Source organism: Amborella trichopoda, chromosome 13 (assembly GCF_054954075.1).
Source record: "Amborella trichopoda isolate Santa Cruz 75 chromosome 13, AtrichopodaSantaCruz75HAP2 v2.0, whole genome shotgun sequence".
NCBI lineage: Eukaryota > Viridiplantae > Streptophyta > Magnoliopsida > Amborellales > Amborellaceae > Amborella > Amborella trichopoda.
The window spans coordinates 27,877,701-27,949,789 of record NC_142348.1 but is presented as its reverse complement, the minus strand read 5'-3'; the positions used below and the strand labels follow the sequence as shown (position 1 = coordinate 27,949,789).

The window sequence follows — 72,089 nt, the reverse complement described above, 5'->3', positions numbered from 1 at the left end:
AGGGCTATGTTCGGTCCGAACCTTGCTTGTGATGAATAGATGTATTTCACACACGAAGACGATAAAGTTGCTGCAGATTTTCGGTTGTAAGATTTTCAAATTTCGGCCAAAAACCCCAAATGGAAAAATCTTCATCCGGGCACGAAATCGAGCAGAGTTTGTTTCAACGCGATCATGACGACATGCTCAATACAATTCATCAAAGAAATCAATGAAATACATCAAGAAACAAGAACACTATCGATTGGAAGTTTCCAAGCTTCGTGCAAATTTCGAGTCGCATGATAGTGGCTTAAAAACGCGATCTGTGGTTCGAAGTTGGTACCAAATTGATTTTCACGCCAAGCCCAACGAGAAAGCGATCATCTTTTTGCAAAGCACACATTGGAGCAACCCTAAATCATCTATGGAAGATCACCCAAGTTTTAAGGCAACAGTTTGAAATTTTGTGTATTGTCTGACAGGGGCAAAATAGTCATTTTATACCTATATTTAGATTTTATTTTAATTCAAATAAATTGTAATTATCATCAATTAGGTCAGATTTTGGGCATCCACCCATGTTTTGGGCCCAAGTCTATAAATGCATGTTAAACCCCATTATAAAGGGCCTTCATACTACTTAATAAAAATTAAGAGTTAGCTTTGAGAATGAGGGTCACGTTCAAGAGAGAGAGAGAGAGGAAAGAGAGAAGAAAAGTTTGGTATCCCTCGATGAAGGTAACTTTCTCTCTCCTCTTCTCTTTTCTCTCCTCTTCTTTCTTTCTCTCTCTTCTTTTCCTTCTCTATGTCTCTCTCCTCTCTCTCCAAACACGTACGGTAGTAACCATCATCGTGCGTGTCTGTCTCTTTCTTCTTTTTCTTCTTTGTGTCTCTCTCTTCTCTCTCCAAACACACACGATAGTGACCATCGTCATGCGTGGCTCTCTGTCTTTCTTTCCCTCTCTTCTTTTGTCTTTTTCTCTCTTCCTCTTTTTGCCTCTCTCTTCACTCTCAACATACACGATAGTAGGCACTACCATGCATGTCTCTCTTCCTCTACTTTCCTCTTTTCTCTCTATTCTCTTTCCTCTCTCATCCCCTCTCTTTCCTAATCTTCTTCTTTCCTTCTCTCTACTTTCCCTTCGTCTTCCTTTTTCTCTCTTCCTTTTCTCTCTCTGTACTATCTTTCTCATCTTTGTCTTTCTTTCTCTCTCTATTCTTTCCTTTCTCTTTCTTCTCTTATCATGCACGGTGATGCCCATCGTCGAGCGTGACGTCCACCTTCTCTTTTAATCTTTGGAACATGTACAGTGAGTCGGGGCCTTAATCCCAGTGGCAGACCGGGCCTCTATCTAAGTTTCTTCTCCCTCCTGTCATGCACGGCGATGCCCATCGCCGCACATGACATTTCTTCCCCTATTCTCTGACAAGGACATTGAATCGACCCCTTTCTTAAGAGGTGGGCCGGGTCATGTCTGAGTCCTTTCTGACACACACGGTAATGCTTATCGTTGTGCATGTCTTTTCTTCTCTCTCTTCCGACTCTCTCTCGTCATGGATGGCGAAACCCATCGTCATCCATGTTTTCTCTTTCCTTCTTTCTTTTATCATGGACGGGCAGAGTCTATCACCGTCCATGTTCTCTCTTTCTCTCTCGCGTCATGGATAGCGGAGTCCATCGACGTCCATGTTCTCTCTTTCTCTCTCTCTCGTCATGGATGGTAGAACCTAACGCCGTCCTTGTTCTCTCTTCCTCTCTCCTGTCATGGATGGTAAGACCTAATATCGTCCATGTTCTCTCTTCCTCTCTCTCCTGTCATGGACTGTGGAACCTAACGCCTTTCATGTTCTCTCTTCCTCTGTCTCCTGTCGTGGACGGCAGGACCTAACGTTGTCCATCTTTTCTCTTCCTCTCTCTCCTATCATGGGCAGTGGAACCTATCGCCATCCATGTTCTCCCTTTCTCTCTATTCTGTCATGAACGACTGAGCCTATCGTCATCTATGTTCTCTCTTGCTCTCTCTTCTGTCATGGACGGTAGAACCTATCGTCGTCCATGTTTCTTCTTCCATTCCCTATTTTTTTCTCTTCTGTCATGAATGGTGAAACTATATCGTCGTCCATGTTTCTTCTTACCTCTCTCTCTCATTTGTCATGAATGGTAAAACCCATCGTCGTCCATGCTTCCTCCCCTTTCTCTCTCATCGGTTATGGACGATGGAACCCCATCGTCGTCCATGTTTCTCTTCTTTCTCATCTCTCTTTTCTCTCTGTTCTCATTGCTCTCTTCTTTCTTCTCTCTTCTCTCTCTTCTTTCTTCTCTCTCTTCTTTCTTCTCTCTTCTCTCTCTTCTTTCTTCTCTCTTCTCTCTCTTCTTTCTTCTCTCTTCTCTCTCTTCTTTCTTCTCTCTTCTCTCTCGTCTTTCTTCTCTCTTTCTTGTCTCTCTTCTTTCTCTCTCTTCTTTCTTTCTCTCTCTTCTCACTCTCTCTTCTTTCTTCTCCTTTCTCTCTCTTCTTCCTTCACTCTCCTTTCCCTTCTTTCTTACTTCTCTTTTTTTCTTCTCTTCTTCTTTTTCTCTCCTCTCCTTTTTCTCCTCTCTTCCTTTCTTCTTCTTCTCTCTCCCCCACTCTTTTATTCCTTGTTTCTCATTTTCTTCTCTCTTCTCGTCCCTTCTACTCTCTTCTTCTTCTCTGTCTTATGTCTTCTCTTTTAATCTCCTATCTTTTTCTCTCTCTTCTCTTCTCTCCTTCTTTTTCTTCTTCTTTCTCTTTCTTTCTTCTCTCCTATCTCTTCTTCTTTTCTCTTCTCTTTTCTTCTCCATCTCTCTTTTTTTGTTTTCTCTTCTCCCTCTCTCTCTTCTTTCTTCTCACTCTCTCGTTTGACCAAGGGAGGCTAAGTCTAGCACTATTATGGTAGTCTCATCATTGAGCAGTATTGTCGTCGTGCAGGTCCAAGTTACTGTGCCCAAGTTGCTGCCATGACAGGTTAGCCATTGTGCCAAGCTGGTCGGTGTTGGTTATGTCTTCGAGTAGTATTGCCACCGTGTCGGTCTAAGTTACTGTGCCCATCTTGTTACCACGCCAGGTCAATCACCTTACTGGTCTAGCTACTGTGTCAGTCAAGCCACCTGGTCAAATTTCTCTTTCTTCTCTTGTATTCTCTCTATTCTATTTCTCTCTTCTCCTCTTATCACCCCCATCTTCATCTCATTCCTTCCCTTTCTTCCTTCGAATGTGCACACCTGTGTGACTTCGCCCAAAGACAAGGTGGGGTCCCTTGGCCCACTTGTCTTGAAAAATTAATCATGTGTGTGTGATTGCAAAAACAGGAGAGTACATGTCAAGGGAGACGATTCGAACCAGTTGAAGGACTAAGGGCTTTCCGTCGTGATCTAAGAGGGCTCCCACGTGAGTTAGCCCGAGTGAGTCACGGGCCCAGTGAGGTGTGTCCTACCTCACACCAAATTCCTCACTCACCGATTAGTGTATCTACCCTTGTTTCTTAACAAGATTCCTGAGAGAGCGATCTCAAGTCCCAGGTTCTCCTTGAAACCTGAGACACATACCACCAGGTCATCTCGACCCGGGGGCGAGATCGAGGCATATAACCAATCACCTCTACACACACGTAGCTCGATTGAAGTCGGAGCAAGCTCAAATTTGGGCACGAAATAGGTCTCGACGAGCCGATCATTTTGACATATGGCACGCTTCATGACATGACATAGAATCAAAGTTTTTTTAGAGAGAAGATGAACCTGAAACTATGGAAATCAGAGCTTTTTAAAGAAACGACATCTCAAACTTCGTAAAGCAATACTCAAGATCTGTACATCAGATCATCATAAAGACAGGTTCAGTGAGACCGTATCACAAAGGGCTACAAAGAGGTATAATTGTTGTCGGATAAATCGTAAATTCCAAGGATGAAGAAAATAAGATCGCCGAGTCACCGGGATCCCTTTTTCTGGTCAGGATCCCTTTTTCTGGTGATTTCCTGAAATCAGAAAGTACTTCAAGCTAGGACCAAAATAGATAAAAAGTAGTGCAAAATGACTGTGGAAGTCTCCTCTTTAATTTCAAGTCAAGATAGATACTCGAAACACCATAGATTGTGTTGCATCGACGGCCAAAGAAGTTCACGATCGAACCGGATTTCTACCACTCAACAAAAAGTTCACCTTAAGATGATCAAAAGATATCAAATTCTTCAGAATCAAACGAGCATCAAGACTACGATGATCGATCATCTCAAACACCGTCACAAGCATCTAAAAACGTTTCCAAGATTTAGCAATGGCGAAAGGCCCCTCAGAGAGGGATGGTTTCATCATTAGCATGAAAGGTTTAAGGGGCATTTTGGTCTTTATTCATAAATTCGGGATTTTATTGTAATTTCTTTTAATTTTTTTTAAGCTTAGTTTTGAGCATCCACCTCTGTTCGGTGGGTCTTCTATAAAAACAAGCTTATGCCAATTGTAAAAGGGCTGGAACATTCATTAATGAAATAGAGACATTATGCTCATTTCTATTTGTCTTTTGCTCCTAACCTTAGATCTAACGCCAAAAAGGGAGAAAACTTTTCAGAGAGAGAAACTACCCTTAGCCCTCGCTAGCCGCATGGCTCCATTCCCTCTCTCCCTCTTCTTTCTTTCTTCTCTCTCTTCACTTATTAATTGCCTTGCACAGTAATCCATGCTAGCGAAGACCGTACGACCTCGCGTCTTCCCCCTCCCATCTTAAGCGTAAACGCAGTAACCCCACGATACCGTATAACACTCTGCTAACCGACATATGCTCGACCTAATACCTTTCAGAGTCAACATAGGGATTCCAATTTGCAGATCATCGCAATAACTTCCTCTCCATACAATCGAGTTGAGTTGTGAAAGATGTATACGCTGTCTCCCTCAGTCACTCGGGAGGAGTCTTCCTGAGCCGATAAATCAAGAGAGTTCAAATCCTTCGATTGCTCTGATCACCCAAGTATATAGCATTCGTGCGAAGAGGGGAATCCCTATCACTTTTCTCCCTTATCCGTTCTTTTTCATCAGCAAGCCCTCATTCTAGCGATCCACTATAGAGGAGTACAACCGAGTCCATATAGCAGTTTTCAGCAAGAGAGAACGAAGCAACGAGTTGAAAAGCCTGAGTAGAGTACGTGTCCAAACTGTGCTGGTAGATAACTGTAGGGCTTCGTAATTGTTCTATCGTAATTGTTCTAAGAGGGCAAACTGCTCGGGTGTGTCCCAAACCCCAAAACGACGAGGTAAGCGCCTATACGCACCCTTGTCATAAAAAGAGGTAAGTGCCTATACGCACCCTTATCATAAAATCTATCCCTTTGTTGGTTCCTATCCGCACGTAGGACAGCACGCGTGCAACACGTGTGGACCCTCCATGGTTGTTTGAGGGAGGATTTTTCCTGCCGTCCACTCTAAGAAAAATCAGGTACGACCAAAGTGATATCAAACTCCATGAGGAGTAGTGACCGTTTCAGAAGTCGACCCGACAGACTAGGGAGCGACAAGGGAAACTTAATGCGGTTCGCTCGAGAGATGAGCTGAATTGGGTGTGTAAGAAATTGTATCTTAACTTTTGAACTGTGATTATCAGAGATAATCACATATTTTCTAGGGAAAATTATTCTCCTCAGCACCTTGCATTCTTCTACTAAGATAGTACAAAATTGTCTCCTTTCCTTCATCATTATCTTAAGCAAGTAATGCACTAAGTGACTCATCCAATGCACACATATAAAATGAGGGGCTTTCTTGGAATTGGTGCAGAGAAATCATGAGGTTTCAACAAATAATTCATGATGTCTTCAAAAGCTATCTTGCATGCTTCGTCCCATTCAAAAGGTACATCTTTCTTCAATAGGTGAGAGAAGAGTTTAGACCATCCTAAAAGATTTCAAACGAATCCCTAGATATATGCAAGCTTGCCTTGAAGAGATCTAAGCTCTCGTAGAGTCCTTGAAGATGGCATCTCTTGAATAGCTTTAATTTTGAGAGGTTTGATCTCTAAGCCTCGATACCTGACAACAAATCCCATAAACATCCTTAATCGTACACCAAATGCACACTTCAAGGGATCAATCTTGATTTAATGTGGAAGAAGTCTTTCAAAGGCATTCTCAATATTATTTATATTACTAGTCCTTTCATTGGACTTTACTACGAGATCATCTACGTAGCATTCCGCTTCTTGAGTCAACATTGTTGGAAGGTATTTTTCATCAACATAAGGCCCTTGCTCAATAAAGGCCTAGCAAGTAGTGGAAATTCGAACACTTTCAGAACAACCCCAGAACCGGCTAAGGTCTTCATGATGTCTCTCAAGAATCTCCTGTCAAGTTTCGTCGCATTCCGAAATGTCTAAGGTAGTGCAGACTGAGAAACAGTTTCGACAAAATAGGCCTCTAAGACCCTGAAACGAACCCCTATAACTACTGCTAGTCCTACTGTCGCGGTAAGCAGAAAGGTTGCCCCGTCCATCCCTATGAAAGGCAAGCAAACTGTCGTCACTCCTGAGGTTCGCTGCAAGGCAACCCCCTGTGCTCCTTCACTACTTCGACCCTCTGCACCTGGAGAGTTGATATCGAGAGGCAGAGGTCCTGAGGTCTTCACCCCTTGCACACACTCAAAGGCTCGTGATCTATCCACTCGAGCCACACCTCGGGGCAACCTTCATGTTGCCTTGAGCTCGCATCCAAGGCCAGGCCTTCTCGCACCAAACCCTACATGCGCCATGCATTTGCTTTCCATAGCTCGAGGTAGCGATAGCTCTATGCCACCTCGAGCACAGAAGGGTCGACCATTCTATCGTCCCTAGCAACACACACAGCTTCACCTTGTGAGAGACAATCTCCTGCCTCGTCCCTCACAAAAACAAGCTCGTGGGTCTCGGCCTCCTTAGGTGGAACCCATTGACTGAGCCCGGGCTGACCCCCATGTCACCCGGAAGGCTAACCCTAAAGGTGCACATGCACCATCTTTGCAGGTCCCTCTCGGACTAACCAGCTTCTTCCTTTGCCACTTCCCTGACATTAGGCAAGCACCTCGAGCCTTGGTATTCAAAGATCTTCCTTAAGAGTATCATTTTGAGCCAGCCTCAGGTTAACCGAACACCCGGGCCTCACAAAGGAATTTGGGGCAACGACTTGATGTCAGACAAAGGCTTCCAGCCTCCAAGACAAGAACCCAAGCTACCCTCCATCCTTGGGCCCCACTCCTTGCTCCAGCTCATAGACATGGCCCTTGCCTGTTTGAAGAAAACGAGGCAGTCTAGGTCTCAGGCTCGGTTCTGGAATGAGGTCCATAGTCGCCTGAAGATCAAGCAGAAAAGTGGCCTGCAGATCCTAAGAAGGGAAAACTCTAAGGAAGTCGGGGTCACCACCCCTGACGACCTCCCGCCATGTAATCCCTTCTTCCCTCTTCAAACTCCGAAACTTGAGCAAGTCCAGGAATATTGTTCAGTGATCACCACCCAGATGTCACGGTCTCACGACTGTCAAGGACCGATCCTCACATGATCGGTAATCAAAGTCGTAGTCCAGTCATGGCAAGCTAAGCCCCTCCAGATTGACTTGTCATGCACGGCTCACCAACCTTGGCAGTCCGCTACATCACCTGACACTAACCTCCCAGAAGAAACAGTCAGTGTCATGGTGATCAAGTTCGAGGAAATGATGCAAGCCATCCTCGGAAAGATGGCGCTCCTAGAGGCCTCCAGATCCCCTTCTTCGTCTGATTCCCTGACTGGTGAGGACATATCTCATAGGCAGACTCCCCCTCCTGTCTCCCAAGACAACTCCTCTTCTTACAAGGTCTCCCAAACCGACATAGATGCTATGGTGGCCCATAGCCTCAAGAACAAGGTCCCGGGCATGCAGGAGACGCCACTCTAGCAAAAGTCGTATCCTTTGTACATTGACTAGTTGTCATTTCCCCCGAACGACCAAAAAGGGAAACTCCCCCTGTTCAATGGTACCACGTCTCCTCACAGCATAGGGCCCACTTCAATCGGCCTGTCGGGAGATGGCAACTGACCGACATCTCCTCCTCCTCTAGTTCGTCGAAACTCTCAAAGGACCAGTCTTTCAGTGGTATACTCGGTTGCTGCCAAACTCGATGCACACTTGGCAAGAAATGGAGTAGTTGTTTTACCATTGCTTCTACGAAGTCCAAAGGAATGTAGAAACCATCGAGCTCCTCACCATGATGCAAGACCCTGGTGAGTCGTCGGACTAGTTCATCACCCGATGAAAAGAGTTGGCGATCTTTCATGCCACCCCCATGACCGAGAAGGAAGCAGTCTAGACCTGCATACGAAACATGCTTCCCGAGATTGCCCCACATGTCGAGGCATCCAATCCACCCTCCATGTCAGAGCTCATCTCTAAGACAGTTCATATCGAGGGATTGTTCAAGCACCATGGCAACCCTCGTCAGCAATCCTCCAGCTCAAACTCTCGCTCTAACAGTCGGGGCAATCAAAAGGAGACAATCAGCGCGGTCGTCACCGTGACTGACACCAAAGGCAACCTCTCTAAAGCACAGACGCCTCAGACCAGGGGCAAGCAGCAGTCCTACAATGCGATCCCACCACTTAAAAATAGGAAGCAGAGTGACTACTAGACCCAGCACTAGAATAAGGTTTGCTCCTTTGACATGGAGTGGACCCCTGCACTGCTCCAACTGTTGTTAGAATAGAACATGATCCAGCTGCCAGAGGTCACCACTGTAGAGTCGTCGGGGCAGGAGTCGAATGAGAAGTACTGCTCCTATCATAGTAGAGTGCTACAAGCTCAATGATACTATCAAGTTCCTTATCAACAAGGGCCAGATAAAGCTTGAAGAGTTGAAAAAGGCATTCGGGACAGTTGAGGCATCTCACATAGTCACGATCCAAGAGGACAACGGGGCACCCTACCCCAAAGCCGACAAGGCAGCCCAAGTTCCTGCCTCCATGAACCAAGAACCTCTGGTGCGTGTACCACTAGATACAAGGTCATGACATCAATGAGTGCACTGGCTTCCATACACTCTTGGCAGAAAAAATGCAGCAGTGTCATGAGGCTCAAGGCGACCTGGCAAGACACCCTCAGGTCCCTCTTCGGCCTGTGCAAGAAGACCCCTGACACAAGCCCAGCAAAATACTAAGCAAGATCCCCTGCAAGCCCTTTTTGAGACAATGCTTCAACAGGGTCTTGTCACCCCCAAGTCAGCCAAACAGCCTAAGCATCTTGCTCGGGGCATGGAGAAACTCTGGTGCCCCTCTCACCAAGTGTGGGGTCACAAACTCAAGGAGTGCAGTGGGTTCGAGGCCATAGTCACGGAGAAAGTCCAACAAGGCCACATCGTCTGTGCGGTTCTTTTAGGACACATCCAAGCCCTCGCACCTGTTTAAGAGGAAGCCCCACTACGAGCCCCTCATGAGCATGCACTGGACCTTTTAGAGCCCTTGACCTCTCAGCCCTGAGAAGTCTACCATGGGCAAAGTAGGCTCAAATCCCTAAAACGTGAGGCAGTCCACCAAGCTAGGGCCACTCACTGGTCTGATAGCACGGTCCAAACACCCGTCAGGGATCCCGAAGGAGACGGCGAGCCCCTAGGTCAGCCATCAAAGGATCATATTCCTCAGCCATTAGTCGAGGAAGAACTCCTTAGGCCCTTCCTCCGCTGCCGACCTTGCAGGACTTCATCCCAGGTGCATCTCGCCTCATCTTATCTCCTAATCAGGCAGACAGCCTTGAGTTATGAATATCTCAGGAGTCGGTCAAAATGGGTGACGAGGTTAAAAGCATCCCACAACGGTCAAAGCTGGGGCATGACCTTAAATGTCCCCCTGCAAATGTCCAATTCCGATAACGACGTAAAAAGTTGCCCGGAATGGTCCAACTCTTCTTCCCCTTCCCCCCCCCCCCCTCTTTTCCATCTGCAGGTATCGCTCGGAGATGCCCAGATTTCCACACTCTAAACAAAGAGTTCGGGGGCACCAGCCTCACCATGCCGCAACAAGAACGCCTCAGAGAAATATTGGCCCAGGTAGTAGGATTCTCTACAGCTGCTAACGCCCAGGCAACACGGGCCAAAACCGAACCACCTTCGAGCTCCTACTCTCACGAGGCCTATCACATGATTCAAGTACATGAGGCATCCCCCAGCTTAGGGCAAGTATCGAGTGAGCCCAATCATGAGGTCATGGACCCCCCGCTTAAAGCCGACCTTTCCATTGCCTGAGCCTGCCAGAGACCAGTCCTCTCCCATGTTGTGCCCCTCCTAGAGGCCAAGATGTTAGGATCATGGGTGGCCACATTTGAGATCAAATAAAACCCTTGTGAGTCCCCCGATTAGGAGCTTTAAGAGGCTCTCGAAGAGTGCGAAGAGGGCGGGTAGGCTGCAGCTGATGAGCTGAAAGAGATCAACCTAGGGGATGAGGCCGACCCAAGGCCAACCTTTGTCTCAGCAAAGATGTCCTCGGAAGAGAAAGAAAGCTATATCTCCCTCCTTCAAGCAAATTGGGACGTCTTCGCTTAGCATTATCATGAGATGCTCGGTCTAGACCCTCATATTGCTATCCATCGCCTCGACATTGATCCAACCATCAAACCCATGAAGAAGAAATCAACTAGGTTTAGGCCCGACCTCGAGATGTAGATCGATGCTGAGGTAAACAAGCTCAAGCAAGATGGATTCATACGCCAAAGGTACATTTCAAGGGGTACCTTTGGCTTGTGGCTTATAACCCTCCATGAACTGCGGTCTCTCAGGGCGATGCAACCCTTTTAGAGCTATGTAAACCCTTTTCACACCTCCTGAAGAAGGACACTCCTTTCATATGGGAGGAAGCGTGCCAAGCTTCACTCAAGGACATCAAGCAATACTTGTTGAATCCACCAGTACTCTCTCTACGTCAATGTTAGGAAGGCCTCTCATCTTATACATGACCGCCCTCAACGAGTCACTCGAGGCACTCCTGGCGCAGAACAATGATGGAGGGACCACTCTAGTATCTCAGCCACAAAATGTAAAGGGCCGAGAAGAATTACCCTCCCATCGAAAAAATGTGGCTAGCCTTGATCTTTACGGTACAGAAGCTCCGCCATTACTTGCTCGGCCACAAAGTCAAGGAAATCTCCAAGGCAGACCAGGTCAAGTTCCTTATGATTCGGCCATGCTTATCAGGACGGCCAAGTGGGCACTATTGCTGATGGAGTTCGACATCATGTATGTACCACAAAAGATAGTTAAAGGTCAAGCCCTAGTAGACTTCCTTGTGGCTCACCAAGTCCTTTCAGAATCTCCCCTATTAAGCGATCTCCCGGATGAAGAAGTTTTTTATGAGGCGCTAACTCGGCCATGGGAGATGTACTTTGACGGAGCATTCCAGTCTGATAGAGGGACGCTGGAGTCGCGTTCCTAACTCCTGATGGAGGAATAATTCCTCTATCCCTCTCACTTGCAAAGGTGTTTTCTCATAATGAAGCTGAGTATCAAGCCCTCATAATTGGGCTGGAGATCGCCCAGGAGCTAGACTTAAAGCAGCTAAATATCTTTGGCGACTCTGAGCTGGTCATCCGGCAACTAAAGGGGATTTATGACGTAAGCAAGGATACTCTCAAGCCTTATCACGACACAACCAAAACTTACATGGCCTAGTTCGATGACTTCTCCTTGAGTCATATCCCTAGAAGTCTAAACTCGCAGGCTGATGCATTATCAAAGCTCGATGACACCATCTAATTATCTTTGGCGGGGCCCACTCCAGTCTAAGTAACCGAATGGAGACACGTCCATTTAAGAACTGAAGTTGACGTAGACAATGAGAGGGATGTCTTCCCTTAGTGTCCGCCTTACCCATTCGGGGCACCTCTCGCGGCTAGGGATGTCATCAAGACAGAGCAGAAAATTTCCCAAGGAAAAGAATCTAAGGCCAAAGAGTAGGAGCCCGAATTTTTCGACCCGATGTGTGCAGAGGTTGAACAAGTAGAAGATTGGAGGGAGCTTATCATGGACTTCATAAAACATGGCAAGTTGCCTCAAGATAGGGCACAACGCAACGTCGTACGACAGATGTCTACCAAGTACACCCTTCTCGGTGGGGATGTCCTCTTTCATCGGTATTTGACGGAATCCTCCTCTGATGCGTCGATGCACAAGAGGCAAGCAAAGTACTCGAAGAAGTACACTCAGGCATCTGCAAGCTGCATCAGTCTGGCCCCAAGTTCTGCGAGTGCATACATAGACTCGGCTATTATCAACCTTCCATGGTGGTTGATGCCCAAAATTACGCCAAAAGATGCTAGGTGTGCCAACTCCACTCAAGTCTCATTCATCAGCCCCCAGAGTCTCTCCATCCTATAGTGACATCATGGCCCTTTTCCCAATGGGGCATGGACATTGTAGGACCCATCGACCCTCCTTCTACCTTGGGTCATACATTCATCCTGGTGGCGACAAACTACTTTTCCAAATGGGCTGAGGCAGTCCCTCTCAGACAAGTTCTAGGGACCACTGTCACCAACTCAATGCGGCACCACATCATCTACCGGTTTGAGGTCCCAGACCGAATAATTTCTGATATTGGTCCTCAGTTCAGGAGCCAGCATGTGGATCTCCTAGTCAACCAGTTCGGTTCTGAGTGGAAGTACTCGACTATGTACTACCCTCGAGCCAATGGGTTAGCTGAGGCGTTCAACAAGACTTTGTCCGGGGTGCTCCAAAAATCGGTATCAAAGTCAAAGAAGAACTAGCATGAGAAGTTGCCTGAGGCTCTGTGGGCCTATCGCACTATAACTCTCAATGCTACGAACTCTCTTATTCCCTGGCCTATGGGGGTGAGGCAGTCCTAGCCCTCAAAATTCAAATACCCTCACTCTATGTTGCTATACATCAGGCACTAACTGAGGACGAGTGGGTCAGGCTCCGCTACCAAGAGCTGGATGCCCTTGATGAGAAGAGACTAGAAGCCTAACAGAACCTCCAACTCAATCAAGGAAGAATGAAGAGAACCTTTGATAAGTCTGTCAAGGTTAATTCATTCACTTGTGGGGACTTAATCCTAGCAGTCAAGAGACCGATCGTCATGCACGTGGGTCGCAAAGGAAAGTTAGAGCCTAAGTGGGAGGGTCCATTCATAATCAAGAAGGTTACACCAAGTGGGGAAGAGGCGATGCCCCTTATCAATGGGCGATATTTAAAGAAGTATTATCCCTAACATGGCAATAAAGTGCAGTGTGTGCAATAAAAAGATAGAAATAAAGATGGGAAACATGAAGCCAACTCAAAGGAAATTCATTTCTTTTATTGCATTAGAAAAAGTTGCAAATTACAACTGAAGGCCCATTGTCAAGGAAGTTACAAAGCTCTTGCATCTGAGGATAAGAGGACAGTTACAGGCCAAGAGAAATGCCCTCCTCGTATAAAAGAAGCAAACCCACCAAAGAAATGCCTGCCCCACCAAGAAGTGGCAAAACCACTTGGAGAAGTTAGCCTCGGCCCCGCCAAGGAGAATGTTTACAGGCCAAAAGAAAAAGCTAACCACTTCTAAGTTACCTTCAACTCATCTGATGAGTATGTCAAACATACAAGGCAAACTTCTCTGGCAAGGAACTGGCCTATGATGGAGAGCATACCCTCTTCACAGTGGACGCCCTTCCACAGAACAATATGGACTTCATGGTTGTGCTGGAGGACTTGGCTTTCAACACACTGCGGTGGCAAGGCCTCCCCATTTGCCATCACCCTTGACCCCCACAAGACATCGTCGTCCAAGGTCATCCTCGTGCGCAACACAATGCCACATCCTATCATCACCACGGGTAGGCTAACGCCGTGCAGGACTATCGTCGTGAGCCTCATGCCCCCAAGTGTGGGTATCACCGTGTGTGACCCGAGGACATACGAAGGCGGTGTTGCATGTGACTGAATGGCATGCGTGACTTTGAAGCACCCCAGTTCCCAATGTTCCCCCATTTTCGGGGGCCATTGACCCCTCTTTGGTTCCCCCAATAGTCACCCCTTGCCGATGGTACAACATCCTGCACCCTCTGTCTTCGCGATCATTACGGTCCCACGACCCTCCGGGTTCCCACCGGCGTTTCCCCTCTCCACCCGGAATCCACTCTTGTTCATCGAGAAAATCCTTCCCACCTTCTGCTCGTTGCTGGAGTTAGCAAAAACCACCGAAAATCCCTAAAAGCTTCCCTGCGACCTTGCGGATCACCCTTCTCCTTGGTTTCCCACTTCAACAGTTCACCAAAGCTCACTTGAATTCTGCTAAGTTTTCGGTGAATGCAATGTAGCCCCTTCTCCTTCTCCTCCAACAACCAAAGAGCGGACAAAGCCCTTTGAACTCTCTGCCGCCCTCTGAACTCCGGTAGGGCACCTCTGCAAATCCTGTTAAGGCCCTGAGAAGCTATGTTCCTTACTCAAAAGCCTTGACACTTCCCAAAAGGGTTCGCAATCACGTTGCGAAGCTTCGCACCTCCTGAAGCTCGCTAGAAAAATCCCTAAAGACCTGTCTCTGCAAGTTTTGGCCAGGAAATGCTCGCCTGAAAACCCTCACCAGAAAGCTTTGGCTCTCTCTCTCTAAAAAGCTTTCTACTGCTTTACCCTTCGGTAAAACAGTAAACTAGGGTTTCTCCCATTTTTGTACCCAATGGTACAGCGAACTGCCCTCGACAAACTCGAAATGATGCTCTAATCCCCAGCTCTTGATGGCGATAAGACCAGGCCGGGGCGGGCTAAGCCTGAGACCCGAGGCATCATCATAGCGCCCCTCATCAAGACTTGTGTCGCATGCCTCATCAGAAGGCTAATGTCGCGCGCCCCATCAGGACTTTTATCGAGCACCTTGGTCAGAGATTATCGTCGCACCTCGTCCAAAGATTATCACCGCATGTCTCGTCTAGGGGTCACTGTCGCGCGTCTCGTCCACAGATTACTACCGTACGAAACGTCGAGTCTTATTGCCGTGTGCTTCACCAAGGGACCTAACGCATCACCTAGGCTTACTGATGCATATGCCACTCCACACTTGGTGTCGCGCGCATGCCTTAGCACTCCCCTCTAGACCATTGTTTTGCCTCTTCAGGAAGTTCATTCACTGCGTCACAGTCTCATTCCTCAAAGAGTCCAGTCTCTGGTGATGGCCTTGTTCCCCATGGAGTCGCATGCCTTCACCACTTAATGGTCGACATTGCATGACCTTAAATTGCATAGCCATGGTCCGCATTGCATGACCTTATACGGCACAGCCATTGTCCGCATTGCATGACCTTAAACTGTACAGCCATGGTCCGCATTGCATGACCTTAAACTGCACAGCCATGGTCTACATTGCATGACCTTAAACTTCACAGACATGGTCCGCATTGCGTGACCTTAAACTGCAAAGCCATGGTCTGCATTATATGACCTTAAACTGCACAGCCATGATCCGCATTACATGACCATAAACTACACAGCCATAGTCCGCATTGCATGACCTGAAACTGCACAGCCATGGTCCACATTGCATGACCTTCAACTGCACAACCATGGTCAGCATTGCATGACCTTACACTGCACAGTCATGGTCGGCATTGTATGACCTTAAACTGCACAGCCATGGTCTGCCTTGCATGACCTTAAACTGCACAGCCATGGTTTGCATCTTAAATTGCACAGCCATGGTCTGCATTACATGACCTTAAACTGTACCGTCATGGTCTGCATTGCATGACTTTAAACTGCACAGCCATGGTCTTCATTGCATGACCTTAAACTGTATGACCCTGGTCTGAACGATATGACTTTAAACTATAGCAGACGTCTAGTTGCACGACCTCAAACTGCAAAGCCCTTGTCACAAGACTAAAAAACTGTACGACCATGGTCCAAACTATGCGACCCTAAACTGTATCGAAGCTCTAGTTGCATGACCACAAACTACATGGTCCTAGTTGTATGACTTTAAATTGCATAGCCATGGTCTGAGCTACAAGACCCTAAAACTGTAATGCGTGGTAGTCCCAACTAGACCCCCAGTGGAGTTAGATGTATGCAAGAGTCGTACTCACCCCGTCATCTTCAAATAGTTAAGGCCATTCTTAGCCCTTCAACCCATGGTGAGGTTCATTTGTGCTCTGGCCCATAAGAGTTCCATGCACACCGATATTCATTATCCCCATGGAGTCACACTGGCCCTCCTAATCCCCAGTGAAGCCTCTTCCATTACTTCTCCTCGTACGGTCACCACCTTCATCTACATCTCTTCACATGTGTATAGCCTTGACTATCTTTTTCCCGAGGGAGTCAGATTGCTATCCACATACCTACCCCCCCATGCAGCCCTACTGACATGGCGATTCATACTCGATCCATGCTACATGACCCTAAACTGCATAGCCATGGTCCAAACTATACGACCCTAAACTGCAGAACCACCGTTCAAGCTATATGACCTTAAACCATAGTGCGCATCTGGCCGCATGACGTTAAACTGCTTTGCCCAGGTCTAGGAGGCGTGACCTTAAAACATGCCCCTGTTAACCACACACCCCTTTCATGTGCATCTTTGTGCACGCTTTCTCTAACCACCCATTTGTGTGCACGTACCCTCTTCTTCTCCCCAGTGAACTTACTTAAGCGCACACACCCTTTACGTGTATCTCTACACACGTCTTCCCTAGCCAGCCCATTCGTGTACGCGGGCCACCGTCACCATCTTTCATCATCCCCCAGTGAGTCTTACACATGCTCACCAAATGGCAAACCATCTTGGCACCTACATTCGCCGTCAGCTAGTGGGTCACCACCTTTCACCTACCATCCAATCAACTCTCCACAGGCAACTTCATGCCATCCTCCCAAGTGAGTCAAATTCATCACCAGGCTCACTTTGTGGCCTCTACAGACTGTCATTCCTTACTGCTACGGTCCAGTTATATGACCCTAAACTATAACGAACATTCAGGGCCGCATGACGTTAAAAGGTTTCGCACAGGTCCCATAGGCACGACCCTAAGCAAGCCTTCTCAAAAAAAATGGGCATGCTGTACACCTGGACAAGGGAACGCCATGACTAAAAATGACATATGGGCATGGTCATGATACCATGAGTAAGAGAGTTCCGTAGAAAGCAAAATCCAGGCACGGTAAAAGCCCAAGAGGGCACCATGAGCAAAAATGGATTAAAAGGGTAGATATGACCACAGGTCATGGGTAAAAGAGCCCAGAAATAACAGAAGTTGGTGAAAATAGTCTTCACGGCATCGCTTCTCTTGTTCAAGTGAAAACTCGTGAAAGGGCGCTTGGACTAACAAGACAAGCTGACGCATGACTATCACCTCAGCCGACATTCAATTTCCAAGCAGTCACGATGCTACTGAGGTTTGCCTAAAATCCTCAATAGCCAGCATTCAATCGTAGGTTAGATGGCTTGTCAAGGAGTGAGAGCTCCATAAGATCTCCCCGGTTTCATGGCTCATTAGGGAGTGAGAGCCGCATAAGATCTCCCCGATTTCATAGCTCATTAGGGAGTGAGAGCACAAAAGATCTCCCCGATGTCATGGCTCATCAAGGAGTGAGATCCACAAAAGATCTCCCCAGTTTCATGGCTCATCAGGGAGTGAGAGTTGCATAAGATCTCCCTGGTTTCATGGCTCATCAGGGAGTGAGAGTCGCATAAGATCTCCCAAATTCAACAAGAGTCCTTGAGGGTGAGGACGATAACCAATAGATCCCTCTGCTAAGAACCATCACAAAGGCAAGAAACTGACGAAGCCAAGGTCTAACCTGCCATAGGCTTCAGGGTAGTCTTCGCCAAACCCCCTAGCCTCCATGGGATCAGACTTTCGGGTTGGGTCAGAAGCCCTCGATTGGACCACGCAAGATGGGACCTACAGAAGATACATTGAACATCAAAAGCAAACCTAGTGTAGAAGCAAACCATGTCGAGCGAAGGTTTATAGCATTTGGCCTTCAAAAAAGGCCTAGTTTTGTACGAGGAGGTCCTAACAAAGGCCTCATGCTCTAGAACCACAGAGAGTCTCTTGAGGGTGCAGACTCTATAGAGATCCCTCAAACTTTTCGAATGATTGTACTTCTTGATTATCTTGAAGCACAACATTCGGTGGGGCATGCTGTTGGAAGGTATTTTTCATCAACATGGGGCCCCCGCTCAATAAAGGCCTAACACTGGCTAAGGTCTTAATGAAGTCTCTCAAGAATCTCTTACCAATTTTTATCACATTCCGACATGTTTAAGGCAGTACAGACTGAGAAATAGTTCCGAAAAAATCGGCCTCTAGCACATTGAAATGGACCCCTATAACTAGAGCTACATTTTCAGCATTTTAAATTACTATGGGACCACTACTATTGGATCCGGCACTGCTAAAAACCCCAAGGGTCAAGTTTCAGCTCAAACAGACATTCCAAGAAGAAGTTATAAATGAAAGAGTAAAACAGGAGTAGCCGCACGCTATTCCCGTGAGGCCACCCTGCAACACTACACCATTGAAGGGACAGTCATGACTAGTGACTTTTGATGCTCATACCTCACTCGTCCTAAGTCGGATTGTGCTCAAATTTGGTGAGAATGTTTGTCTAGTCAAGACGAGCGATTCGATATGTGGCAGGCCCTGTGACGATACCCGAGTGCGAAGAAAAGCTAGAGAAAATTTGTTGACCGTGAAGAAAATTGCAAAAAATTAAGCAGCGTTGTGCCTCACTAGAGTGTCCAAATCACGCCGCTCGCGATCCTGATCGACACGAGATCAATTTCATTGCGGGCGTAAGGTCTCGAGCCATCTCTAACCTAAACCCCGTACATGATTAACGGTCGGATTCTGCACATGAAGCCGAACAAATAGAATGCAAATTCCATAGCCGGAATCCTTGATTCTGGCCAAAATTTCAAACTCGTAAAATCTTCGTTCGGCCATGGAATCGAGCTGTGTTTGGTGCCCCACAAAGTTTCAAGTCACATGATCGTACACCAAAAACATGATCCACGGCTCGAAGTTTGTATCAAATCGATTGCCATGTCGAGCCCTACAAGAAAACAACCATCTTATGATCAACCAGGCCTCAGAACGACCTTGGATCAGCCATGCAAGATCATGCAAATCCTAAGGCAACACAAGGACTGTTAACTTGTTAGGAAGGGGCAAATCTGTCATTTTACAGGCTATTTTTTATTTCTTTTAATTCAATTTAATCTTAATTTTCAACAATTAGGGTTACTTTTGATCATCCACCCATGTTTGGGGCATACTTCTATATATACGTGCCATCATTGTGCGCAAAAAAAAAAAAGAAGAGGCAGAGGCATACATACACAAGAAAGAGTTTTCACTTAATACAAGTTTCTCTTTCTTACCATTGTGGTGTCACGTTTGAGAGAGAGTGTGAGGTGAGAGAAACCTCTGATCGGTACCCCTAGAGTTGAGGTAAACCTTCTCTCTCTTAATTTTCTTTTCTTCTTCTCTCTCTTCTCCCCTCTCTTCTCCCTCTTCTTCGTCTTAGTTCCTTGCAGAGGTCGTGCATGGCAGTAGCAGTGTAGTGCATGCCTCACCCTTGGTCGCATAGGTTGTACATGGTGATGGCCGCGCCATGCACGAGTCCCCCTCCCCTTATATTCGTCTGTCTCTTTCTTCCACTGAAGTCTGTAGATGGCTCTGACTATCGCCACCCACAGATGTAGCTGTGACATCTCGACAAAGAAGCCAGACAAGGAAGGTTGTTGCCGCCTGGAGGGGTCTTCCTCTACTGCGCGTCTAGCCAAGACGGTGATACCTATCACCGCCTGCAAGAGACTTTGGCAACACATATCACCGTCCACAAGCCTCCTCCACATGCCCGGTGCTCGTCGTTGTTCCCCCTGCATCTCGCACCTATCGTCGTGCGACCTAGGAGAAGCCATTGTCGTGTGCCTAGTCAGGCGCTTGCGCTGTCCACAAGAGATGCGTCGTCTCCTTGCATTGCCCACTGCGATGCCTATTGACGTCTGGACTTCCCCTTCTCTTTGCCATCTTTTTCTTTCCTCTTCACCTCTTTCTCCTCTCACTTAACTGATGATAGACCGAGCCTATCACCGACACGCCGACCTTAGTTTCGAGTAGTATTGTCATCGTGCTGGTCTTGAGAACCATGCCCGTCTTGCTATCACTCTGAGTCGATAATTTCTGGTTGTCATGCTAGTCTCACCCCCACACCAACCTCTCTTCGCGTTTCTATCTTTCACCGAACCTTGCACTTCATCGCCTTCTCATGTGAACCTGCATTGCCCTAAGACAAGGGTGGGTCCCTTCGACCCACTTGTCTTACAAATTAACCATAGAAGTATTGTACAGAAAAAAAAAAAGATTTTTACAGGACAAGAGAGGCGATTTCGAACAAGCTCAAGCAGCTGGGGGGTTTTCTTTGTGATCTAAGAGGGCGCCCACGCGAGCCAGCCCGAGTAAGTCCTGAACCCACCTAAAACTCCTCTCTCATTGGTTGGTATACATGCCCTTGCTCTTGAATAAGGTTCCGAGAGAGTGATCTCAAATCCCAGGTTCACCAGAAACTCGAGACATGTACAGCCAGATCACTTAGATCAGGAGGACGAGATAGAGGCACCTAACCAAACATATCTTCAATGACAGTGGCCATAACGCTTTGATAGGTGCCTCCAACTTTTTGTAGATCGAAAGGCATCACCGTATAATAGAAAACCCCTTTGGGAGTCAGGAAGGCAATAGATTCTTCATCTTCAAGTCCCATCCTTATCTAGTTATACCCTGAATAACCATCAATAGAAGAGAAAGCCTAGCAATTGGTTGTTGAGTCAATAAGTAATTCCGTGAAGGGAAGTGAGAATTCATCTTTAGGAAAAGTCGCATTCAAATCACGGAAGTCAATACAAACCCTGATTTGACCATTCTTCTTCTTGACTGGTACAACATTGGCTAGCCACCTTGGGTATTTGACTTCTTTGATAAAATTTGTTGTCTTAAGCTTGTTCACCTCTACTTCAATCTGGATTTCCAAGTCATCTCGAAAACTCCACGATTTTTGCTTGACAGGATTAATGAATGGTTCAATCCCCAACCTATGAACTGTGACCTAGGGATCAAGATCAAGCATCTCCTGATAATGCCAGGCAAAAACATCTCGATTGTTGTGTATGAATGCAGTGTACTCCTTCTCTTTAGGAGACATAGTAGTTGATATGAAGGTGGGTCTTAGGTCAGCTTCATCACCCAAGTTCACCTCTTCCAAATTATCAGTTGTGGCTTGACCACCATCTTTCAAGACTTCTGGTGTCTGTTCGATTTCCTCTTCATCAAAGGATAAAGAATCAGAAGTCTGCACATCCACTTCAAGAACTTCAACTTCTTGCTTTATAAGCAACAATTCTTCATTTATCTCCTTCACTCCTGAACTCTCAAGCTCTTGAGAAGTTTGGGCAATCTTTACCTCTTCTTGAGATTCCAAGGGAATAACTTCTTCAAGGAAGGGTTCAAGGGGAGATAGTGATGGTCCTTGAGATACCGTCATGTGAGAGATTTGGTCAGTGAAGCATGACCATGAAGGTAAACCAGCGTGTCCTGGGTAACAAAGGCCCTGCTTTTGAGTATGTTAGTTGTGGTTTCGATAACTGCAAAGGGTGTTTCCATCCCTTTATCGTCATTTAACCCTTGATTCTTGATGGTTCGTAATCCATTCTTTTCATAATCTAATGAGCTTTAGGACTGTACAAATCCCATTTTGGCGTTACTATAGCATCTATGGATGAATTACTTTTAGAGTTCTTTTGAGTATCAGTGCCCTGGATTTCTGGGGTGAAACCCGATAGAGGGACAAAAAAAGGATTTGGAGGTGTTACTTCATTCAACTTAGTTTTCCCCTGTCTTATAACTTCAACCTGATTGAGAAGGTCTTGAACTTGCTCTTTCAATTCATCAATAGTAACTTGTCTTCGAACTTCATATTGCTGTTCAGGAGTGCCAATGATATCATTAGAGGGGGAAGGAGAACTACATGTCATGTTTTGATGAGTAACTTGAGTCTCCATGACAGGGGCTGGGAAGCGCATGGCTTTTGAGATTCATGCATGTAAGTGGTTTGGTTAGCAAGGTAAGCACTATCCTCCTCCCTTTCAGGGACTGGGACATGCAAGACCTTCGGGATTTGTAAGACTTTGGGGTAACCTTGCTGGTATGGGGTTGAAGAGATGAGGTAAGCAGTATCCTCCTCCTTTTTGAGGACTGGGATATGCAAGACCTCGAGGATTTATAAGACCTTCAAATGGTCATGCTGAAGAGGGGTTTTAGGTATGAGCGGTCGGGCCTAATTTTTCTTCATGTGTATAACAGGAAAAATCCTCTCTTAAACAACTACAGAGGGTCGGCATGCGCTGCATGTTTGTGAGTGTGCACACGCATGCTCTCCTATGCACAGATAGGAACCAACAAAGAGAGAGCTTTTACGACAGGGGTACATTTAGGTGCATACCTAGTCGTTTTGGGGTTTTGAACACACCCGAGCAGTTTGCCCTCTTAGAACAATTACGAAGCCCTCCAGCTGTCTGCCAACGTGGTTTGGACACAAACTCTTCTCAAGCTTTTTAACATGTCTCTTCATTCTTTGTCGCTGGAAACTGCAATGTGGATTTGAACGTACTCCTCTATAGTGACTCGCTTGAACGGGGGCTGGCTGATAAAAAAGAAGGGATAAGAGGGAAAGGTGATGAGAATCCCCCTATCCACACAAACGCTATGTGCTCGGGCGCTCAGGGCAACTGAAGGATTAGAACTCTCTTTACTTTCATCTCAAGAAGACTTTCTCCCGAGTGACTGAGGGAGAGGGCGTATGTGTCTCTCACAACTCAACTCGACTGTACGGAGAGGAAGTTAAAGCGATGTTCTGAGGGTTGGAATCCTTAGGCTGACTCTAAAAAGTATTGGGTTGAGTGTATGTCAAATAGCAGGGTGCTATGCAGTACTGCAGGCTTGATATGTCTACGCTAGAGATGGAAGGAAAAGGAGATGAGACCGTGCGTCATTCCGCGGGCACGGGTTATTGTGCGAAGCAAGTAACAAGTGAAGAGACAGAAGAAAGAAAGAAGAGGGAGAGGAAAAATGAAACCGCATGACTAGGGTGGACTAGGGGTAGTTTCTCTCTCTATGAAAGTTTTCTCTCTTCGGCGCTGGATCCAAGGGTTAGGAGCAAAAAGACAAGTAGAAATGAGCTTAATGTCTCTATTTCGTTAATGAATGATCCGACCCTTTTACAATTGACCTAAGCATATTTATATAGAGGACCCACTAAACAGGGGTGTATGCTCAAAACTAAGCTTAAAAATAATTAAAAGAAATTACAACAAAATCTCGAATTTAGGAATAAAGACCAAAATGCCCCTTAAACCTTTTGTGTAATGATGAAACCATCCCTCTTTGAGGGGCCTTTCACCATTGCCATATCTTGGAAGCTTTTTCAGATGCTTGTGCTAGTGATTGAGACCATCGATCATCGCAGTCATGATGCTTTTTTATTCTGAAGAGTTTGATGTCTTTTGATCGTCTAGAGGTAGACTTTTTCCTGAGCGATAGAAATCTGACTAGATCGTGAACTTTTGGCCAGCAATGCAATGCGATCCATGGTGTTTTGAGTATTTATTTCGATTGCAAAATGAAGAGGAGACTTCCACAGTTGTATTGTACTAAATTTTGTCCGTTTTGGTTCTTTCTTGAAGTACTTTATGATTTCGAGAGACTGTCGAAAAAAGGGATTCTGGCAACCAAGCTATCTTGTTTTCTTCATCCTTGGAAGTTCCAATTTATCTAACCTTAGATTGAGTATAATAGTTATACCAACTTGTAGCCCTTCATGATACGGTCTCATCAGACCTGTCATTACGATGATCCGATGTACCGATCACTAGTTTAATGCTTCACGAAGTTCGAGATGTCTTTTTCTTCAAAAGTTCTGATTTCCATGGTTTTTGGATGATCTTCTCTATAGAAAAGCTTTGATTCTGGGTCATGTCACGATACATACCATATGTCAAAATGACCGAGTCGTCGAGACCTAGCTTGTGTTCGATTTTGACCTTGCTCCGGCTCCAAATGAGCGACGCGTGGGTGTTTGCAAGTCATCCCTAGAGGTGAAGGTCACGGCCTCCATGATTGGGGACTGGTCTGGTGGGTCCCATCATAATAGTGTACGACTTACCCGTTCAATTTAATTTGGGCCCAAAATGTTCCTAGGAGGTCCGATTGAGCCCAAATTTGGTCCCTAAGGGTTTTTAGTCATTTTGGATGCAACAATGATGGTCTGGTGCTTTTTTGAGGCCCTTAGCTTAGGGCTATAGTTGTAAGGTCTCTTTGTGATGTGATGGTACTTTTTCCAAGGTTGCCTAGTGTTAGGCTTATTCTGCAGTGTTCCCTTGGTCTGGCGGTGTCTTGGGTATCAGCAGGAATAGGTTCTCACTGACTCTCTCCTTATTTGTATCAAGGATATAGGTACGTCAAAAATGACGAACAACAACTTGCCCTAGCGGATGTTGCACTTCGAGCGAAGCAAGAAGTGCAACATTCGAAATGAGATTTTGTCGTCAAAATTCATCTTTCGAATCCTTACTAAGACGTGTTTATTTACTCTCAACAATATTTTTCTTCTCGATCATCGGCGTCAACACAATCCTTAAGGGGGAGATCATGCTAAGCTTTTCTCCTGAAGGGGCCACTGAAGTGGACTTTAGTCGATTGGGGATTTTGCTCAAGGGAATCCATCCCAGTACTTCTAAAATCCTTTTCTTTTCTGGGAGAGCGGACTGATAGGCTGCCTTAAAAATGGCTTACCATTTCATGTCAACGATGCCTCCTAATGGACCAACTAGTGAATTCCCTTGGTGGGCATTGCCCCAATCTAGCTGGTGGGGATGCTTTGGCTATGGGGCCGGATTTTGTTTTGGCACTGAGACAGGGATTTTTTTTTGTTTTGGCACTGGGGCTGGAAATTTTGCTTTGGCACTCAAGCTGAAATTTTTGTTATAGCTTTGGGGCCGGATTTTTGTTTTAGCACTGGGGCCAAAATTTTTGTTTTGGCACTAGGGCCGATATTTTTGTTTTTGCACTGGCGTTGAAATTTTTGTTTTGGCATTGGGTCCGGGATTTTTGTTTTCGCACTGGGGCTGGATTTTTTTTTTTTTCGCACTTGGGCCGGAATTTTTGTTTTGGCACTATGGGCGGAATTTTTGTTTTTGGCACTGAGGCCGAAATTTTTGTTTTTTGGCACTGAGGCAGGGATTTTGATTTGGCTTTGGGCGTCGAAATTTTTGTTTTCGCATTGGGGCCAAAATTTGTGTTTTCACATTGGGGAGTCGAGATTTTGATTTGGCTCTGGGGCCGGATTTTTGTGGGTGCCCTTGGTGGGCGTTTGATCCCATTTTGTTATTGAGGAATCATTGATCTGGATTTTACTCAGCACATTTGCAATTTTCTTGCTTGTAATTAGTTGAGGTCTTCTTCTTCTTTTTGGGCAGCAGTTGCATCAACCAGTTTATTTTTAATCCAATCGCCCTTTCGGGTTTTCACTTAAACTAGATAGGGGTGGTGGCACAAGCGTGGTTTTCGTCGACTCCTTTTTGAGGCATTTTACTCATGACTTTGAGGTCACATCTGCCTTTTTATTTCCATTTCTACTCATGGTGCCCTTGTGGGTTTTTGCCATGCCCAGTTTTCTTGTTTTCAGGACACTTTTACTCATGACTTCATGGCCATACCCGCCTGCCATTTTTACTCATAGCACTCTTGTAGGTTTTCGCCATACTCGATTTTCTTCTTTTTCTCTCAGGGATTCTCTCTTTGGAGGGCTCCTGCTTGGATAGGGCCCACTAGAGCAGTGAACACCGTGGATGAGGTGTCAGGGACGAAAGTGTCACATACTTGCGCCATTATTTGAGCGCAAGAAGTGCTTTTTCTTTTACAAGCCACTGATTGATGAAATGAGACCCGTGAGGTGGAATACATCCGCGAGAAGGTGAAATATTGCCAGGGAAGGCGGGTCGTTTTGATGATGTGTCCATGTGTATGGGAAACATTGCCAAGAACACAAAAGATTTTCTAGTGATTCATCAAAAGTGATGCTTGGGAGGTGAGGCAGCGGGAGATTTGACCGGTGATCCTTTGACAATGACGCATGGGAGGCGAGGCTACGGAAGATTTGACTAGGAGTCGACCGAGGCGCTTTTACAGTGACACGTGTCCGTGTTGTTGGATGAAGCGTTGCTTGGGAAGCAAAGTGCTTTTATGATGGGCTTATCGTCTATAAAAGTGCTTAGGCCAAGAGCGTGAGAGCAATTCCTTCTATTCGAGAAGCTTCTTCATTTCTTTGTTGAGGGAGAGAAAAGGATCTCCCTTTTTCTTGAAGCCTTTGAAAGGCCATGCCTTTTGCTGAGGCTGGCTTCCGGGCCTCAACTCTTGGAGTGTGTCCGAGTATTCAACCTTACTCTTTTAGTTATGTCGAGAATAAATTTGCTTGTAGAACCATATATACATTGATTATTATTAGTAAGCTGCAAATGTTATTTTAAGATAGCGCTTTGACATGCCTAAAAAACATGTAGATCTTTCTTCAATTTATTTTCAAATACCTCAAACAAAAGTAACTTTTACTGCCTCATTCTCCCACACTCAATAATTTTGAACAATAAGGTTACGATCGCCATTAGCTATTAAAATATAAAATCCCGCTCAACTCATTAAGAATTGCTTAATTATGTCCCAGACTAGAGTCAATGGAATATTCGATCAAGGTAAGAGAACCGATAAGTTCGTGGGTATATCATTTCATCCTTTTTTTAAAGGGAAATTATCGCTAATATACCTTTATTTTAAAGAGAACCGATAAGTTCATGGCTTTTTTTGGACCAAAATGACCTACATGGTAGTCTTTTTCCTGTAATACATTTTAAGCTTTCCGATAATTAAAGCACCATAAAAAATTCAAAAAGTATTACGGTAATTTAAATACGGTAATAGTTTGAATTATTATTATAATGTGTGGTGAAGTCTTTACGATATTCTTATTACCGTAATACTTTCCCGGTCAATTCCAAACCCTTATTGGTTGAAAAGCTTCAAGCTGAAGTTAATATCAGAGCTACCCCTCTCCTCTGTAGTCTTCTTCGTAGCTGTATTTTTCAAAAAATCCATGTTTCCATGGGAGTACGATGTGGATCTACTCCCTCGCTCAAAAACATCTATTTAAGAATGTTTTTGTTTTAAAATTTGAGAACCATATAAGAATTACTAAATTATTTTTGAAAGAATTGAATTGTGAGTTCTGTGATACTTAAATCTAGCTCTTTGAAAATTGGATAGTTTTTATTCAATCTTGAAGTGTTAGGTTTTTCTAATATACATAAGAATTTACTTGGAAAATTTCTTTTGCTGAAATTATTCTATAAGTAGTAGAGATTATTTCCTAAAAATTTGAGTTGAAAATACAGCTAGCATGGATTTTTGTCGAGGGAGTAAATAGATAGTAGAGTCTCAAGAGAATAGAAAATCTTGGCTTGGGCAATATTACGGTTATTAAATTACCGCAATACTACTTTAAGGTATTACGATATTTTAATTACCATAATACTCCTTCAACTTATTACGGTATTTAAATTATCGTAATGTTATTACGGTAATTAAATTACTGTAATACTCTATCAACTTATTACAGTATTTTAATTACCGTAATAATCTTTCAACTTATTACGGTATTTAAATTGCCATAATGTTCTTTACAATAAAAAAAACTATTGTGAAGGTCATTTTGGTCCAAACACAAAAAAAAATTATAAGAAAGGGTATAGGTGAGGTTTTGAAAAATTGAAATATAGGTACATTAGCGATAATTTCCCTTTTTTAAATAGGCGTTGTTTCTATAAGGTTGCAACCTTAAACAATCCAATTAAGGCGCACCTCCAAATTTTATCTTAATATATATTGGTGTAAAAAATTCTTAGGATTATCTTAAAATCTATTTTTATATCAAAATCAAGTTGATCGATTATTGAAAATTGATGATCTAGATAATGTGTTGCAAGATGCACTATTTATGGGACTCAAAATCTTTTCTTTTTTTGTATTTATGCATTTGGCAATGGAGGTGATCAATTAAGGGGTACTTCAACATTAAAACAACATTTCCCGATGAATTTTTCAGGTGTATTTCTAATTCTACATTATAAGGTTGCAATCTTACGTAAGCTTTTTCCTTTTTAAATTTATATATGCTTTGGGGCCCTGCATATGATCCACAAGTACAACATTGTATTTGCCCTCTATGCATCACGACATGGAGAACTGTAGCGTAGTCTCGACGCCATATTAGGTGGCACTTCGGAAGACTTTCTGGGTACCCAGAGGTAGAATAAAATGACAAAAGGGGGAGGAAAATTCTTTATTTTGCTCGCGCTTTCTCTCTCCTTTCTTATTGTTCATGTCCCCTCTCTCTCTTTGAGCATCGATCTTTCTCTCTCTTGGAGGCACAGCAGCAAGAGGACATGTCTGGAGGCATTGCGCGCGGCCGTCTCGCTGAGGAGCGGAAGGCCTGGCGAAAGAATCACCCCCATGTATCAAATCTTACGCCCACTTCCCGTTTTCTCTCTCTCTCTCTCTCTTCATTACTTCCGTGTTCCTGTTCTTGTTGCAGGGTTTCGTGGCAAAACCAGAGACGCTGCCCGATGGCTCTGTTAATTTGATGGTTTGGCAATGCACCATTCCTGGCAAGCAAGCGGTAGGTGTTGCCTACCCATGCTTTTTCATTCTCTAGAATATATGAGACCGATTGGTTGATGTGGAGCTCCAAATAGTTGTTTTAGTACTTCGTCTCAACATATAGCTTTAAGTTTGAGGCCCTAAAGCATCTTTGTTCTATTGACTTGTCCCCTACTCGCGTTTCTGATGTTAGTTGGATATTGCTTTTTCCCCAACTGTTTTAGGGTTATCGTTTTTGTAATTATAGATAATTTTTTCTTCAAATGTGAAACCTTTTTTTGATATCAGGGGCAAAACATCAATTTGAACTTAGTGGGGTGTTATTGTTCTGTTGGATAACTGGAAAGAGTTGTTTAGGGTATTAGCTTTTCTGGGTCAGTTAAAGGACACTGGTCTTCTTTAACTTCTCTTTGCTATTGTTCATGAATGACAAATTTTTCATTTTTGAATCTTGATTCAGCAGCTTCACCTAAGCTTTTCTAATCCATGATCATATTTCTTCGACAGTCACCATTGGTGGTTTTGGACTAATTTTTATGGAGATTAACTTGTTGCATGAGTGATTTTTCATTGCAATGATTTACTGGTGGCCACGAGTTTTTCTCCTTGCCTCTAGCTGAAGTTTTCTAATTCATGCACATGCCATATATTTGAACCTGAAAAATCATTTGTGCTGGCTTCCTTTGGACGATGCTGTTACTATTCTCTAGATACCCAAGTATCTGTGACTGTTGCCGCCTCATTTATTTTGCTATATAGTAAATTATGCTTGTCCATTTTTTCTTGTCTAGTATGTATGCTTCTTGTATGGTAAAAATGCTTTGTTCATAAATTCTTTCTTCTAGTAATCCTATTGGTACTGGCAGTAGGTTCAAATATTAATTTCTTTCCTATGCAACTAGTATTCAGGGACCAAAGGATATTGCTTTTCAAATCATGATTAATAAGGTTGATGATGACTTTTTGCTTTTATATAACTTAAATATACCTGTTGCAACTTCCGTCTTCTACACTTACTATTTTATGGAGAATAACTGGTGGTTGTGTTCTATAAGATGTGTTATTAATCTTGGATAGTGAACTATTTTTCATCTCGTTTTTATTTTTATTTTTGGTTTCTTGAAGGATTAGCTTCTTAATTTCCATAGATTTATCCAGTTATGGGATTTAGTATGCTATCTATATTAATAGAAGGCCTATATTTATTATTTCTTTTCTTAGAGGCCTAGTTACATTCTTTTCTTATCATGTAATAAGGCCACGATGGATTTGGGATGTGACCTCTTTGCTTAGCATACATCATGGTTTTTATGGTTCTAAAATGGGGAGGCAGCATATGGTGTCAACATCAATCTGTCTTAGTTTTGTTAGTTCAATAAATTATGTTAGTCCTTTCTTCTCACATTTTTACATTTTCTCAAAATCCATGTGAATGGACATATTTACTAATTGCAAAGAAAATTTGGCATATTAATGTTTCGAAACTGCATTCCTATGAGTTCCTTTGTTCTTAAAGCTTCTGCATCTGACTCTTCAGCTGCGTTCTTGTATGCCAAATCTCCTTGGTGGTGAGGTAAAAAATGCCATATTGGGGATTGGCCTTTGCTCAAGGGATGGCTTGAATTGTTTTCACATTAGAATGACGAAAAATCAGGTATTGGTTGTTAGAATAAGAATCAGAGCCCTAGAGAGCAAGTGTTGTTGCTTGCAGTGGTGACTTTGACTCATTATACTCCAAGGGACTAGGGGGCCCAACATTGTTTATGGGGGGCTGTAAACCTTCACTATACCACCAAGTTGTATAGTAAGAAAATTTTGGCAAGCACACTAGTAGTGATCCATTTTTTTTTTAATCCAAACTAGGCTCAACACTTCAGTTACATCCAAAGATAACCAAACTATGTCTGGGTTAGTCACAATTAAATTGAATCTCCCCCTTTGGCTTAAGGAGTTGGGTCTTTTGATTTTATGTAAATGGGCCTTGCAGCAACTTGTGATCCATAAGGATTCGCCTCCCTCGCTACTACGATGACCCAGTCTCTTGGTGGGTTATCAAAGTTCAATGGCCACCACAATCTAGGTGTCAGAGCCTTGCTAGATTATTTCCTTTTGCCTTCACTTTTGATTTCCCTAAAGCAATGTGCTAAACCATTCTGTGGATGACTCGATTATTTTCTTTTGCCTTCACTTTTGACTTCCCTAAAGCAATATGCTAGACTATTCTGTGGATGACTCCATAACCGTGGAATGGTCGATTCTTTATGTGGTGCCACTGTTGAGAGTAGTGCAAACACGCTTGTACACACAACTATGAATGTAGCCAGAGTTGAAGCCATTGACAAGGGCTCTGGTTCCATATCTTTCATCTGTTGTTCCTCTAATGGGTTTATAGCCTTTTTCTATGATTTGCCTTCACCACATGTTGTTGCTTTACTCTTCGGTGGCCTTCTTTGAGGCAAATGGCTATGATTTAATTGCAGCTGTCAGATATATGCTATCCCATCTGGCAAGCAGATCGAGACCAAATATCTGTTTTGTGATCCAGACTCCCGATTGACTTCCACTCTCGGCTTGAGTTGATGCCTTTGGGATAATTATATAGTTGTTTGATTGAGATTTTAAGTAGCTTATTGTGAGGAAGTGGTGGGCCTATACTTGATCATACTTGCCATTGAATAATGTTGGTGGCTATGCCAGTCAGTAAGGGCTGTTTGGTGGGCCACCTTCTATGCAAGGATCTCATTGCTTCAACTTCATGTGCTGAGTCTAATGGCATGGCTGATTCTCCTTCGTGTGCTTGAATTTATCAATTGTAATTTGAAGATTTGTGTTAATGAAATTCAGATAACTATGAGAGAGCTCGCCAATTGAGGGCTCAGGGTTCTAATTGCAACAATGCCTCTTGAATTTCCATATCTCTGAAGCGCTAATGCAGTCTGCTTCTTTCATTGAGTATTGAATGAAGATCACATCCCCATTATCAAGGTATTTGTGGACCATCAACGCACTTCTTATCTACACTCTTGAGGCCCATTTTTTAAGTTCATGCAGGCTTCTATTTTTCCATTATGCGAAGTCCAAAGGTGTGGCGAAAGGAAGTTGAAATTTTGTATTCTTATGTAATTCTTATTGTTATATAGAGTGTCATAAAAAAGTGTGATCTCAATGCAATGTCAAATTTGTAAGATGATATCCTCCCTGTGATTATTAGTTGCCTTCAACCTAACAATATTGGAAAAAAGCTACTTGCTTCCAACTGCCTTTAGCATAAAATTCTATTATAGAAGAGTTTTTCTTAAATAAATTTAGGGCTTTCTAAGAAAAAGAAGATTTTAGATTTTTTGTTTTCAAGTCATTGGACCTCTAATGTTTTAATTTATGACTTTGTCATCCACCATCCTTGTCACTTCTTTTTAGATGCGTGAATGACTAATTCACCCCTAGAAAGTTTATTGAAGAAAACCTAAATGAAAATATTTGGAGGGAAGAGAGAAAGTAATTTAGAGAGTGCTCAATTTTCTACCAGTTTCATAGGTAGAATGTTTCCAACTCTCATGGTTTTAGAGAGAGAATAAGCATAAGAGAAAACCCATTTAGGATCATAGCTTGCAATTCAGGGAAACGTAAAAAGCTTAGAGAGAGAACTATTGGTGAGTGAGAGAAGGCTTCTTGGATTAGCCATTTCTTCTGTATAGGCATGAAGCAACAGTTTATGGGCTGTTCGGATCCCCAAAAAGATTATCTAAAATATTTCCAGAAAATATATTTCTTGCAAAAGATATTTCCTGGAAAATAGGTTTTTGCTGTTTGGAGAGCATCTGGATACACCCTTGAATCCCTAAACTTAGAGATACTGTCCCCTCAAACTGATAATTTATAAGGAAAATTGCATCTAAATTAGTGGTGGAAAGATCATGGAAAACTCCACTAAACTTATTGAAGGTCAAGTTATATGAGACTAAGCAGCAATAAAACAAAAGGGGAAGGGCCCTGTAAATCTATTGTTGCTCAAATATAGCTCTGTTAGAGAGAGAAAGTCCCTTGGTTAGGGATTTTGCCTATGAACCTGTTGGTTTTGATGTGGAGGAATGAGATTAGTTTATAGAGAGAGATCAGAGACCAAGGTCCATTCAAGTAAGACATGGTTGAGGTCTTTCCCTCCAACTGCAAACATTGTTGTCCACCCTTTGATATTGTAATGCCAAATGGATCATTAATGATTGCATGGGTGGGGCATGAGTTAGGTAATGGTGCCTCCAAAACATCTTTGACTGCATGAGTGATTGCATAAGGCTTTGAAAACCAGGTGGGCGATCAGTTGTTTGTAATGGACCTTCAAAACCGCCTGGAATACCACCTGAAACTGAAAATCCTGCAAATCGCCAACAAAACTGGTATCTTTAGCTAGAGAGAGGGAGGATAGGATGGGGATGAGAGAGAGGACATTGGAGGTTTTGGCCACTAAGAGTGAATGGGTGGCTGATTTAAGGCACTTGTGCATGATGTAAATGAGAGTGAGTTTCAGGTGATAGGGTTTGGCTTTGTGACAGAAAATTGATAAGAAAAAAGATCTTTTAGGGTGAAGGCATGGAGATAAAATTTATCCAGTTTGGGCTTACAATAGAGAAACATTTCTGCAAAAAAAAAAATCCTTCCTAGATTTTGGATCCAACTGGTGGAAATAGACAATCTCTTTGGAAAACCATTACCCGGATATCTTTTTTGAGGAATCCAAACAACCTCTTAGGGATCTTAAATAGAAATTCACAGCTTTCCTGCTGCATTAATGGCATCTCTACTCTTTCTTTGCCTAATTGTGTACAACCCTCGTAGTACCCAATCACCCTCTCTAAAACATTTGCTTTTACATGGACCACATTAAGCAAAAGCCAAAATCCTTATGCATTAAGTAAGGAAGTGAGATAAACGTACACACAAAATTCAGGACCGTAGTTTATGCATCGCATGGGCCATAAGAAAGCTATCAACACACACACACCAGAAAAAGAGAGGTTTTTAGCTTCCTCACTACTTTTCTCTCTCTAGGTTTTAATACTCTGAGGCCTCTCTCTAGGTTTCACTACACCAAAGCCCAAATCCCTGTTTTTGGACCGCTCTACTCTCAGAAAATCAGCCCCAACACCAAGCAATAAGAAAACTGCATCAAGCTTTAGACTTCCATTACAGTTGTTCACAAAAAGCAAACACGGCCCCTGGCAACTAAATCCAATTTGAGCTTAAAAACTTTTTTAGTTTTGCAATCAGCCTTGACTTTTGTTCATGTTATAGTCAACAATTTATTGCTTGTATTAAACCTTCTTCCCTTTCATGTTTTATAGAGAGAAGGCATACTTCTAATGGCTTCTCTTTGAGCTTCATCTCTCTCTTCTTGCATATGCCCTTATCTATTAATCTACTGTGAAAAAAATCTCTTCTTTTTATTTTAAAATATTTGTTTCTTAGGTTATTTTTGTTTTCTAATTTTTGTTTCTAACATAACTATGCCTTGGTAGGTCCCAAACCAGTTATGTTAGTCCCAAGCCTGGGTGAAGGAGGAGGGTTGTGTTAAGTGGGGCAGCCAGCATAAACTTTGTCAAATCTTGTCGTGAATCCTGAAACAATGAGCAAAATGGCAGAATAAGATTCATGTAGCCGATGCCGAATAATTGGGATAAGGTTTAGATGATGATAATGATGTGTGTTTTGACTCTTTTGTGGTATGAAAGTCTGAAAGCTTGAGGAAGGAGGCTAGGCTTTCTGATGCAGATCAAAATTCAATTGCTATAAAATTTTAATTTTAATTTTGTTAATTTTATTTTTAGAGATGCGGGTATATATTTTTTTTATTAGGGTTAATTTATAGAAATATGATTAGTATGAGTTTTTTTTAGTTGATGAAACCCTGTTTTTTTATATGAGTTGGGATAAGTCCGTTTTTTTATATGAGTTGGTTTAGGAAGGTTTTGTCTTTTTGGAAGTTTGGTCATATATGATAAAGACGTTGCTTCTTAGAAGATAAGGAGTGCGTTTTATTAGGAGATAAGGAGTGCGTTTTTATTAGAAGATGAGTGTATTTGTAAAGGAATTACGTTAATTATTGTGGTGGGAGGTAAAACTTTGTATAGATGGAAATATAAACGACATTGTAAACAATTGGTTAGACATTGACTATTTGGTAAATAAAAAAAAGTGGTATTTGCAGATCGTGTCAAGAGAGAGAGAGTGGCCCTTTGTCGGTCTTTCCTTTCTTCCCTCTTGTGCTTGTGGGTACGGATCGGAGGACTCGGATCTACACATTTTTTATTTTATTGTTGATTTCTCCTCTGAATTTTATTTCTCTCTCTAAAGCGCAATTGTATTTGTCGAGTGTTGGTCGTCGGTAATGCCAACTGTGTCAGGTGAAAAATAAAATTAAAATTTTGTAGCAACCACCTCGCTTTGATACCACCTGACGCAATTGGAATTATTGACGACAAACACTCGCCAAATACAATTGTTTTTTAGTGATAAATAAAAATCAGAAAAGAAATCAGCAATAAGATAACAAAACGTACGTGCCCATAAGCACAAGAAGGAAGAAAGGAAAGACTCACAAATGGCCACTCTCGCTCTACAAGATATGCAAAGATCACTTTTGTTTATTCACCAAATAGTCAACGTCCAACCAATTGTTTGCAATGTCTTTTATACTCTAATGTTTTGCTTCTCACCAAAATAGTTAACGTGATTTCTTTACCAATGCACTCATCTTCTAATAAAAACGTACTCCTTATCTCCTAATAAAACGCACTCCTTATCTACTAATAAGCAATATCCTTATCATTTAGGACTAAGCTTTCAAAAAGACACAAAACCTTCCTAAACCAACTCATAAAAAAAACGGACTTATCCCAACTCATATATAAAAAAAAGGACTTTATCAACTAAAAAATACTCATACTAATCCTATTTCTATAAATGAACCCTAATAAAAAATAAAAAGTCTACCCACATCTCTAAAAATAAAATTAAGATTTTGTAGCAATCAGCTCTTGATTTGCATTACGTGCTCTTTGAAAAGCTTTAATGGAAGTGTTGACTTGGATGTTACCTACCGAAAGGGGGGAATAATGGAGAATCCGTCTTTCTCTCCTCTCACTATTGTCATCTAGGTTTTCCTTGAGTTCTTATTTAGGGGAAACAAATCATTTGCCCCTCTAAAGGAAACCACATGCTGGAGAAGGGTCCAAACTCAAAAACTAATTCTTGTAGGTCCAATGTCTTAAAAAGAAAATATAAAAGATCCTTTTTATTAAAAAACAGTTAAATTTATTTCATGTGTTAGTAATCAAAGTCATTTTGTTGTCACTAGAATATCCAAGTTGACTTGCTAACTAGAAGTAAAAAAAGATTTGATGAATTTTCAAAGTTGTGTGAATAATTCTTAGAAAACCATGTCTTTTATGGGACTGAACCTAGCTCATAAACTATGCATACCACTTTTGCTACGAATCGCAAGATCATCATCATCATCTGTACCTTATCCAAACTATTTGGGGTCGGATACGCGAATCCTCTTCCGCCATTCTACTCTGTCAAAGGCCATGGCCTTAGTCTGACCATAAGTCGCCATATCTTTTTTCACTACTTCTATCATGTCCTTTGGGGCCTTGCCCTCACCCTTTTAAAACCCTTCACTTGAACCGAATCACCCATCTTTAACCAGTGCTATTCTAAGTTGACGCTGCACATGACCAGACCACCAAACTTTACTTTCCCTCATTTTATCGCCTATCGGTGCTACCCCTAAGTTCTCTAGAATGTATTTATTTCGAATTTGATCTTTCCATGTCTTGCCATTCATCCATCTCCACATCCTTATATCAGGTTTACTTCTTTTATGGATATGTTGTTTCTTAATAGGCCAACATTCCATCACATAAAGCATGACTGGTCTTACAACCATCCAGTAGAATTTCCGCTTCAATTTCATTGGCATGCGAAGATCGCACAAGTCTCCAAAAGCACATCTTCACTTGGTCCACGTAGCTCCAATTCCATGAGAAAAATGTTCCTCAATCTCTCCTTTCTCATGGATTATTCATTGAAGATATCACAAATGGTGTCTTTTGGGTACTTCTTGGCTATTAATCTTAACTAATTCCTCGTTTTTGCTCTTATTATTGTTAATCTTGCATTCCATATATTCTATCTTCGTTCAACTAATTTTGAAACATTTAGTTTCTAAAGCATCCTCCAAAGTTCTAACTTTACGTTTATGTTGTCTCTAGTCTCATCAATATAACTATCCCATCCGCAAACAACGTACACCACAGTTTCTTATCTTGTGAATGCCTAGTACCTCTTCCATAACTAAAACAAAGAGATATGGACTCAATGTTGACCCCTGATGTCGGCCTACTGTCACTAAAATCTCACTTGTCCTCACATTCGTTGTGTGTGTGTGTTTATTCTACAACACACCACACTGTCAATTTTTTCTTTTTTAACATTGTTCATTTAATGATCTCGTGAAATGCATAAGACCTTGTTTCGGAGGAGAAAAACATGCAGAAAACAGTTTGAAAAAGAGGAGAGCAAAGAAAAGGATTTGTTTGAATGCACCTCCGATGAAACAAGGAGCATCAAGTGGTATTGTTCTATCTGAGATCAGTCCCAACGAGTAGAGTAAAAACCCCATCAAGATATCAAGATGAATCGCTAAGCCTATCCATATATAAGTAGAGTTGTGGGAGCAAACCGATAGTCTAGAATAAAGCGATATATAGCGTTTGCTAAAGGACAAACATCACTCTAATGCTTGATCTAAGCATCTTACCAAGGGCGGCTACGTTACTTGAGTTAAAAAATACTTTTTAGGGTGCGTTTTCAAATTTTATTTTTTGTAATTATTCATCAGAATGAAGTGTATGTTTAAAAATTGGGGTCAAACAAATGGGCCTAGCATAGTTTTTGATGATTGTTTCATTGTATTACTATATAATCGTGGCATGAATCACTCCCTTCTATGTATGTAGACACACAAACACACGCAGACACCTACATAGCAGTATTAGAAAAATCTCTTTATATTTTATAGTCATGTCCCTTTTTATGAGATTTTTTTAGTTCTTTCTCGAATACCCTTGGTTCAGAATTTTAATTGGGTCACTTGGATTTTTCTTGTTTGAGTGAAACACTGATTCGGAACTTTAAGTTTCCCATTAGGTCTTTCATTTGCCTTTGGGAACTAATATCAGTCGGCGAAGGGATTTGTGTGGTTTTATGATTTATGTTGGGCAAACATGGAATAAAGCCGCCTAGCCATTTAACAATCAATCAAATGGCAAATGGGGATAAACCAAAAGTGACATGTGGCATGTATAAATCATACATAGATGGGCATGGATGCCATGGGTTTCATGGGGCGGGATGATGGCAAGGCCATGGATTGATGCATGGACATACGAAAGGGTAAAAGAGGGAATGGTGGGTTTTGCGATTTTGTGTTAGTGAATTGATGAATGGATGGATGGATTGATGGATGAGTTAGATACAGTGGTTTAAAAAACGGATCGGTGCTCCGGATCGGGCACCCAAAAACCTATCTGAATCGACGATTTGGATCGTGAATCGGCTGAATCAATTGGATTCAGCCTTAAAAAAATCCAAAAAAATTATTAAAATTTATTATAAATGTTTTTTTTAGGAATCTAATAAGAAATGAAGGTATTCCATTAAGAACTTTCATTTTTTTTTTTTTTTGCATCAATATGCGAATATTGAGATGTTCTTTCCCTGTATGAACTACTGTTAACTATTAATTTTACATCATACAAGAGGAGAAACATAGAATTATCATGGATGAAGTATATCGTCATACATGGATTATAATAAAGCATACAATTCGTAAAATACGATATAATATCAAAATGAAAGACGATATCGTTTTTCATCTTGGTCACGTTGGTGCCATTGATTGAATTTGCATGACAATTCATTGATTCGATTTAGGAACGAAACATCTAAATTAGTGGGCATCTGACTATACCCAAATCCCTGAGTGTTAGTGTTTTATCACGTTCCTAATCCAAAATCCCCGAAACTTGTCCATCCTTCATACTCACCTACATTGTCATGCTCGCCCCTACCCTCTTGCTGTTGGGACTCGGTATGTCAATAATTTGGTTGGGATAGGGTAGCCTCTGAATCATTTCTCTCATTTTCCCTTATGCCCCCTTCTCACTCTTTCTCGTTAGGTGCAACACCACCAACATCTATGACGAATTGTGGATATATTAGCGGGCTGCTTCCTCTTTCATGCTGCTCGTTACCTTCTTCATGATATTCCTCACCGATAGCCTCAAGGAATACTCTTTTGTGCAATATTGGCTCCTTTTCTTCTATTGCCCATTTTTTTGCTGTTTGTGACAAATATTGTGTCCAAGTCTATCGGCCCGTAGTCTTCAATCTTCCTTCTTATTTGTCTCTCTTGGAGGTTTAAGTTGTAATGAACGTAGACTAGCTTATGAAGCCTCTCCAAAATGAGTCGATTCCTCCTAATAGTGTGCAAGCATTGGAAAGTACTCCAGTTTTGCTCACACCCAGTAGCAGAACATGTCTGGGAGAGCACCTTGATTGCTATCCGCCATAGGTGAGGTACATCAATACCATATATCTCCCACATTTAGATGGATTAAAATGCAAAAAGCATTGTAAGGGCAAGAACAATTCATAAGATTAAAGATATGAGAGAACAAAGTGTTAGTTAGGGGTTAACCTGGATTCATCGTAGTTTGAGAATTCTTGGCAAGTCTACTTCCGAAGGATCCTATAGCATCCCTATACATAGAAAGCTAAAACAAAAATATTTCGTTTTAGTGCATTAGTTATTCTTGACAAATATAACAACTCAATGAAGCTCTTACCCAAATATTAAATCTTACCTCCTGTATTGCCGCTACTTGATTTCGATGGCTTCTCTCCAGCAGAGCAATTATGTATCTGACCCTTTCCATAATCTTGTTGGGATATTCAGGTGTCAAATAAAAAATTTTAGGTTGAAGTAGGAACCTAGAAAATACATAGATAGAGAAAGGTCATTTAAATGCACATTAAAAATATATTTTGGAATTAAACATTCTAAGGATATAAATATATATGTACCTGCATAATGAATTGGGCAGCTCAATTTGGTGTTCCACCTTATTTTTATAATCTCGATCACTTTACTACCAAAACTACACTTTTCCCCAATAGCTGATTTGACCTTTTCGATACCTTTGTAAAGGATGTCCATAGTATCTTTCTTGTCTGCATCCACCATTTTTAACAATGTGACCAAAGAGGCAGTGGCCTCTACGACACTGGAACACCGAGACCAGAACCTGCTACCTGTGACTATGCCTTCCACTTTTAGGCCATTTCTGGACTTCGAGAGGCTGTCTTTTGACCACTCTTCGCTAGTAAACAATCTCTTCAATGCAGCTTGGGATTCCTGAATGGAGTCCACAACCAAGTAATCTATCGCAAAACAGGTTATGGTAGGCCTGATTATCTATTTTTTCTCAGATTGTTCTCTAAACAAAAATAAGATTTTAGAGTGGTTATATATAAATCTTGACACGAACCTCACTGCTTCTAGAGTCTCATTCACAATTTTTATCTCGCCGATCTCTTCTAACATAAGATCAATGCTGTGTGCAGCACACAAAGTCCATAGTAGATGCTTCCTCTTATCCATGAACTTGTTGTCTGCAAAACCACAAGCACTCGCATTGTCTGTAATAACTGGACCACATACTTATTTCCCACCTCCTCCACTATCTGGTCATATCAATGTTCGCAAAATCGAATCGGAACGATTAACCGATCATGAGGTTGGGAGCGGTTCGAATTGGAACCGGACTAACCAGAGCGATTAACCGGTTAAGTAGATTTTTTTTTTTAAAAAAAAGGATCAAAATCCCCAAAAAAATTATAGAAAAAAGAAAAACTTAGATTAAGTATACACCATCATATTACATGCATTTATCTTATAAAAAATTTTGAAACAACTTTTTATTTGATTTAATATTTGAATATTATGAAAATATGCAAGACAATTTATAATTTCACATAAATTCAATGGGTGAAGTTACAAAGTCCAACTAACAATGGGTGATGCAACAATATTTGCTTCTATATTGTTTTAAAGTTGATGTTGAAAAATGTTGTTTTAATGTTGAAAAACCCTTTAATATGGTTTAGAATTGGGTTTGAGAGCGTATTTTTTTGTGGCATGATGTTCACAAGTTTTCGAAGGGTTGTGAGTCAAGGTAGTAAGAGAGAGCACCTCATTTACTTAGTAACTTGTTTATCAAATGCAGGGTGTGGGTCAAGGTGTTAAGTGCTGCTTCAAATGGCCAAATGACATATTTTAAAAAAATATGGCAAAGTTGATTTTCAAATGGCCAAATTGATTTGGAAATGGCAACTTTACTCACCTCTCATTTACTCAGTAACCTTTTGAGTTGGGTTTTAACATGAAAAAAAAAAAATTATATAAAATGGCAACTTTAAAATGTAAAATTAAGATGCATATTTAAAGAAAAAAAACAGGTTAAGTTTTTATCCATTTCAGCATGTGGAAACATGAGAGATGAGTAAAACACTTTTTAGTTTCTACCTCTTTTCTTCATAGAGGCTGATAAACATATTTAAGGAGTATGAAGTTGCAACAAATGATAGATAGCTTGTAACAAATAGAAAAACAAATTAGAAGAAAATGTCACAACTAAACAAGAAGTTGAGAACACGGACATTAGTAACATACCCCAAAAATAACCGTAAAAAGAAATAATTTTTTTCTCATATTCATCACAAAAAAATATTTTTATAAAAAAATATATATAACATTAAAAACAATCCAACATGCTCACCAAAAATATATAACATTAAAAAGAAACAAATACTTTATTCTCAGATTCATCACAAAAAAACATATTTTTGTAAAAAAATATATAACATTAAAAACAATCCAACAAGCTCACCAAAAAATATATAAAATTCAATAAAAAAAGAATATATATTCTTTTTTTCTCATATTCATCACAAATTACATATTTTTATAAAAACAAAACGTAATTTTATTAAAAACACAATTTTTTGTTAAGAACCCTAAAATCGAGCTAAATAACACAAAAACTTTAGAGTCGCAATCATCCCCAAATCTTTCATTTTTTTAACAAATTGACATGGGGATATGATAGATACTTCAATGAAGATTCAAATGCCCCAAGTTTCATGAAAATTTATTCACTATTGAGATTTTTATTCAAAAAATTGCGGATTTTTCACTTCACGAAAATTTAGGAAAAAATGCAGATATAAAAACATTTAATCAATATTAAATCAAAATAACTACTTTATTTGATAGATAACGCCTTCATGATCAAACTTCAGTGATCAATTCGATAAATATCGATCAACTGATCGATCAGAAATCAATTTGTTTGGATAAAAATAGTTCTTCAAGCAGCAGTACATCGGGCCAAAACAAACCTCAAATCTTTATCGTTTTGGAAAAATTGAAATATGTAAACGTTGAATCCTTCAACAATCAATCAAAGCCCTCCATTTTTATGAAAATATATCAGGTATTAAAGCTGCATTTGATAGAATGGCAGAAATTTCTAATTTTAAAAAATCCCCACTTCAATCCGCCAAGAACTCTTTGTTTTTCGACTTTTGATTCAATAATCGATGATATATAGAAAATTTACGTTGTATAAAATCAATATTTGACCGAAAAAACAAAAAAAAACTACAAAATGGAAGAAAAAAAAGATGCAAAATCTTGTTCTATGAAAAATAACGGGCCTGTGTCAAATAACGGCTGTTAGTTGATGTTTTAAAACGACGTTATAACAGAACCGACCCGTTTTGAAGAAAAACCGTCGGTTCGACATTGAACCGGTCAGTTTTGGTCCCGATTTTTTTTTGGAGAGTGCTGTCTTACTTCGCGCACCTTAAAACCGGCCCTAATCGAAATCGCCACCCCACTTGTAGCGATCTAACCGGCCGGTTTTGTGGACACTGGGTCATATAGTCATACCAAGAACTTTGCATTCTTCTTTTCCCCTAAGACGTCTTTCCTAGACAAGAAGACTGTACCTTTTGGGCAATAGGCCAAGAAGGTAAGATATTCCTTCTTGTTAACTTTATTCAACCTTCACTCATAAGAGTAATACCTGTTCTTAGCCAACTTTGTTTATATTCTTCAATCCACTTCTTAACTTCTTCCTCCTTCATCTAAGATCGGCCCAGTGAGCTCATATGCAGTTGGGGGCTTTGCTCTGGGCCCGGCTCTCAGGATTACGTTGATCATAAGTGGGAAATATGGGCTATTGGCTGCATCAAAGGGGATCCCTTTATCGTAGAATCATTTACCAACATGTCTGTCCAACATGTTCTTTGTACCTTTCATCATGCCTTTAAGGGTCATTTGTTGTGACTTGGGCTTTGAGAGAAATGGGTTTATGTGACCATGACCTGCAATACTGGTGCTCCTAGATAAATGAGGAACAATTTCCTCAACATCCCTTGTCTTTGGATACATATTACTACCAACTCCTCCATACGTATTCGAGCTGGGCCTGCCATACATGCTCGACCTGGGCTCGCCATGCATGCTCGACTTGGGCTCGCCATGCATGCTCGCATTGGGCTCGTCATGCATGTTCGCGTTGGGCCCGCCATGCATGCTCGAGCTAGGCCCACCATGCATGCTAGAGCTGGGCCCGTCATGCATGCTTGGGCTGGGCCTGCCATGCACGCCCATGCCATAACCACCGGGCATTTCGAACCCGCTTTTCCTCTAGTATGTTTTGTGCAAGCTCATTCTTGTGGCCATCTCCAAGTCATGATTGTATTACTCTGAATCCATCCCGCTCGATAGCGTATATAAGCCAGCTATTTCCTCATTCATCATTTGCTTTGCGACTTTATTAGCCTTGGCAGCCTTGAGAATGACTGCCATTTGCTTTCTTACATTGCTAGCGACACTATTGTACGCAGAAACATCTCCCTTAACATTTGTCCAGTGTTGCTTGAGCCTATATACCCTACAATTAATCACGTTTTGGCAGTAATTACAAATAATTTTGTCTTTTTGTTGAGATCAAGTCTAACCCTATGCAAGGTCTTCCCTGGACTATGCCATGGTTCAATTGTTTTAAGATGTAAATGGTTAAAAATGAACCTGACAATTCAATATGAAAAATAATCACCATGTGTAATGATAAATGTGTAAGGGTAATTTATGAAGTTATCTTTGTTGTTTATGCAAAATACTTCTATTGGAAAAAATATTTTAGTTCCTACTGGCAAAAATATTTTATTTATGCAACATTAGATAAAAATAGTCTGTATCAGCCAAACCTAGAATCAAGAAAAAAAAAATATTTACAATGATATAGTTATCAATACAAAAAAATATTTACAATAATATAGTCATTCATAATGCCATTACATGTAGACTTGCCACATATCTTTATCTTTACAAGCATGAATGACTTCCTATTGGCAAAAATATTCTATTTATGCAACATTATAGATAAAAATAGTATGTATCAGCCAAACCTAGAATTAAGGAAAAATAAAAAGAAATTTACAATGATATAATATCAATAAAAAAAATATTTACAATGATATAGTCATTCACAAGGCCACTACATATAGACTCGTCACAAATCTTCATTTTGACAAGCTTGAATTAGTTCTTACTGGCAAAAACATTTCTTTATGCTACATTATAGATAAAAAGAGTATGTATAAGCCAAACTTGGGATCAAGAAAAAAAAAAATTACAATGATATATTATCAATAAAAAAAAAATTACAATGATATAGTCATTCACAATGCCGCTACATATAGACTTGCCACAAATAATATTTACAATGATATAGTCATTCACAAGGCCACTACATGTATCAAGACAATATAATTGTAAAATATGTATCAAGAACATATATACATTTTATGCATCAAATTTAACCATTAAATTGAAAAATACAAGTTAATTTCTCATGATAATCAAAACTTGGTAACGATTTTTCAAAAAAAATTAAAAACCACCAACAATCACAATTTTTCAAAAAATTGATCACCAAAATTTGGTTAATCACACAAATAACACCAATAATCGTCTGAATAACATTGTTATCTTCAAGACCCCTCTGAATTCATTCAAAATAATGTCCTAATTCAGCTGAAAATTTCAATTTGGTGGATTTTTTAATCTTTTTCTAAAAATGCAGCCACAACTCCATTTCTTAAAAAATTGAGCAACAAAAATTGGTTAATCCCACAAATTACACCCAAAATCATATGAAGAACAACATTACCTTCAAAAACCCTCTGAAATAATTCATAATGGTGCTTCAATTCGTTTAAAATTTATAGTTTGGCAAAAAAAAACAAAAAATCCTAACTGTTCTCGAGAAAACTGTGACTCAAATAAAAAATGCACCACAATTCAATCAAAAAAGAGAAAATAGGCTACAATTTATGGTCAATAACTTTATAAAGAACCAAAACTATGATACGAAGAAAATATTTGCTAAAAATCGATTGGAATCGAATAAACGGTGGAGAAAAAGCAGCTCTTACTTGTTCTTTTGAAACTGTGACTTCAAATCCAAACTTGACTTGTAATCGACCAAAATAAGCGAAAATGATGTACAATTTCTACTCGATAACACTTATGACGAGTAAGAACCCTTTGATTTGATAAAAAATAGTGCCCTATATCATCTGTAATCCATGAAATGGCGAAAAACGTAAAAACATTCGTGTTCTTCACAAAACCATGAATTTTTTATCTAAATTCGACCTTTGAATTCGATTATAATTATCAATAAGGCTGTAAAGTGAGATCCAAAGCCTGTCTATTTGTTCCAATAATTGATCAAAACAATTTCAAATGTGATGATTTTTCATGCTTTACACTGTTCATGGAGTCTTGAACAGTGACTTGGGTGGTTCACTGTAGAGAATCGCTGGTTCTTCTCTAGAACCAGGCGATACCGCGTTTTTTTACTGGAATTGACATGGGGTGATAAATTCCCGTGTCGACTCGCCCGAGTCCGTTATGACTCGGTGATGTTTAAATCACTAGTTAGATGTAATGTGTTCAGGTTCTCAAAGTGATGGATGATATGATGCAGCCCAAACTATGTGATGGTATAGATGGTTGGGTAGGTCTTTAGATAAAAGATAATGGGTTTTTAATGAAATGGAATGTACTAATATGAATGTATGGATGAAGAGTGGCAACCGATGGGTGAATGGAAAGATAATGTGTTTTCAATGATAAGGCTAAATGCATAGGCTTTGCGACGTTTTGGACTATTTCAGAGTGTGAAGTTCTGAATTGGTATTTTCCTTAGAAAAGAAAAAGGAAAAAAATAAAGAAGACTGGAAATTCGTTTCGGAACTTGAAGTTCCTCAAAAAATACAAGGGACTTGATATGGAACTTTTTTGAACTGGGGTCACTTGTTTTTTTCTTTGAGTGCAAGACCAGTTTTGATCTGGCTCTTTATCAAAAAATTCTCAGTTTGGAGCTAGCGCTGTTACAAAAAGAGGAAAACCCCAGTTCAGAACCAGCGTACTTACAAAAAAAACCTATAGTTCAGAACTAGAACTTGAAATTTCAAAGTCTCAAAAGCAAAAAAGTCCCGTTTAGGATCTTCAAGTTCCGAATTGGGGGTATTTTGGGAAAATTTAAAATCTAAAAAAATTGGTTCATGAATACTTGGGGACATTTTTTAAATTTTGAAAAATTCTTTCACTCGTCTTTGGGAATGAAAATGAAGCGGTGAAGGGATTAAAATATAAGGTCTTTTGATTTGTGATGGGTTAATATGGAGTAAAAGTTCATAGCCCTTTCAAAATCAATCAAATTGCCAAATGTGGAGAAACCAGAAATGATCGTGGCTATGCGTGATGGATACATACATCGATGGGTATGTATGTCATGCTTTTCATGGGCGGTGATGGAAATGCCATGAATGGATGTAAGATGTATATATGCATGGATGGAGTGGAGATGGTAGGATTTTGTGTTTCTGGGTTAGTGAATCTATGGATGGACGGATTGATGGATGGGCTAGATGGAATGTGTTCAGGGTTCTCAAGGTGATTGGATGGTATGATGTAGCCCAAGAAATGTAATGGTATTGATGGATATTTAGGAGTTTTAAGTGAAATGGAATGCACTGATATGGATGTATATATGATGAGTGGCAATGCATGTATCGATGGGTGAATGGATCAATGTTGTGGATGAATGCATGGCTTTTGGCTCTTTTTGGACCAGTTAGGAGTGTTTCAGAACCAGTCTTTTCTTCATTGAAAAAAAGGAGATAAGGAGACTTTGTTTGGAAATCTCAAAAAACAGGACATGAGCTTAAAAATATAAGCATTGGACATTTTTTAAATACAGAAAAAAATAAGTAATATCTACAATAATTGTGTGTATAAGGAACATTTATGTTAATTTTGTGTGTGTGTGTGTGAGTGTGCGTGCACGAGAGGGAAAAGTAAGGAAGATTTTGGACTCGAGGAGCAGTTTTTATTCTGAATAGGAGAGCCAGAAAGGGCCTTTTGAGACTTTTAGCTCCTTATTGGCCCATTCCGTATATTTTGTGTTTCCTTGTTGTTTTCTTATACTAAAAGAACCTTTGGAAAAGATGAATCATCTGTGCATGTATTTTATACACCTAATCACTATACATTGTTTACTGATCATTTACTCTTCACTGCTGTTAAAAAACAATTCATTTACTAATCACATTTACATTTGTAAAAAGTATAGAAGATATTTTTCATTCTGTGTGTTTTTACATTTCGGATATTTTTGCCCCAGGTTTTTGTGCTTGTTTGGCTAAAAAATTCACAAAAAAGAAAAGAAAATAAAAACTCATTCCTAGATTGGTGCTGTCCGTTTGCTGCTGCACAAGTGGTTTGGCCTCTTTTGTCAAAGCAAACATACATAAGCTGAAGTGTTTGAAGATCACTTAATGCGTGGCTATATTTCGAAATTGTCCTTGTTGGCCAAATGCGAATTCTTCAACATTTTTCAGTGGAGTGAATGATGGTATTGGTAGTAATCAATAATTTAAAGGGAGCCAACTAGATAGGTGTAGGTCCATGAACTAGCGAATTTTCAAGTTCTATGAGTTTCTATTTTAAATATTTTGTGTGGCACTGTATTTGTGTTTGGTGGATGTGCAAATTAGGAACATGGTTTTACATGGTGGTGCATGTTGGCGATGTTGACTATTTTCTAGTATTTGAGGCTCTTGAGGAGTTTGATTGGAGGAACTGATATTGTGGATTTTATAGGCGGGGCAAGTTCTATGAAGAAGTGGATGGTGAAAAGCTGAAAGTTTAGTTGGTGAGTATGGGAGAGAAGCAGTAGCTTCCAACAGTTCGGGAGTTTGGAGTGCATGAAAAGTAGTTGTAATATGTGTACACATGCACTTATGGGATACTGTATGCTGGCATCACACTGGTCAATATTGATGACAGTGACATTGACAGTGGATGGGTGTGATGAACTGTCCACACTCAAGACCTTTGAATCCGGTTGAGCAGATGAAGATGAACGGTTGACGTCAGCAGAATAATGTGGTAAATATTATATAAACAAATCATTACCTATTCGGAGGGTGAGATACACCTGCTTTGTGTAATTCGTATTTTGCGTGGGTAGAGGCCAAAGTCTTGCATGCATGGGTTTTGCAACTTGTCAGACTTATATGAGCTCCCTATCTGTTTTGAAAATAGCTATTGGAGCTTTCTACTTGGGTGGAATTTCTTTCTTGTAGGTGCGATTTGAACCTAGAATTTATGCTGCAGCCCCTTGAAGTCCCCAATGACTGAGCCAGTAACAACTGGGGTAGTACTCTCACACCCAAAACTAATACTTCTGTGGCATACCCTTTGCAATTCCCACTGGAAATAGCTGCCTCTACTACTCTGATAGCATTCTGTCATTCTCTAGGCATTTTAATAACTTACGGATGAATTAGAGTTGGAAGTGGAGAAGTATTTTATCTAGTATTTCTTACACAAAGTGCTGTGCAATACATATGGGAGAATATTAGATCTGGCCAAGGGCTATGCAGAATAGCATCCACCCTCCCCTATTTTAAGGGCCTTACGGGCATTTGCTTCACCTCCAATTTGGTGTAGACATCCTTGTGCTCTGGGTGACAAAGATCGTGAAAAAAATTTAAGGCTAGAAATGTTTATTTTTTTTTTAATTTTAGTAGAGAAAAAGCATTGTCCATTTTTGGAAAGGAAAAATGGTGTTGGTCAAATTTTGTAGTTTGCCTCATCATCACAAGATAATTTTTTTTTAAGAAAGTTGATTTGAGCTCTTAGGCTTGATATAGCTGCCGATGATATTATTGATCTGCGGTTATCAAGTTCAAAATATAATAGCTATATTTTTAGGTGTTTTTCTTCAATGGGCTTCTCCATCACAGCCAAGAGAATGTGTGCCAAGTTTAGGCCAAAACACATGCCCCTAAGGCCCCCAAAATGGGGTCGGGTAGGCCAATGAATTTGTTTCCCAAAATATATTTGATGCATACAACAAAAATGTCATTTAAAATCTAACACTCTTGCAGTCTTCCTGAGGCATTTTTAATAGTTAAGCATCAAAAAATTATTATGGGGTAATGAGAATTTTAATAAGCATTTAATGGGAAGTGTCGGGTAAAATGTATTTGATGCATTTTCGGCCCCTGCAGTTTAAACCATTAGTGCCGTGGTTGTGTTACTCTTTCAATGTCTGCAATCACATGGTCATTGATGTAGGAAGGGTTTCAAAAATTGCCGGTTGAACTGGATGCAGGTTAACCGGCCTGTTCTTGCTCGGACTCGGTGAGTCGGCCTGCTAACCTAACCCTTTACCAGGCTTTTCACATGAAATAAGCTTTCTAGCAGTTTGTTTCTGGCTTTTCTGGTACTGGGTGCTTTTTTTATTTTCTCAAGTTTTTTCCATCAAAAATTCTTTTTTTCTGCTAGATTCTAGAACTCATGCTCATGCTCTGGCGGTGGTGGTTGATGGGCACGTGCCTGAACATAATGTAAAAGAACACAAAGTTTAATAAGCATTAACAGTGTATCTTCAGTTTTGGAGGAGACTGCTGCAATTGTTGCGAATTTGAATTATTCTGAATTTGCAGCGTCATGTTCCTGCAAGATTTAAAATACTGGTTAGAGGGTGTAGTGAATTTTTTTTTTGGTAGGTGAGCGAATCAAAGTAGAAAAGCCTCAAAGATCACCTTCCAATTTGCCCTCATTCTGAATTCCGAATTGCTAGCCTTCCCAGTACAGCATCTAATCTGATGCAGTCTTGGATGCAGTAAAATTTTAATTCCTTGGTTTGCAGTCGGTACAATATATTAATATCTAGTTCTCAAAACAAAAAGTACCCATCATCGGTTGCACTATGTCATGATGTATTATAATTCCAGTCTTTTAGTTTGTGGCCTATAAAAATTATTGCTGTGTATATGCTTTTTGTGGAATGTCTTAATAACGTTTTGATTTCTTTTGGGATGGGAAGCTTGCTTGCGTAGGTTGTTTCCAACTTTATCTTCTATGACTCATCTTGATCACTTTTTTTTCAATCAATCTCAACATTCATCACACTATATTTTTAGTTCTCCCGAATTTTCTTGCCTTTGAGAATTCAAGCTTTTGACACTATAAAGTTTTGAAAAATGAAACTTCAATTTAAGCAGACCGCAGAATATGTGGAGTTTGAGAATGCTAAGTCTATTACATGAAAGGTGCCATGTATAATTCTCAATATGAGCAGCATGCTTGAATAACCCTCGTCCAATATCTACAAAGTGATTTTTGGAAACTAGGTTCCTTGTTTTTTGTGAGGATACTAGGTTGTTATTTGTGCAAGTTTTGCATTCAATAAACAAAAGTAATGTCTGAAGATTTCCCCCTCCCATCTTCTTGAGTTGTATTTTCTTGTGGAATTTCTCAATGACCGAAATGCTATTGATGGGCTGCACAGACCGACTGGGAAGGTGGCTACTTCCCTATCACACTTCACTTCAGTGAAGACTACCCAAGCAAACCTCCAAAGTGCAAGTTTCCTCCTGGCTTCTTTCATCCCAATGTGTACCCTTCTGGAACTGTGTGTCTCTCCATTCTCAACGAGGACAGTGTGAGTACATATGTGGAAAATAAATGATCTTCCTGTATTTACTTGGCATGCACTGCACACTGCATGGCATATTTTGATAGGACTTGTTGGTCGGATTCTTTATAGGGGTGGAGGCCAGCCATCACTGTGAAGCAAATTCTTGTTGGGATTCAGGATTTATTGGACCAGCCAAACCCAGCTGATCCTGCCCAAACAGATGGATATCATCTTTTCATCCAGGTTAACGCGTACTTTGTGTTTGTTCTTTTTTCTTATTGCTTCGTCACATATTTTTTTTTGAAAAAGATGTTGCCTTTGTTAAATGTTTTACACCCCGTGTATGTATATGGGTGTTACAGGAACCGGCAGAGTACAAGAGAAGAGTGCGACAGCAGGCGAAGCAATACCCTCCTCTTCTATAGTGGTGGTAGCAGAACCATCTGCTAATTTTAGATTCTGCAAATTCTTTGCTCTCTATATAAGTGGAAACCATCTCTTTTAAGTGTAGTACTGATTGGTTCTAGGCTCTCTCAGAATACAAGTCATATTGGATCTCTCCTTGGTATTTGGTGTGCTTCATCTTTATTCACACTACTCTTTATTAAATGTATGTATCTCCCAAACTTACTGTGAACTTGTCACCGAGGTATGCCTCTGTTCATGTGTGTGTTGCACGGCCCCTAAACATTTTGCTGGATGTGGAAAGGACATCTTTCACAGTTCTGTTTGTTCATCAAAGTTCAACATCCAGCTAGCTGTCTTTCATAGTCTATAGCAAATGAGGTTGCCAGAGACGGGACCTTTGCTTGATAAGCTGATCTACTATGGTGATTAGGGTTGCCATTAATTCAGAAATTCTTGTCACTGAGCTCTTGTGCATGTTGATTCCATAAGATCTACTGTAAATGGGCAGCCCTTTAGTGCCTAACCAACAAATACTACCACACAAAACCGACATGGTTTATGATGGTTTGCCTACTTGGGTCTAATAAGTAGCGCTATTGCATCCTATTCTGAAGAGGTTGCTAATCACTTCTTCTCCCCACCGTACGGTGTGCAACCAAATAGAGCGATACTATTTTAAGCTTGCATACCGTACAGTAGGCAGAAAAAGAGGCACCCCTGTGAAATGAGTTGTTAGGGACTTGGCTTCTTTGGTGCTGAAAATGTATTTTATTTGCAATTTGTAAGTAACCTAAAAAACTAGGTTATTCAAAGGAGTTTACAAAGGGTCTGTTTGACAACGGGAAGTTGGTTGTTATCTAGAACCCAGAAGTTCCTTCTCTGTGAAGCTGGATGTTCTGCCTCCTAGTACTAAAAGGTATTGTGTTTGGTAAGTTGTCTGAAATTTAGAGGAGCTTAGAAACCCGTGTTTGGTACCATTTAGAAATTATTAAACTTGGAGACCTGATAATTAACCAATTTAATCCATACGTGGAAGAATTTGTATTCGAGGGTAATGTTAATTTTAACAAAAATCTAGTAGGTCATCCACAGTAGATCAAGCAAGAAGGATAGATTTGTAAGTTACTAATGGTTTTATAGTGATTTATTGTATTATTATTTATGTTTCCTAATTAATTCTATCTATAAAATCTGTTCTATCCAAGCTCCTGATATACGAAATATAGTTCTTAGTGTCAATTAGATTTATAAACTAATGTTATACGCATCTATCCAAGCTCCTTGTATACGAAATATAATTCTTAGTGTCAATTAGATTTATAAACTAATGTCATACGCATCAATTGGATTTGTTTAGGCTTTAGAGAGAGGGAACTAGAGTCCATACGTGAGAGCTTGGGTTAAAGTATGAGTCATGCATCATATATTCCAAATTAAGAGGAACACGTAAATTGAATATCCCATGGTAAACCATTTTATAAAATATTTTACCACTAACCGATAATCAAATGCGCTATGAAGGTCCTATATCACCAATATATGGTTCTCAAGTGTACGAAGATAATGAGAGATTTTTATTTGTATATGAATTTTTTTTTTTTTTTTTTTTTTAATGATTTACATTGTCCTCCCACAGTTGGGATGCAATTTCATCTCCCAGTTGTACTCCTTCGACATGGTTCTCATTATTTTGCGCTGCTACTTGATCACCGTCATCTACCTCATTGATTATGATCTCAAAAATTCTTTCTCCAAATTGCAGCTCATACAAACCATCCACTCCTCTCATTCATCATGATAAAGTTGTCCAAAACAACCATTGCAATTACTATTTTGACTTGTGTGTTGAGTGGATACAGAAATTGCTTCTTTAGAATTGGTAAGTGTGCTTTCCATAACCCAAAAGTTCTCTCCACAACATTCCTCAAGGATGAATGGACGTTATTAAAAAAATCTTTAGCGTTATGAGGTGCCCCATTGCCAGTCTCAAAATTACTTACATGGTAGCGAACCAATCTATAGGAAGCAAAGAACCCCTCATGGTCAGTTAGCCCCCATCCACAAGATAATATTTTCCTGCACAAGTTGGACAAACATGGTCAGTTACTTAACTACTATACATAAGAGTTATAAAATTGAGCTACCTTTAGGCATTGTTAATTGACCGGTCTCCCTTTCCAAAGCATCGTACAAGATCTTGGAGTCCGATGCAGATCGTTCCCATCCAGCAATTATATATTGGAATTGCAAAATTGAAGCCCATTATAGCTATCACATCTTGGGATAATACACCCTTCCTATTATGAAATCGTCTATGCATGTGGCTCTTAACCCACGTTGGGATATGGGTTCCATCAATTGCGCCTACACAATCCTGATAGAAAATGCAATGAATTGTTTAGCCATTGTAATGGAGGATTTTTTGTTAAAATCAGTGCTACTAATTTTGCAATGAATTTTAAAATTTACTATTAGTTACCTTGAAATATGGGTCATATCTTTCATTACCAGCTATGTGAGCTGGTGTTTTTGTCCCTAGAGGCCATATAAACATTTTTCCTATAGCCAAAATAGCCTTTTGTACTTTTTTGAAATAATAACGAATGGTTTGGCCGGAGTGCTGGAAATGAATTTGTGTCATCCTATTATGTTCGTCATGTGTAACAATGCTTATGAATATGACTACTTGTTCTTCAATTGATACAAATCTAGTATTTCGCAGTGTGGTCTTGTCTCTTAAAACCTACAAAGTTCAATGAATGCAGGACGTTCCATACGCAATAGATCAAAGCAATTTTGCTCATGTCCCTCTAATATATAGGCAACAAACTTCAGCCCTGTGAGTGGAGCAGTGTGAACTCTCTTCCTCATTAAATATGTATTGTAGTACCGAAAGGTCACATAACACATGACATATAAACCACATAGCATTGCACTGAATGTAAGCCGCTCGAAATGATCCATATCATCCATAACTAGAAATTAAAGTTGAGAAGACATATATAAATTCAAAGAGGAAAATTTCACATTTTACAAATAGAAAAACACAAACACATAAGTTAATTATTTGTCATCAAATAGATAATATCACATTTTATACAAACGAAAAAAATAAATAGTAATGTCATATATTCACCAAATAGAATTACTTATGCATATACAAACCACACATAAACATAATGTCAAGCATTTTCATTAAAAGAAGAACGTCTTGTTTCATCAATAGGAAAACTACTCCAAGAGATGAAGTTCATTGATCCATTCAGATATAGTTCAAGACAAACAAAAAGGAGTGCTTAGACTGCCAAAAGTAAACTTTTATGAGTCCAAATAAAATAAAATAAAATGGCTAAAGAAAAACTTCACGCCAAAATATTAATTTGCCAGTGGTCTCATGTCCTTCTCTAGAAACGCCCCTTGGTACTCATGCGACAAGGCTAGGAACATATGAACTTTAGATGCATTTTGGAAAATACAGTTAGCCTTCAAGATGGCTTCTAAGCCCGCCTCCCCTTTCTTATATAGCTCGTCAACATCATCCACGCATTTCTTCATCTTTATCTCATGCTGAATGGTAGCTTGGAGACTCGTCATAATTTCCACCAATTTAGTTAAATTTTGAGCCACTTGTTTAGTAGGAGTGCCTTGCCTTTTCTTCTCAGACACCTCAAACGGAGTATTAGGGTGGGGCCTCTTATATTGCAACGATGATGTTCTACGAGCATTGCTTGGTGTCGATATATCGCTATCCTCATCACTAGTATCTAAGTGAGGAGACTCTATTGGTGAATCATCTACTTCAAAGGGAGGTGCACTATTATCGGTGCCGTCGTCAACCAAAGTCTCACTATACCTCCCATCAGCAACAGTGTCTCCAAACATCTTGTCCAGCACATTAACATCATGAGCACTCTTGCCTCTAAACTTGCCAGCCCATGGGTAATCCTGTGAAGGTACAAATATGTACTACTAAGAATTCCAACTATCTAAAAGATATGACTTCTATAAAAGGATGCCAGTGGAACAATAAACTAACATTTATATATTGATCCCAAAGTTCATTCTCAACGGTCACCATACCTCTCAGCGGATCCCATCCAAAGCCAGTTGACCCGATTAGTTTCTTGAGCTCAGAGTACATTTTCATAATCAATTTGTGTTTGTTTTTCAATGTTTCACGGTCGAATGAATCACCATACAAGGCCACTATCTTAGCACTCATCCTATCCCAGGCTTCCCATTGGAAGCCCACATGAGGTCCCTTTTTCTTCACATTCTTATGTTGGCTGTTAGTTTCTCTATTCTTCTTTACCTCATCTACCATAAACTAAATGAAAGAAAGTTCTTGAGTAGTACTCCACTGAGAAATTTTTTGGGATCTACTCCTGGGTTGTGAAGTTGGAGGCATAGTTGAAGGTTGGGTGTCCATGCCTATGAAATTTAGATATCACATTCCAAAGATTCAATACAACAACAAGATACCATAGAAAAACCATTATAAAGAATAATCACATTTATGTATCCCATTTACAAATGCACTTCAAGTTCTTTCTTCCAAATGAAAACCCCAACCATGGTACCATCATTCAGCACAACAAGATTGCCTTACCCCATTATCAGATTGCGTTACCCCAATTTAGGTTTCCTATAATTATATAAGGTTCACCAGATAAAAATAAATATATAAGTACGCATAACTGAAGTTATGGGCTTTATATAAGCCCTACCCAATAAAGCTAATACGTAAGCTTGCAAAACTGAAATTACAGGCTTTGCATAACCACATTGTGCGAAGTGATATCTAGCTAGGACTTACTATTACATAAACAATCGCATCACAATTTAGCAACCATCACTTTAACCAGTTAAAAAAACAAGAAAATCAAAAATCAAAAATCAAAAGATGCCAATAAGAAGGTAGAAAAATATAATAACCAATGCAAAAAATTCATTACATATCAGCACATTATTTAACAGTCATCTTTCATATTACAGATAGACACATTGTTATGGCTCATTTTGAAGAATTAAAATATTAGTAAGGATTATGGATGCACTAATAGACAAGGTGTACTAAGGATAAATGGCTGAAACATGCCTGTTTTATTGAACGTTTATCTAAAATCAACATGTGCATCACTTTATGGAAACACCAGTAGCTTAACATCCAAAATTTCAGCAAATAACAATAAAAGGTAAACCATGGGATAATTATCCCAATGGACAGTATTGATCTTAATACCATGCCTCACTGCCAACCTAATTGCCTTCTCCCACCATGGCTGTAAGGAACTCCAGAAAGTAACTCAAACTGAATATTGTCTCTATTAAATCCACTAATCTCCATAGGCAAGCCAATTCACCATGAATCCATCCAATGATGTTGATGCAATCCCTTTCAATAACTAGGGGCCCCAAAAACTTCAGGCCAGTGAGAAAAACGTCTCAAGCATATAGGTTTTTGGAGACCACATCTTAGAGCAAGGCAGAGGATATGAACTGAGGCCCATCATTTTGAGTTTAAGAAAACAATTTGATGGGGCTGGCTCATAACAATATCAATTTGAGAGCTGTTGGTGGACCTCAAGCCTAATGTGTATAAAAAAATAAATTGAGCTTTTTTTTAGTTACTGATTTTCAGCCATAGTTGTGTCGCTTTGTCTCTCTCTCTAAACTTCTAGCAATAGTTCTATCTCTCTCTCTAAAATTTCAGCAACACTTTATGGATGATTGAGATTGTTGAAAATGTTGTGGATCAAGTAAGTCTCGGCTTTGTTGCTCGCCACAGACGGAACAAAATAACACCTACTTGCCAACCATTAAATCTATTCTATAACGAGAGGGCTGTCACGACCCACCTCTTGACTCCTGCTGTGCCAAACTGGAGGGCGACAGAGTGCGGGACCGCGATCTGAGGTCGCAAACGCCACTCAGGTCGGAGTGGCTCAACGCTTTATTAAATGATAAACAACAAAAACCATGAAAGAAAGCAAAACGCCCACCGGGAACATAACAAAAGCTGGATAAATTAAAACCATTTCAAATCCATATACAGTCTCGAAGGCCATAAATAATATCCAGATTATTACAACTCATCTAAGGTACTACAGGCCTGACCACAAAATACATAACTTCATAAAACAACAACTACATGGCCGACGACTAACAAACACCTACACAAGAATAGAGATCCACTCGTTGAGCACGGGATTTCAGTACACCAAACACAATCACCTCCCACCATCCTCGATCTGCAGCAGACAATCTACAAGAATGGAACCAAAGGAATGAGCTAAAAATCCCAGTAAGTAGATCACAACATCATGCTTCCCTTCCTATGGATACTTTCTCACAATGCGATCAATATTCTAAGCCATGCTAATAAAACAGGAGTCATGCATCACAATTATGTCACAATTATAAGATGATGCTTTTCATGGTAGAGCAGGCACAATATAAGATATCAGATATCATATATACTAGCAATCTATCAGATTTCAATAGATCAACACAATTAAGAGAGAAAAACAAAAATCAACAGACACAACCCACTCTCTAGCCCTATCTATCAGGCCAAACCCATATCTCTCAAATCGATCATATAACTTAGGTAATCATATATCTCAGGTCAATCTCATAACTCATATCAATCACACATTTCAAGTCAATTACATATCTCACGAGACTACCTATCTCGAGCGATGCAGTTTGCTCAAAGCATTGGCGAAAAGTCACATATCACCTCGTGCGCACCTCACTGGTACTAGTCATGGCCATGCAATATGCTCAAAGCATGCCAAGTAAATACATAACAGTCACAGTATCCAACTACCAATGGGTGACCCATTGCATAGTGGTCAGTATCACAGTATAACAACCTTAATACATATCACCTCATGCGCACTCAGAAGTCACATATTCCAGTCAATGTAATATGCCCAAAGCATGCTGAGAAACCCTGTAATATCAAAGATATCACCATGTTAACAGCCAGCCATGCAATATACTCAAAGCATGCCAATAAATCACTATCACAATATTACGTATCACAGTATCATATATCTTAGTATGATAGTATCCCTCTTCTCAGAGAGTATTGTTTCATATCACAGCATAACATATCTCATCTCATAAGCATTCTCTAATTCAGAGCATTCACGGTGTCATAGAAAGATATACATAGCCCCTGATTCATCAAGAATCTCAGCATAGTAACAACATGACAATTAAAGTAGACACAACTATCTCTCACCCAAAGGTAGTATGAAGTCAATTGATAGCCATTTGATCAGTCAACACTTATGCACAACATAAATATTGGTGCTGGAATTCTTGCATTCTACTATAGTGACATGTCCCTCTTATCAAAGTCATAACTCTCAATCTAAAGGGCGTCTCAAAATAATTTCAACATGAAACTTTAAGCCAATATACTGATCTTTCAAATGGCAGAGGTTTGGGAGTAATTGGACTCCATTTGGTCTGCCAAAACCTATAGCAATAGAGGTCATAGTTTTGAAATTCAGCGAATCTGTAATCAGTGACATGCCTCCACAATTTGGTTCATAACTTCACAATTATATAGAATTTGAACTGGGTTAAAACATAAAAATCACAATAGAGTCATATATATTTTAAATTTCTATGATTTTAAGTAATTTAGACTTCAATAGGTCAGGAAAAGTCTTAGTGCGACAGAAGCAATGTTCCTGAAAATTATAACAGTCTACTAACAGTGACATATAAGTACAAAACGAAGTATATCTTCCAAACCATCAAGAATCTCTGCTAATCATAAACACCAAACTCAAAATATATGGTGGTAATTTGAGGCAATTATGATACCAATTGGTAGGTCAACAGAGAATCACAAGAACCTAAATTCTCCTTGGAATCCCACAGTCCAGCTATAACATACTTCAAGGATAAAAGCATAACTTCTAAACTACACAAGATAATCATTCACACAATTTCTATACATGCTCAAAACCTAACTCATGCTTAATTCAATACTTCATTCATGATTAAATCTCATACTTTCATGCTTAAAAAACATGTTCCATACTATGGACACATAATAGCATAATCCACTTACCTTGAGTGCTCCAATGGTGACCAAAACATACACACATCTCACTCTTCTCCAAAGTTCTCAAGCTTTCATACAACCCACCTCCACTCCTCTCCAAGTTCTCCTAAAAGCTCAAAGGGTTTGAAATTGCTAAGGGTCTTTGTAAGAGAAGACAAAATTCTGTGTAGGGTGTGAAAGGTAACATTTATGAGCAAAGGGGGAAGGTTGTGGGCAAGTGGCAAGTAACGATGCTCAAGTATTAAAGAATGGCAGCTTGCTGTGGGGAAACAAGTGGTAATCATGCAAGGCACAATATAAAAAGGTTCCCCCCCTGGCATTCACGCATGGTGTTACACATTGCACGTATGGCGATAGCACAACCGATGCTAACTTCTCTCTCTCTTCACAGCCAGCGATACACCCATGCTTCACAACCGGCTTTAGTCCATTTCACGTGCAGCGTTCCTCCCTTGACGCGTGAGGTGTCTTCCTCTATTCACGCACGACGTTGTCTCACTCTCCCCTCTCCAAATGACGTTGCCTTGCACTCCCTGCCGGTAAGTGTCCTTTCCTTTTCTCTAACTCAAAAAAAATTTGGGTTGTTAAAGCGAAACACCCATCAGAAACATAACCAAAGCTGGATAAAATAAAACCATTTTATATCCATATACAGTCTCAATACATATCACCTCATGCGCACTCAGAAGTCACATATTCCAGTAAATGCAATATGCCCAAAGCATGTCGAGAAATTTCATATCCCAAAGATATCACCATGTCAACAATCGGCCATGTAATATGCTCAAAGCATACCAATATCTCAGTATGGTCATATATCACAGTATAGTCATATATCACAGTATGGTCATGCAATAAGCTCAAAGCATGCCATTTAACCACATATCACAATATTATGTATCACAGTATCACATATCTTAGTATGATAGTATTGCACTACTCAAAGAATAGTGTTTCATATCACATCGTAGCATATCTCATCTCATAAGCATTCTCTGATTCGGAGCATTCACGGTGTCATAGAAAATATACATAGCCCCTGATTCACCAGGAATCTCACCTTAATCACAACATGAAAATTGAAGCCAACACAGCTATTTCTTACCTAAATGTAGTATGAAGTCAATTGATAGCCATTAGATCAGTCAACACTTAGGCACAATTGGTGTTGGAATTCCTGCATTCTACTACAGTGATATGTTCCTCTGATCAAAGGCATAACTCTCAATCTAGAGAGCATCTTAAAATGATTTCAACATGCAACTTTAAGACAATATATTGATCTTTCAAATGGAAGAGGTTTCGGAGTAATTGAACTCTATTTGGTCAGCCAAAACCCATAGCAACAGAGGTCACAGTTCTGAAATTCATTGAATATGCTAATCAGTGACATGCCTCCACAATTTGGATCATAACTTCACAATTATATAGAATTTTAACTGGACTAAAACATAAAAATCATAATAGACTCATGTATATTTTAAATGGTTGTGATTTTGTGTCATTTGGACTTCAATAGGTCAGGCAAAGTCTCAGTACAACAGAAGCAATGTTCCTGGAAATTATAAGTTTGCTAATAGTGACATATAAGCAAAAAATGAAGCATATCTTTCAAACCGTCAAGAATATCAGTAATAATTTTTTGAACGTATTTTTTAGCAGCTTGGGCCTTGGTACGAAGCAGGTCAATAAAGCCTACAAAATAGTGAAAATTCCTGACAGTCTCAGAATGCCCCCAGAATGGGTCAAGATTGTCATCAACACTCTAAAATATCACCTGCCAAGTTTTGTCGCATTACGACATGTCTAAGGTAGTGGACAAAAAGGAACAGTTTTCAAAAAAATGGCGTCTAGCACCCTAAAACGAACCCTACAACTGGAACTACATTTTTGGTGCGTCAAATCACTGTGGGACCACCACCATTAGATCTAGCATGGTGGAAAGCCCCTATGGGCCAAGTTTCGCCTTAATAGGACACTTCAAAACAAAGATATGAGCAAAACATTGAAGCAGGAGGGGCCGCACAATATTCCCGCGTGGCCTCACTGCACCAAAACACCATTAAAGGTGAATGTTTTATTGTCACGGGCAGTCACTTTCGGGGCCCATAAATCACTCGTTCTAAGTCGGATCGCTCCCAAATTTGGTGAGCATATTCATGTCATCAATACAAAAAATTCGATATGCGGCACGCCTCGAGATGATGTCCGAGCAGGGAGAAAAACTAGAGAGAAGTTACCGATCCGTGAAGAAGCTGTAGTAAATTCAGCAGCAACACGCCTCATGCGATGGACCAAATCGCGACGCTCGCACAATGGATCAAGGTGAAACCAATTCCATTGTGTGCGTAAGGTCCAGGGCTACCATTGGTTCAAACCCTGTATATGATGGACAGTCAGATTTCACTCATAAAGCCGATGAACGGACTAAAATTTTGGCCGCTGGATTCCACATTCAAAACTCAAAAGTTGTGAAATCTTCATTCGAGCTCCAAATCGCGTTCCGTTTGTTGCCACGTGATTGTGAAGGAATGCGCAATGCACTACAATGAAGTAATTACAAAAAACATTAAGGAACGCGCGTACTATCAATTCAAAGTCTCCAAGATTCAAATAAATTTCAAGTCTCGTGATCATGGCTCAAAAACATGATTCATAGCTCGAAGTTGGTATAAAAACGATCACCATGCTAAGCCCTACAAGAAAACAATAATCTTTCGATTAAACGGGTATCAGATCACCCTCGGGTCAGCCATGAAAGATCACGTAAGATCTCAGGCAGTAGTAAGGACTGTTATGAAATTCCAGACATTGTTAGGCAGGGGAAAACAATCCTTTTGCACCCATTTTTAGAATTTATTTTAATTCAATTAAATCTTAATTTTCAGCAATTAGATCTAATTTTGATCAATCCACCCATGTTTGGGCATAATTCTATATAAACAGGCACTGCCTCATTGTAAACGGACCTCTCGACCTTTAGTTGATTCTTTGAGGATTCAATAAAATTTTGATTCATTACTTGAGCCTGTGAGTATGTCTTGGAGAGAGAGAGGAGAGAATAAAATGGATGGTACTCTTCGAGCAAGCAACTTTCTCTCTCCTCTCTCTCTTCTCTTTCTCTCTCTTCTCTCGCTTTCTCTCTTTTCTCTCTGTTTCTCTCTTCTCTGTCTTTCTTTCCTCCTCTCTCTTTCTCTCTCTGCTTTCTCTTTCTCTCTCTTCTATCGCTTTCTCTCTCTTTGTCTCTCTCTTTCTCTCTTATCTTCTCTTCTCATCTTTATCTTCTTCTATCAACTGGTGAGACCTAGCGCTGGTTGGTTCATCTCTCTGCTTCTATCAGTTGGTGAGGCCTAGCACTGGTTAGTCTTATCTCTTTGCTTCTATTAGTCCGCGAGGCCTAGTGCCTGTTGGTCTTGTCTCTTTGCTTCTATCAGTCGGTAGGGGTTGGTCTTCTCTCTCTGCTTCTATTAGTCGATGGGGCCTAGCACCGATTGGTTTTCTCTCTCTGCTTCTATCAGTTGGCGAGGCCTAGCATCGGTTGGTCTTCTCTCTTTTCTTTTATCAGTCGGTGAGGCCTAGCACCGATTGGTCATCTCTCTCTTTTTCTACCAGTCGACGAGACCTAGTGCTGATTGGTCTTCTCTCTCTTCTTCTACCAGTTGGAGAGGCCTAACGCTGGTTGGTCTTCTCTCTCTTTGCTTTTATCAGTCAGTGAGGCCTAGCATCGGTTGGTCTTCTCTCTCTTTGCTTTTATCAGTCAACGAGGCCTAGCACCAGTTGGTCTTCTCTCTCTTCTTCTATCAGTCGGTGAGTCTTAGCATCGGTTGGTCTTCTCTCTCTTCTTCTACCAGTCGATGAGACCTAGCACTGGTTGGTCTTCTCTCTCTTCTTTTGCTAGTCGATGAGACCTAGTGTCGGTTGATCTTCTCTCTCTTCTTTTATCAATCGATGAGGCCTAACGTCGGTTGGTCTTCTCTCTCTTCTTCTACTAGTAGGTGAGACCTAACATCGATTGGTCTTCTCTCTCATCTTCTACCAGTCGGTGACACCTAACGTCTGTTGGTCTTCTCTCTCTTCTTTTATCACTCAGCGAGACCTAGCACTGATTGGTCTTCTCTCTCTTCTTTTATCAGTCGGTGAGACTTGACGCTGGTTGGTCTTCTCTCTCTTCTTCTATCAGCCAGCGAGACCTAGCGCCAGTTGACCTTCTCTCTCTTCTTCTGTCAGTCGGCAAGACCTAACACCGGCTGATTTTCCCTCTCTTCTTCTGTTAGTCTGTGAGACTTAGGGTCAGTTGGTTCTCTTCCTCTCTTCTCATTTGGCACAATTGGCGAAGCTTAGCGCCAACTGCTTCCTCTCTCTCCCATCTCCTAAAACAGTCGGCTATGTTTAGCGCCGAATGCATCTCCTCTTCCTTCTTCTCCCTCCTCTCTTCCTGCTTCTCTCTCTTTCCATCTATTCCCTTCTTCTCTTTAACCATTCCTTTGTTACTCTTTCGTTCGACTAAGAGGGATTAAGGTTAGCATCTCATGGCGGTCTTATCATCGACCCGTAATGTTTTTGTGCCAGGTTCGCTTCGCCCACTCTACTGCCACGATAGACCGACCATCATGCTTAGCCAGTCGATATTGGCAATAATGTCTAGTAGCGATCCCGTGAGCCGGTCTCAGTTACCGAGCCCATTTTTCCACCACGTTACGCCAATCATCCACCAACCTAGTCATTGCTCGGATCTTCTCGCTTGGTCGAATTCTTCTTCCCCCCCCTATCTTTTTTTTTTCTTTTTGAATACGCATGCTTGCGTATGTTCATTAAAGAGGAAAAGGGTGAGGTCTGACCCACCTGTCCCATAACCTTTACCATATATGTGTGTGATTAAAGGAAAGCAGAAAATAAGAAGAATACGAACCAAGGGAGGCGATTGCGAACCAATTTCATCATTGGGGGGTTTTCTTCGTGATCTAAGAGGGCACCCATGCGAGTCAGCCCGAGTAAGTACCGAACCCACCTTTAAATTCCTCTCTCGCAGGTTGGTAACACCTGCCTCATTTTCAAACGAGGTTCCCGAGAGAGCGATGTCACAAATGTCCCGAGTGTCTCACGAATCCTCGAGATGCATGCCGCTCGTTCCTTTAGAGATTCGGACGGTGGCCTCTACAAGTGAGAAGGATGGAGGATTCATTTCACCTTCGGGAGTCGGGAACATGACTCCGGCACCCCCTCTATCAGACTGGAATGCTCCGTCAGAATACATCTCCCACGGGTGAGTTAGCACCGTATAGAAAAACTTCTTCATCTAGGAGATCACTCGACAGGGGAGATTCCGAAGGGACTGGGTGAGCCGCGATAAAGTTTGCTAAGGCTTGACCTTTGACTACCTTTTGTGGTACATACGTGATGTCGAACTCCATCAGTAATATTTTCGACTTGGCCAAGCGTCCTGACAGACATAGTCGGGTCATAAGGAACTTGACCGGGTCCACCTTGGAGATTAACTTGACCTCGTGACCGAGCAAGTAATGGCAGAGCTTCTGTACCGCAAAGATCAAGGCTAGGCACATCTTTTCGATGGGAGGGTAATTCTTCTCGGCTCTTTGCATCCTGCGGCTGAGATAATAGAGCATTATCTCTTTGCCCCCATCATTGTTCTGCGCTAGAAGTGCCCTGAGTAACTCATCAAGAGCAGCCACGTATAGGACGAGTGGCCTTCCTAACACTGGCATAGAGAGTATTAGAGGATTCAACAAGTACGGCTTGATGTCATCGAGTGCGGCTTGACATGCCTCATCCCATATGAACAGGGTGTCCTTCTTCAGGAGGTGTGAAAAGGGCATGCATCGTCCTGAAAGGTTTGAGATGAACGTTCGAATGTAGGTCAGCTGTCCTTGGAGAGATCGCAGTTCATGAAGGGTTGTAGGCGGTGTCATGTCCTGAATTGCCTTGATTTTGAACAGTTCGATCTCCCGCCCATGGTACCTCACGATAAACCTCAAGAATTTTCTTGAGCATACGCCGAAGGCGCATTTCAAGGGGTTCATCTTGAGTTGGTGATGCTGCAGCTGCTCAAATACTTTTTTAAGGTCTTGTATGTGAGCGTCTTTTGTTTCAGATTTCACCACCAATTCATCCACTTAACACTCGACGTCCTTGTAGATCATATCCTTGAAGATGGTCGTCATGGCTAGCTGGTATGTGGCACTGACATTCTTTAACCCAAAAGACATCACAGTGTAGCAAACGACACCTTTTGGGGTAAAGAAAGCAGTGGCCTTCTCATCTCTTGGTGTCATCCTGATATGATTATAACCAGAATATCCATCTATAAAGGAGAAGATTTGGCAATGAGTCGTGGAATTAACAAGTATCTCGGTGAACCGTAGGGGGAAGTCGTCCTTGGGGAAAGCGGTGTTCAAGTCGCAAAAGTCAATACAGACCCTGATTTGCCCATTTTTCTTCTTGACTGGGACAACGTTGGCCAGCCATCTTGGGTATTTGACTTCACGTATGAATCCAGCTTGCCGAAGCTTATTCACCTTAGCATCAATCTGCATCTCGAGGTCGGGTCTAAACCTTCTTGATTTCTGTATCATGGGTTTGATGGTTGAATGAATACTGAGATGATGGACAACAATTTGCGGGTCTAGACCGGGCAACTCATGATAATACCAAGCGAAGACGTCTCGATTTGCTCGGAGGAGGGAATATAACTTTCTTTCTCCTCTGGGGACATTTTTGCTAAGATGAAAGTTGGCCTTAAGTCGGCCTCATCCCCTAAGTTTATCTCTTCAAGCTCGTCAGCTGTGGCCTGACCACCTTTTTCGCACTCTTCCGAAGCTTCTTGCAACTCTTCATCAAGGGATTTACAAGGCTTTTCATCAATCTCGAGTGTAAAGACCCATGATCATGACGTTTCGGCTTCTAGGAGGGGCCCAGTGTGGGAGACGATTTTTGGTCCCTGGTCGGACCAAGCAATGAAAGGGTCGGCTTCGAACGGGGAGTTCATGACCTCGTGACTGGGGTCACTCGGTACTTGCCTCGTGCTTAGTGACGCTTCATGAACTTGAATCATGTGACAGGCCTTGTTGTAATAGGAGCCTAAAATGGCTTAGTTTTGGCTCAGGCTACCAGGGCATCAACGATTGTCAAGAATCCTGTCACTTAGGCCAGCACCCTTCTTAGGCGTTTCCACTGTGACATGTTGTGACTGGTACCTCCGAGCTCTCTGTTTAGAGCGTCGAAGTTTGGGGATTGTCGAGCTGCACTTGTGGAAGAAATTGAAGAGGAGGGAGTAGAAGAAGAGTTATAATGTTTCGAGTAGCTTTTTACGTTGTCGCCGAAATTGGACTTGCACTAGGGGTATTTTAGGTCTTGCCCTGGCTTTGACCGTTGTGGGGTGTTTTTAGTTTCATCACCCATATTGGACAACTCCCTAGCTATTGGTGACTCAACGTCCGTCAGATTGGACAACAGGATAAGACGAGCTGCACCCGAGATGAAGTCTTGTAAGGTTGGCAGTGGAGGAATTGGCCTGAGAAATTCTTCCTCGACTGGTGGCTGAGGAAGACGATTCCTTCAGCAAGCTGACCTGGCTGCTCGTCTCCTTCTAAATCCTGAGGAGGTGTTTGGTCCGCCCTATCAAGCTGACGAGTAGTCCTAACTTGGTGAATTGCTTGATGCTTCAGCGATTTGAGCCTACTTCGTCCATGGTGGAATTCCCAAGGTTGAGAAGTTGAGGGCTTTGAAGGGTCCAGTGTATGCTCGTCAGGGACTTGTAGTGGGATTTCCTCTTGGACGAGAGTGATGGGTTGAAAGCACCCTGGGAGAGCAGCGCAAACGATGTGGCCTTCCTGTACCTTCTGAGTGACTATAGCTTCGAACCCAGAGCATTCTTTCAGCTCGTGGCCCCATACTTGGTGATATAAGCACCAGAGGTTTTCTATACCCTGGGTGAGATGCCTCGGCTGCCTGACGGGCTGGGGAGTGACGAGACCTTGTTGGAGCATCGCTTCGAAGAGGGCATGCAAAGGGTCTAGCTCAACACTTCTCGGGGCTTGTGTCGGGAGTTCTACTTGCACTGGTGGAAGAGGGACTTGAGGGTGTCCTTTTGGGTTCCCATGAACTTCCTGGCATTGCCACATCTTCTTTGCCAAGAGCTCATGGAAGCCGGTACCTTTGCTCAAGTCATGGCCTCATATTAGGTGATACGAGCACCAGAGGTTCTCAATTCCTGGAGGCAGGAACTTGGGCTGCCTTGTCGGCTTTGGTGTGATGTGTCTCTCTTTGAACATTATGGAAAATAGTTCACGGAGGATGTTGGGTGCCCCATCATCTTCTTGCATTGTCACTATGTGAGAAATCTCAGTTGCCCCAAATGCTCTCTCTTAAAGATTTATTTGACCCTTATTAATAAGGTTTCGATAGTGCAATTAAGCTTATAACAGTCTTGAGTGGGGTGGCCTACTTTCCTGTGATAAGCGCAGTACCTCTCGTGTGTCTCCTATCCAGCTTGTTCTTCAGTTTTGACCTCTGACAGATGGATCATGTTTTGCTTCAATAGTACTCGAAGCAGTGCAGGAACCCACTCCTTATCAAACGGTTACACCTTGTCCTGGTGCTGGATCCAGTAGTCACTTCTAATAATATTTTTAGGGGGCAGGACCTTATTGTAGGACTGCTTCTTGCTCCTGGCCTGAGGCGTCTGTGCCTTGGAGAGGTCCAGGGTTTGAGGGGCGGCGTTCTTAGTGTTCGTTACGGTGACAGTCGCACTGATCACCACTTTTTGCTGGTTACCCTGATTGTTGGAGTGGGAGTTCGAGCCAAAGGGTTGCTGACGAGATCCACCATGGTGCTTAGATAGACCCTCTATACGAACTGCTTTAGAGATAAGTTCTGACATGGAGGGTGGATTGGAGGCCTCGACATGACGGGCGATCTTAGGTTGCATATTCCATATGCAGGTTTGAACTGCTTCTTTTTCAGTCATGGGCGTGACATGAAAGGTTGCCAACTCTCTCCATCGGGCAATGAACTTTTCAACCAGCTCACCAGAGTCTTGAGTTAAAGTGAGGAGCTCGATGGTTTCCATGTTCCTTTGGACTTTGTAGAAGTGTTGGTAAAACAACTGCTCCATTTCTTATTAGGTGTGCACCGAATTTGGAGGCAACCGAGCATATCAGTGGAAGGCTAGCCCTTCGAGAGTCTCGATGAACTAACGGAGGAGGAGTCGCTCGTCAGTTGTCATCTCTTGACAAGCCGCTTGGAAATGAGCAGTATGCTAGTGCCAGGACGTAGTACCATTGAACAGGAGGAGCTTCCCTTTTTGATAGTTTGGGGGAAACGCCACTTAGTTATTGTACAAGGGGTACAACTTCTAGCAGAGCGACACCTCTTGCATGCTCGGGACCTTGTTCTTGAGGCTATGGGCCACCATGGCATCTACGTTGATTTGGGAAACCCCGCAAGAAGGAGAGCTGTCTTGGGAGACAGGTGGGGTAATTTTCCTGGGAACTGTGTCATCACTGAATGGAGAATCGATCTCATGTTGATAAGAAGGGGACCTGGAGGATTCTAGACGTTCCATCTTTTCGAGGATGGACTGCATCATTACCTCAAACTTGTTCATCCGTTCTGCTTGGGCATCATCTGGCTCGTTGATCACCATGCACTGACTGTTTCTTCTGAAGGGTCAGAGTTAGGCGGAGTAGTGGACGGCCGGGGTTAGCGAGTTGTGCATGGAAAGTCAATGAGCAGGGGCTCAGCATTCCCTGACTGGACTCGAGCCTTGTATGTCGGCCATGTGAGGACCGCTTCTTGATGATCTTGGGACCGTGGCATCTCAGCAGTGACCACTGAGCAATATTCTTGAACTTGCTCAAGCTTTGGGATCCGCAGAGGGATTATGAGGCAGGAGGTCACCAAAGGTGGTAACCTCCACTGCCTTAGGGGCTTCTTTGGTCAGGATCTACAGACCTTCTACTTAATCTTAAGGCTGCTATGGACCTCTTTCCAGAACCGGGCTTGAGATTTGGATTGCTCTGCTTTTCTTTAGCAGGCGAGGGCCGTGTCTATTAGTTGAAGCAGAGAGCGGGGTCCAAGGACAGAGGTCAACCCAGGCCGCTGCTTTGGAGGCTGCAGGCTTTTGTCTGACATCAAGCAATTGCCCCGTATTCCCTTGTGAGGGCCGAGTGCATGCCTGACCAGGGGCGGCTGACTCAATATGGTACTCTTAGGGAAAACCTTTGAGTACCAGGTCTCGAGGTGCTTGCCTGGTAAAGGAAGAGTGACAGAAGAAAGAGCTGGTTCATGACTCTGCTTGAGTCGGGATTGGGGCAGAACCTGCAAAGTCTGTGCTTGTGCAAGTTTAGGGTTAGCCGTTCAGGTGACTTGTGGGTCAGCCCTTTGCTCAACTGGTTCGACCTTAGGAGGTTGAGACCCACAAGCTCATGTCTGTGAGGGACCGGGTTGGAACCTATCTCTCATAGGGTGAAGCTGTGTGTGGTGAGAGGGCGGACAGAGAGGTCGGCCCTCGTGTACTCGAGTTGGCGTTGCCCCAAGCTGTGTAATGCATGGCGCACTCAGGGTTTGGTCTAAGAAACCTTGAACGTGAGTTCGAGGCAGCATGAAAGTTGCCTCGAGATGTGGCTTGAGTGGTTGGACCATGAGCCTTTAAGTGTGTGCGAGAGGTGGAGGCCGAAGGGTCTCCACCTCTGTGTGCCTAGCCTCTAGGTGTAGAGGTTCGGGGTTGTGATGGAGTTCGGGGGTATCCTTACAGCGACCCTCAGAAGCGATGGCAACTTGCTTGCCTTTCGCGAGAGTGGAAAGGGTAGCCTTTCGGCGTACCTCAGCAATATGACTGGCAAGGGGTTTCCAGTAGCATGGTGGGTGTTGCGTGCGGTAGCGGAAGTACCAATGCAAGAGGCCTTGGTAGAGGGTTCACTAGGGTGAGGAAGCGGGAGTCAGGGACCTTTAAGTCCTTTCTCGCACCAACCCAAGAAAGCACCTAGAAGCCAAATTGTGAGTCTTGACTCAGAAGGAGTGTAGGGAAGGAGGTTTGAGCAGCTCGCTTCCCTGGGACGGTCACAAGTACGAGGATGAGAATATCCCCGACTCGGATGAAAGGGTTGAATAACCCTGATGCCATAGAAAGTAGTGCAGAAAGTAAAAGGTGATAATGATCAAACAAGAGCTAATCGATGAAATGGTAATAAGTCACCAGTGGAATCGCCAAGCTGATTAGGTGCCTCAATCTCGTCTCCCCAGATCTAGATTATCAAGTGACACGTGTCTCAGGTTCGGAAGACTTGGGACCTGAGATCCCTCTCACAGGAACCTCATTCACAGAACAAGGGCAAGTGTCCATCAAGTCTGAGGAGTTTTGGATGTGAGGTGACAACTAACCTCACCTGGGTCAGTGACTTACTCGAGCGAACTCGTGCGGACGCCCTCCTAGATCATGACGAAAAGCCTCCCAACTGCTTCAGCTAGTTAGGAATCACCTCCCTTGACCTGTAATCTTGTCATTTTCTGTAAACACTACTATGGTTAATTTGTAAGACAAGTGGGCCGAAGGACCCACCCTTGTCTTAGGGCAATGCACCTTCATATGGCTCTGAGGGCGCGAAGGGAGCTCGCGGATGGCGATAGGCACCAAGCTCATGGAGGAAGCCCGTAGACGACAATAGGCACCAAGCGAATGAAGAAAGCCTGCAAATGGCGATAGGCACTGAGAGAATGAAGCGAGCTCACAAACGGCGGTAGTCATCGAGTGCGCGAAGGAAGCTCGCAGACGGCAATAGGTGTTGTCGAGACCCCTCGCAGGCAGCAATTGGCATCGCCGTCTACGATAAATGCAAAACTGGGGGAGACCCCTGCGGGCAGCAATAAGTTTTGCCATCTGTGCTCTTCACTGAGACATCGAGGACACCTCTGCCTACAGCGATGAGCACCGCGGTCTGTGAGCCTCGCTGAGTTGCAGGGTGACCGCATAGGAATAGTGTGCGGCTCCTCCTATTTTGCTCTTTTGCCTATAATTTCTTCCTGGAATGTCTGTTTAAGCTTAAATTTGACCCCTAGGGATTTTCAACCATGCCAGATCCAATGACGGTATTCCCCACATCAATTTGACGCATAGAAAATATAGTTCTAGTTATAGGGTCCATTTCAGGGTGCTATAGGCTGATTCTACTGAAACTGTCTCTAAGTGTGCACTGCTTTAGACATGTTGGACTGGAACGAAACTTCGTAGGAAAATTTTAAGAGTAATCATGAAGATCTTGACCAGTTTTAGGACCATTCTAAGACTGTCAAAATTTTAACTGTTTATTAGGCTTTAATGACCGACTTCTCCCTTTATTCCCATCGGGGACCAAGGTGCTGAAAAATGTCTTCAAACAAAGATAGGATTTTTCAGAGCTGTGACAATTTGTGTGATCGATTGAGTATCTAAAACATCTCTGTTGATCACAAAATTAATAAAATTACCTCTTTGAATATATTTTAAGATGGAAAAGACCTCTTATCAATATCTCTTTTGGTTTGAAAGTTATGAACTATTTTCGAAAGTATGTCAGGATTGTTAAATGAATTTTCAGGAACTTTATGTATTTTTGTGTGGAACTGTTCACTGATCAAATATATCAGAATGATGTCAAACTAGTTCT

The 72,089-nt window shown here is 41.5% G+C and overlaps 1 protein-coding gene and 1 long non-coding RNA gene across 2 annotated transcripts; one reads left to right on the top strand and one right to left on the bottom strand.

Moving 5' to 3' along the window:
• Positions 1 to 28,460: 28,460 nt before the first annotated feature.
• On the top strand, positions 28,461 to 51,655 carry SCE1 (sumo conjugation enzyme 1). The gene is made up of 5 exons (XM_006855128.4): positions 28,461 to 28,592; positions 28,673 to 28,756; positions 50,805 to 50,957; positions 51,063 to 51,176; positions 51,296 to 51,655. The coding sequence occupies exons 1-5, from the start codon at positions 28,524 to 28,526 to the stop codon at positions 51,356 to 51,358; spliced, it is 483 nt and encodes a 160-aa protein (XP_006855190.1). The 5' UTR covers positions 28,461 to 28,523; the 3' UTR covers positions 51,359 to 51,655.
• Positions 51,656 to 54,449: 2,794 nt separating this feature from the next.
• On the bottom strand, positions 54,450 to 56,198 carry LOC18444979 (uncharacterized). Its single transcript, XR_016048635.1, has 2 exons — positions 55,422 to 56,198; positions 54,450 to 55,286 (listed from the first exon to the last, which is right to left on the bottom strand). It is a non-coding gene; the product is annotated as an uncharacterized LOC18444979 (long non-coding RNA).
• Positions 56,199 to 72,089: the final 15,891 nt, after the last annotated feature.

Excerpts from the sequence above, each read along its gene's own strand:
- SCE1 (XM_006855128.4), top strand. The coding sequence starts at position 28,524 with ATGTCTGGAGGCATTGCGCGCGGCCGTCTCGCTGAGGAGCGGAAGGCC. Across the intron at positions 28,593-28,672 it reads GGCGAAAGAATCACCCCCAT|GGTTTCGTGGCAAAACCAGA; the intron begins GTATCAAATCTT and ends TTCTTGTTGCAG. Across the intron at positions 50,958-51,062 it reads CCATTCTCAACGAGGACAGT|GGGTGGAGGCCAGCCATCAC; the intron begins GTGAGTACATAT and ends GATTCTTTATAG.